Below are 72,089 nucleotides of genomic sequence, written 5' to 3'. Positions count from 1 at the left end.
TAGAGGGATATCATTCAAATTTTTCTAACTTTAATTGCAAGATGGTTTTATTTTCAAAGGAGGTCAATTGTGTATTCCAAATGTTCAATTAGAGGTAATATTATCAAAGTGAAACATTGTGGTAATTTGAGTGGCCAATTTGGGTTAGATAAAACTCTTGAGTTGACAAAGATCTAAACTACTAGTGACCAAAGATGCAAAATGACATTGAGAATTTTGTTCAATCATGTAAATTTTTCAAAGGGAAAATGATGTAGAAACAAAATAAGGTCTTTATCAATCCCTTCTAATCTCTACAAGGTCTTGATAGATCTATACCTTCTTCTACTCAACAGTAGATGTCTCATCCTTTCTAGATAACTTATGACCAGTTACCATAGGTGTACTAATAGGCTCACCACTTTTCAAACCAAATCTCTTCAATAAGTCTTTCAAATACTTAGTTTGTGATTGGAAAATACTATCATTGTTTTACATAATCTATAAACCCAAGAAACACTTCATCTCAAACTCCTTCATTTCAACAAATTTATCACTTTCTTCATCATCACCTCCAAAGATTATATGATCCAAAAAATATATAATAATCAGTAGACCATTCTTAGTTTCTTTCAAATAAACGTTACTATTTATAGCACCTTTAGAAAATCCTAACTTTTCACAATGATTGTCCAACCTCACATACCGCATTCTAGGTGTTTTCTTTAATCTATACAGTGCTTTCTTCAACTTGTATACCATATATCCTTCTTTTGTCAAAGGAAAACCTTCAGAATGCTCAATGTAGACTTCTTCTTTAAGTTCTCTATTCATAAATGTTGATTTCACATCCATCTGATACATTTTGAATCTCTACTTAGCTACATATGCTAGGAACATTTTAACTACTTAAATTCTTGCAACAAGTGCAGATGTTTCCTCATAATAAATATCTTGTTGTTGTAAATAACCTTTACATTCAAGTATTGCTTTATGTATCACAACCTTACCTTGTTCATTCATCTTGTTCATGAAAACCCACATAGTTCCTATAACATTCTTATTGTTAGGTCTAAGAACCAATTCCCATGTGTCATTCTTCTCAATATGGTCTAGTTCTTCTTTCATAACTTGAATCCAATGATCATCCTTGCAAGCTTCATTAATGCTTTTAGGTTCAACTTGAGAAATATAACATAGCTCTTTGTGTACCTTATTTCTTGCCATTGATCCTCTGTCTTTGATTCCAATAATATGTTTAATAGGGTGGTTCTTTATCATATTCTTATTTGGTGTCATTATTTCAACTCTTACTTTAGCTCTGCATTCAAATCTTGATTCATCTCTATATTTCACAACTTGAATCTCATTTTACAATTAAATTTTAGTTTCATAAAATAACTCAAACTTTTTTTATTACTCTTAGGATTAGCTTCTTCATCTAAATCATAATCAAGTATTCTTTCCAGAATTATGGACTTTTCATCTGCTTTAACATTTGCACTTTCAACAATATTCTTAGTCCTCTGATTAAAACATCTATAAGCTTTGTTTTTCAATGAATATCCAAGGAACATACCTTCATCACTTCTTGAATAAAACTTACTAATGGCATCATCTCTCTTAATGTAACACTTGCTTCCAAAAATCTTGAAATACTTTACTGATGGTGAATGGACAAACCATAATTCATAGGGAGTCTTGTTTGTACCTTTTCTAATTTGTTCTCTATTCATTGTATACACTATTGTATTTACTAATTCTCTCTAGAATGTCTTCACTACACCATTCTCAAGAAAGATAGCTCTAGTTGTCTCTGATAATGATTTGTTTCTCCTCTTAGTTATACCATTTTTCTCAAGTGTTCTAGGAGTTGAAACTATCTTTTGCTACCATTTACTTCACAAAAAGTGTTTATCTCATTTGAACTAAACTCTCCACCTCCATCAAATCTTAAACATTTACTCTTTAATCTAGATTCAGTCTCAACTCTATTCTTGAACAACTTGGACTTTTCAAATGCTTCAGACTTTTCTTTAAGAGATGCTACCAACATCATTCTAGTAAAATCATCAACAAATATCATTAAATAATTTTCACCATATAATGCTTTTGTCTTTGTAGGACCACTCAGATCTGTGCAAACAATCTCCAATTTCATTATTGTAATGAACTTCTTGCTAGAAAAATAACTTTTCTTCTAGTTTTTTGTAACACATTCCTTGCATACCATATTATTAGGTTTCTCAATTTTAGGAAAATATCTTACTATAAATGTAGCACTCGCTTTCATAATATTATCAAAGTCTATGTGACAAAACCTTTTATTCCATAACTAATTGTTATCAACTTTAGCAACCAAGCATGAAATCTCAGTGGGATTCGACTGGAAAACATTACATTTAGATCTTGTACCACTAGCAATTATCTTACCATTTATATCCTTGATGATGCATGTCTTTTCTATCAATTGGAACTGACATCGCTTGTCAACTAGTTGTCTAACACTTAAAAGATTATGTTTCAATCCATCCACAAAGTAAACATCATCAATGTTAGTCTTCCCATAAAGAGTAATAGATCCTATTCCTTTTATTGTGATAGGCTACATTGTTTCCAACTCTAACAAATCCTCCATCATAGTTGTTAAACTTAACAAACGTATTCATATCACCAATTATATAATGTGAGCAACCACTATCTATGATCCAATTATATTTCTTCTCAACTTGTGACAATAAGGCTCTTTCTTCTTTAACTTCTTTTTGAAGACTTTCTTCTTTTATAGAAACCAATCTTAACTCATCACTTTCATTATCACTTTCACTCAAGAATCTTTACTTACTATCTTCTAGATCTTCATCATTTGCATAAGGACATTCTCTAGGTCTCCTAGAATTAAAATTCTTCTTATATTTCTTCACTCTTTTAGGATATTTAGAAGTAAAAATGAACATATTCTATACAAGTCCAACATTTAAAGATTTTCTTACCTTCTAGTTCTCTATTTAAAAGCAAGGCTATTCCTTCTTCAATCTTTCTGTCTTCTTCAAATCTTGATCTACTGTTGCTGGCATAATCTCCACTTGTGCTTGTGCTTCTAGATAATGTAGGTCAAAAACTTAGTGTACTAAAAGCGGCCTCAACTTTGGGAAAATATCCATAATATTTGAAACTTGTCTCTATTGCTTCCAATCTTCCAAGAAAAGTCTCTCTAGAAAACTTCTCAATGCAAGGTATTACTTGCTCAATCATCTATGTTATTTACTTGAATGTTGGTGTCAAAATTTTCAATATTTTCCCTATAATCTCATCTTTGTTCTTTTTTCCATTACATGCTTTGATACATACAACAATCTCTGATATTCTACCAATATAACTACATACATATTCATCTTCCATCATTTTAGCTTCTTGAAATAGACATATCCAATTTTGCAATCTAATTATCTTAACACGCTTATCACCTCCAAAAGAATATTCCAAAGATTTCCAAATTTCATGAGATAACCTAAAAGATTTTACCTGATTATACTCATTTTTAGGAAGATGTGACAAAGGTGCTTCTTTAGAAAGTGTATTACACATGAACAAATCTCTGTCAAATTCATTACATTCAATAATCTTAATTTCTTTGACTATAGTCTTCTCATTTGTCGTAATCAACTAATATCTTGAACCAAGCATTATAGATGTGTCTTCATCTTTTATTTCTAGCTGTCATAGTTAAGTCCATAAAACTTAGGATTTTATTTTCTAAAATGACCCTCCATAGATCTCCTAAAATTGTTAATCTTTTCCTTCAAGGACCTAATGCTCTAATACCAATTGGTAGAAAGTAAAGTCCACCAAGATAACTAAGAGGGGGGTTGAATCAACTATCTGATCAAACCAAATTTTATTATCTTTATTAAATCTAAAACATGTCATCAAAATAAATAACAACCATAAGAAGATAACCATACACAATAACACCATATTTTGTTAACTAGGGAAACTCTTGAGCATAGGGAAAACCTTGGTGTGGATGGTACCCACAAAATGATGTACTAATATATAAATTTCTTATAAGAGGATGGACCATCCTAGGATTCAACGAATCACATTCAATACTATTGGTCCATGTTAGGAGACTTTGAATCCCTGTGAGAAGATTACAACCCTATTAGGAGTTATAGAAGGCAAAAGGACACATTGTCCAAACAACTTCAGGGAAAGATCACTGAACTCACTATCCAACTGATCTTCATACTATCCTTTGCAAAATAATATAAAATACAAATAATGTTAGTAACTCTTTCTCCTTCCTCTTACTATGCCTCTATTGCACCAAATAGTTCTTAGATCTCAATATCAAATCCAAAAAATTGCATCACATATCAATCCCTTAGATCACTTACTTGCATCTCTTATTTCACATATTATTTCAAAAAACCAAACTCTCTTACGCATTCCATGCATAATAACCAAGGAAATAATCCTTCTTTTTATACCAATTCCTAGAATATGTTATTGAGTCGCCTTTAAGGTTTTCTCAATTACAAATTACAATATAAGACCTCACTAATACAATACAATACAATATATGTTACATTACAATTCTATAATTACATAAAATTGTCAACTCTGAAGCTTCATAAATCTTCACATGTATGATATCTGACTTTGTTTACTTGGTCAGATCATCTTCATTATGTCTTCTACCTCTATCTATCTGCACTTGTTTAGATTTTGTTCTTGTTAGGAGATATAATCCAATCATCACAAACTACTTCTTAAGAACTCTGTCAGAATGCAGTCTTTAGTAAATCTCTAATAATTGTCACCAGGATTCAACTTTATATATGTTCTCTTAACCACATCATTGTGATAGTTTTTAAAACATGTCCTCAACTCCACATAACCTCATCTACAATACTCTATATGTTCTTCTACGATCTTTGTCTTCTATTTTGTTAATTGTATCGTCTTAAAATGAAAGCACTTCCATGTTAAGAGTGTTTAGCCCTTTGAGTAAGTGGTCTGAGGTCATGTCAAGTCTCTTGAATAGGTCTTTTCATGGATCTGGTTGTTTCCCCCTTGTTCTACTTTTCTCCCCTATTTCCAACCTCTTTTTAACAACTTTGTTTGAGAAACTGAAGATTTTGACTTTCTGGGTCAGTGACGACTTGAAAGGTCAAGGTCAACCTCAATCCTAACCTAGATCATGGATGACCTTGACCCTAACCTAGGGAAGAGTTGACCTTGACCCTAACCTTAGGTCCAAATTTCAAGTTCTAGAGTTCGAGGATATTGGGCTTCAGAAAGTTTCATTTTTTTGCTTTCGGGTCAGTTGTTTCAGGTTTCAGAATGGTACACTCTTAAATTGCATTTAATCTAGGTCCATTTCTAGCGGTTAAGGTTAATTAGGATTTAATTCTCCAATGTCAGCCTCTCTAGAAGTTTGTGCCCTAGATCACTATATAAGGAAGCCTTCTTCTCTCATTTTGACATCCACTTACTATGAAGTTTTGACATCTACTTTTTATGAGGAGACATTATATTGGACAATCTATTATCAAGCATTCAAGCATCCAATTCATTAGGGAGGTCCATTGTTAGCCACTAAAGGATTCAATCTCTATGGAGCCCTCTTGTTGAAGCTTTCTCCATTCACATTCATTCAAGCCTCTTCCTATGCTAAGATCCATTCAAGATTGGTGTTGAAGATCTAATGCCATTGATTTGAGACATCCTACACATAATTCTACTTTCATTTGGAGCATCCATACTTGTGGATTTAAGGATTCAAATCCTCCATAAGGATTTCAACCTAAGCAAGGTGAATAGTTTCATTTACTTTGTTTATTTATATTACAATTTCAATTACATTTCAAAGTTAATTCCAAACTGGGGTTTGACCAATGCAAACCCTCCATCCAAACAAAAAAAAACATTTTTCTTGCAGGTATAGGTACTGGACAATGAATTGAAGTACAATTTGGATACCTTTTCGATGAATTTATGAGATTCACGAACATAAATTCCATCAGAGCAGTGCAAGTCAAGGTCAACTATTTGGGGTAAGATTGTGCTCCACTATCTGGGTCAATGTCGACCTACCCTTGGAAGGAAAATAGTTTTCTAAGTTTTCTCTGTCTCGACATTTCCAATTTAGAGCAAGTTGCAAAATCTCCCGAAATTGTATACAAAAATTAGAAATCATCATTTTCTAGATTTTCTCTACTTTGAGGTTAGTATTTGTCTTCTATTCATTCAAGATTTCAAGTACATGCTTTCTATAATAGATCATAGGATTTCCTCATTTCTTCATATTCTTCGTTGTTTGATTCATTTGTGCATTGATCACTTCTTTGTGATTAATCCATTTGGATCTTTCCTTCCTATTCATTTTGGTACACACCCTCTCCCTTTCTATCTTATTTACAACTATTAACAATATGTTGACATCAATGACAAACACAATCATGAATGCAACATATGACCATTATAATAACTCTCCAATCCTCTAGAAATGCTAGAATACTCCCCCATACAAATATCTTCGGCATTCATGCTAACAGATAATTGGTAAGGTGTACAAGCATGTGTTCTTAGCTAAACTTCACAAGTGTTGATATGTTTTTCAGCTAAAAACATTACAAACTTCACTTTTCTAGCCAAGTATCTTCTTTCTTTCATATTCAATGTAGAGAACCATGTGAATTAATGCAACAAATATGTGTATTTATGAGGGATAAAAATCATGCAAATTGTTGCAATCTATTTCATCTTTAACAACATCATGGATGGAATTTATTATGTTGCAACAATGGAAGTCCAGATTAATCCCAATGCCAAACATCTACATAATTGTAGGTGGTGTCCAGATTAATCCCAATCACTTTATCTCTTCCCATGTTTGAGCCTTTCAAACCGATTCACAATTTAACTACATATGTGTAGTATTCCACCTACAACAAGATAGTAAGCTACTTGTGAGTCATACTTAGGTTAAGACTATAAATTATGGTACTAATGATGGCACATGGTTAGAGGATAGTATGTGGTGCTAGAGTAACTCTAGTCTACTTAAGCTAAACTTTAGGCATATAATAATTATTTCTTTTATTAATTATTATGATGCAACCTAGGTTAGACCTTTTTAGGGTTTCGATCTCCTTTATAAGGACAATCTCTCTTTCTAATAAACCAATTCATTATTGTTAATAGCAATTTCTCTTTTGTAACGCCCCGCTCGAGAACCCAAGAGAAATAAACCTAACATGTTACAATGTTTACTGAACTTTTTTTTTTTTAAAGTTTAAACAACATCAAGATAACATTAATGCAGAAGCAATATGAACATACACATCAAATACACATAATCAATTACAGATAAAGTTTCAATTCCTCAAGGATTCCTTTACGTTGAATCACATTTAATAATTTTAAATTAATTAGTTTAAGTTTCAAGTACAATGTCTCAAGATCATAAAGAAATAACAGATACATAATCACATAAGCAAATACATAAGTATAAACAATACAATGAAAGTACATCCAATTAATAACATACATTGCACATGTCGCAAGGTATGTGAGAATAGATACAATACATCAGAATACATGATAATATATATATATATCATCTGAAAAGAAGTCTCTGAGATAAGAAATAAGAATGATAAAGGTACATATTCTGCAACGAACATCCAACAGCTAGCAATGTGAAGGGGAACCCAAATGGTAAGAAGACACTACCTCCCAACCACGTGGTTACCTAGTCAAGCTTCCACTCCCACTGTGCAAGGAAGATAATGAACGATCCACAAACGGCAAATCAAACATAAAACATTCCTAGGCAAGGAATACCTACTAGCCAAAACTACCTCAAAGGTAACACATGCTACTCAAGAAGATAAAATAATCCAAAAGCAAGAAAACTCAATCCAATACCAAATCCACATAACCAAACATTATACACGAACCAAGTATAAACCAAATACCAAGATCATAAGGTAAAGTCAACGAAAGATAATCACCTCAAGTCAAAACCCACATATCAAGAGTACATCATCCATGAATCACTAATCATCCTCAATGAAAGTAATAACCACAATAAACACATCCAACAATAAGTACACCACCAGAGATACACAAAATCTACAGAGGAGATTCAGGCTACATACTAGGGAGTGTCATCACATGGCTGCTTGAGTTACCCTCGACTGATCTCTTAATATACCCCAGACTCTCAAGCGTTGAGTTACCCTAGACTGGTTACTCTGAACCCCAGACCCTCAACATCACACATATGGAAACTAGAAAGCCCTCTCAAGAAGACGAGGCACTCATCTTATTCCCATCCTTAGTCTATACGAGCACTCAAGGCATGGGTGGATCAAATATCTCTAATCTTTTTAGTATGTTTCCCCCCAAACAATTTTAATTACTAGATTATCACTTATTACATAACTTGCATTAGGTTACCCTGGCACTGACCACTTTGGGTCCCAGACCCCTATGCAAACCACTCCCAAAGTCATGTACCTAGACAACCTCTCCTAAGCACATAAATCCACAGTTGTGTCCCATACCACAGCACTCATAAAGATCAAACTTAGTTCCTTAACAGGCAACCTGATAATAAGATGGTTCTCCCATCCAAGTACATAGAAATGCTCCACAAAGTAAACCTCATAAATATAATTTTCAATCTGAATCACAAAACACATCATGACATCCAGCCATATAAATGGTATAAAAGAAATCTCACAAACCTCTAGTGTACATCCTAGACTGGTCAACATCTAAACAACTCGAGAATCCACAAGCAGAAGCCATACAAGCAAAACAACACAGTTTCATAGTCTGAGTTTTGGTTTGAGAATACACAATTTGATTACAAGTAAAGTTTCACTTTACGTTTTAAGTATAGAAGATTCTCGATTTATTCTACAAGTCAACTCATTAATTAATTTGGATAAACTATAAAATTACCCCCATTTATATAATATCAATTAATTATTAAAATAATAATGATTGTTCTTCCAATAAAATTAATTATTTCAATTTCATTAAAGCCAATATCATTAATATTAAAATAATTCTGAATTCCACTAAGTATTCTCTTATATTAATTAATTTTAATTAAATTTCATTTAATTAAACTAATTAATAATATAAAATTAAAATAATCCTACTCATTTATAAAAATAATAAATGTTAATAAACTCATAATAACATTCATTAGACCAAATTACTAAATAATCATATAATTTACATTATAAAACTTGTTAATAAAATATTATTGTATATTAATAAAAATTAACATTTAATAATTTATAATTTAATATAATATAAATTATTAATATTTTAACAATTTAATATAAATAAAATTTAATAACATTTAAAAACAAAATTATAAAACCATGCACTTTATACAATAAAGTCGCTGGCTTTATTTAGCTGTGCGGTCACCCTTAAAAAGGCTATCGCAGGCTTTTCAAGCCATGCGGCTGTATTAAGTACACTGCCTAATAGTAGGTACTACGAAATCATAGTACGCAGTACAGCGTACAGACCGCCAGGTAAGAGGTAAGTTGGGGTAGGTTTTCTTATTTAATTTAAATTTTATTTTATTTTAAATTTCATTTAAAATTTAATATGAATTTTATTAAAACAAATTTAGAATTATTATATATGAAACATAAGAATTGTTTTTTTAATATTATAGTTTTTATTTTATTAAAATTTATAATACTCATTTCATTCTACAATTTTATATATATATATATATATATATATATATATATATATATATATATATAACATGTACATTATTACTTTGATAAGAAAATTGAATTTAACCATTCAATTTTCTAATGCAAAGTTTTCTTTTTATTTCAAACTTTTTTTCCAAATTAATTTTTGTTCTTAAAATCTATTTAGAGAGGATGTTTATCTTTTAAATCTCAAGCTTGATTTCAATGTCCTATGGATTCTCATATTTAACTAATTTCTTATTCAAATACGATCCTCTAAAATAAACTCAACGAAGTATTCATCTAAGCCATGTACAGATATTTCTCAAACAAGCAGAATATTGTCTACCAGAAAAACAACACATGCAAAAGACACGGAGCAAACATAAACTTGGAGAGTGAAACCCACTATACAATCAAGCCACGAGATCCTACCTGGATCTGATGCTAACCTCTGACAATTAGATGCAATATCCTACCGCAAGCAAAAATCTTTCAAGCCACGTAAAATTCTTTTCTTTCCAAACCCTTCGAGTTGCTCTCTATAAACCTCTGTGTGCAATAATGACCCGAAACCCTCTAATATAGAATCTAATTACCTTTTAGGATTTTTGTCCCCACAACTCTAAAATTATAATTATTTTATTTAATTAATTCATTCATGCACAATTAATTTTTTTTAATTAAAATATTATTTTATTATTCCTTCATGCACTTTAAGTGAATTATTAAATTACTTTATTTAAATTCCACTTGACTTCGCTTTATTTAATTTATTAATTTTTAAATCACATGCGCACTTTATAAAATATCTTTGTTAAGTTCACATAATTTATCTTTTTAAATTAATTTCTATATTTTAAACTCATTCATGCGAACTTAAATCTTTTTCATAATTTAATATCTTTCTCGTTTTAATATATTTTTGAACGTTTAATTTGATAATTATTTATTAACTTAAATAACAATAATATTTTGCATTTATTTAAAAATGAACTCTAAATATATTATTATTAAATTAAATAAATATTATTGCGTTCTAAATTTATACTTAAAACTTTTATCTTCAAATTCAATTCTTTTTATTTAATTAATTTATCAATTAATTAAATATAATTAAATATTCGAAAAGTCATAATAATTTTTCATTAAATTAAATCATTAATTTAATCTTTAAATTAGACTTAATTAATAGAAAATTCATCAAAGACTCACAAAACAACATACGCACAAAATACTCACAGATTTTTAAAAGGGTAGACAGTCTGTTACGAGTCCTCCTTGCAGGACAAGTATTTTAGGCTATGGTTAGGATTGGACCTGATCATTATCTTCCCATTCTCACCATTTGAGTATTTGTAATAGGGCACACTCGTCCTGGCAATTCAGGGAAGTCGATGCCCAATACCTGCATCCTGCATAAAAGACAAACATGTACATGTATATAATATATCTAAACTAAACAGACAATGGCGAGGAGTAGTTCATCGTGTAGATCCTGACTAGCAGGTGACTATGACTCCCTCCCTTAACCACATCAAACACGTTAGACAGAAAGATAAAATAAATAAGCACACCATACACATGCAAGTATGGGGTAAGTATCATAAAAATCACAAGTCTAACATCAAATGTGTACATGTAATAATGCATCTCTATCAATACAAGATAATCATCATTAAAGACATCCTGTTAACATTTTTATGAAAGAAACCACATTTACTAACTAAGAATCATCAAAACATCATTAACGTCATGTGAAATGAAATCAACTAAACAATTATAACCGATATATTTGTAATCCAAGACATGAAATAATATCATAATATTGTAAATCCAATATCTCTAAAACTAATAATGCACAAACTCAACCTAAAGCAATTTGACAATGATAACAAAAATGTGAACTAGGGGCAGGCACTACATCTTTTTGCTCATCAAGAATGTCTCATCTATGGATCTGAGAATTCCATCCTCTATAGCTTTTGCTTCTCTCTTTTTGCGATAGGTGTTTGCATGCAGGTGATTCTTGGGAGCTGTGCGGTTGAGCTTTCATCAACTTCAACATGAAATCAGAGCTCCAGATCTTCATGCCTCTGTTTTGTTCTTAAGAGATTTGGCATCGATTTTCAAATCTGAACTTTCAATAAATTTTTATTGGATCTGGGGGCTCACTGATTTTTAAAGCACTTTGAGAAAAAAAAAACATCATCGTTGAGCTCAAAGCACTCAAAAACCCCCATTTCCATCTAAAATACATCCAGTTTGGATGTTGTTGAAATTTGAAGCAAAAAAATTTATACCCAGATCATTTTGACTTGGGCTTAGAAAACAACACAGTGATTTTTTTTATTTGTTGTTTTTTTTTAAATAATAATAAATTTTTGCATGCTTTTTATTGCAAAAAGCACATGCAAAGAGGAGGCATTCTGTATTGGAGAAGGCACTTTGAATTTATATTTTGGGTGACCTTGAGGTGGTGGGGCCCACCTCTATACCTCTGCCTCAGCTTTGACAACTCCACAACCCGTGCTGGTGCATTCAGTGGCCTTTAATGACCAAGTGTCATCCTACGTGCTCCTTGGTACTCCAGCCCCATCTTGCATCCTTGGTAGTTTTGCTCCCAATAACGGTTTATTGGTGCGCATTGATTGGGCATTTTTACCATGCATATCTTTTTGATTCCCACATTGATCTCTCGACCCAGCTTGAACACCACTACGTTGGCTCCCTCCATGCGAGATTGACTATGCATTTTTGGTGGTTCGATTGACTGCTGGCCCACCATGCTTTGTGCTTGGATTGACTGCTGGCAATGATTCACAATGGAGACAGATTCAACGTGGAGGCAGACTTGCATGTTTATTGGCATTGATTTTGGGTAGCATTCTCAAAGTGAAGTATTTCTTTACAGCATCCTTTCTCTGATGTTGAGTCGTCCTCCCTTCCCGTTCAGTGGTAACTTAGTCACGTGGCCTATTTAACTTCAACAAGCCTATCATGATTCTCAGCACAACAACAAAAAAGTGAGTTGTGGATGGGTCTATTGTTATGCCACTCTTGGCTTCGGGCCCTATTGTGATCATTGTTGCTTCATTTATGAATGTTAGGTACGAGCGGATCCCATTGGAGGATGATGGAGTTTTTTTGGCGATCTTCGTGAATGGTGGTTAAAGTCATCTATTACCAACCATCTTGCAGATCGAATCAAGGGCACGTAATCAGAGGTTCAATGCCATGGATTGTGAATTTTAATTAATTTATGAGGCACTTTTTTGGCATCAATTGCGCATCCCTCAACCCAATTATTGAGGATGCTCGAAAGAAAGGGGATACTATTGTTAGAGAGTTCACTACCAAATTTGATGGTGTTAAATTGGAGAAGATTATGGAATGTATTGCTGACCTACCAGATCTCGAGCTTGTACCTTTGCTTTAGGTTCTCCACCTTGTCACAACATTGCGTCACAATCTTGGACATCTTGGAGGTGTCACAATGGGCATTGACGCAATGCACGATATCCTCCCAATCTTTGATCTTAATGTAGCCCTTTATGTTGCAACACTTATCGCCATAGCTCTTTAGCAGACACATCATTGTTGCAGGATGCTAGCTCAATAGCATATTCTTGGGCTTCTGCGTTGTTTTTTGGTCCATGAACCCCTGTATTTGCTTGTGGATGGTGGTTTCAATTTGGTGGGGAGATCACACCCTTGATTTTTGGTGATTTATGCCAGTCAACAGTGGTTTCTAATTCTTTTATTGGCTCTTTTCTCATCGAATTGGTGGGATCTCTTTCATCAGTACATGATTAGACACTGTCATTGGAGATTTCAATGGTAATTATCTAATTTCCATAACTATGATGAGTGCCTATCCATCTGCACCACCACCTTCAAAGCTACGTGATTATGTTCCCTCTGCTTCAACAATTTTTCCAATAGTTTGTAATTCCACCTCAAGTCGATTTCTTACTATTTGGGAGTGGTGTGATTTATGGTGGTTTTTTATTACCATCTTCTACATGTGGTGTCGTACCAGTTTTTCCACATCAGCGAGCTTGACTTGCATGGGTGTGAAAATCCTTTTGACTCAATGTGTGATTTAATGGCCACCAAAATTCTTTTTCTAGCTCCAGCTAAAAAAGTACATTATTTTCGGGCTCATGCTATCTTTATATTGGCCACCAGATTTTTACTCCAGCACCAGCTCTTTTACTAGCGACACTGGGTTTTTGCAATCTTTGTCTTGTTTCCAACGATCAAATATTCTTTTTCTGATAGGGGTCATTTTATGGCATTTGTTTGCCTCAACGATCGTTTGACTATCAAATTTGAGTTTGTCACTTGTTGACATTAGCGCCATGTCAACACTACATCAACATATCCTATCACCTCTTCAAGCTCTGTTTGGACCTACCTTCACATGTTTGCTCATATCTCGGGCATACGAACTCTATTTTCCAAAAATGAGATATTGTCGAAAAGCTTGTTTTGAGCTCATCACAATGGTATACTTAGTTTCTGGTTGTGTTTTTATGGCTTTGTTTGCTATCAAAGTCACAAGTATAGTTTTTCACTTCTAAAGACATATCTTAAGAATCCGACCTCCAATTTGGGAAATCTTTATATCGTTGGAAAGGTCTTTCTGAGATCTTTCTAGTAATGTTGGTTGTTTTTCTAGATTCTGCCCTAGGCACATTCTATTTAGTCTTTTGCATTTTTACATTCTAGTGGATATCTTGGTAGTTTCAAGTCCGAGGATCAATTTCATTGCTTTAGATGATTCATCACAACTTATACTATCTATTGTACTAGTATTATGTCTCTTATGGTCTATTTAGACATCATTTGTATGCATTCTTACAAACACACTGAGATAAAGTGTCATATTAAATCTGTATTTTCATTTCAATAGTTTTGCCTTATTTTGCCTTCTGATTTGAGCAATTTCATCTTAGGACACTTATGTAGATTATTGTATTGTTGAGATTCATTATATCTTGTGCATTGTACATGCACTACTCATGACTAAAGTGCCATGGGGGGTTGATGTTTTGCCTTTGTTTTCCATCTTCCTTTGTCTAGTGAGTTTCCCTTCTATGACATTAGCCTCATGATGTGTCTGAGATTGATCACTAGTATACATATATGTATACTCTTTTGTGCATCTTGATTGTGGTTCCTTGACATGCAATTCTTTTGGCCCATTTTTCTAGTTGCTTGTCACCTCACTCTTGTCTACATTGGGAGCGGGCGGGTGCGGGAGGAGGTGTTCTTCTGTTGTTTCTCATTCTTCCTTGGTTTGGTTAATTAACTCTTCAGGCTTTGGTGTTTCATGCCATTTGTATCTTTGACTTCAGTTGTTTGCCTTTGTCTACCTCCTGATTCAATGCAAATTACAATCTTCTCTACCTAGTCAGGTTCTATTTTAGTAGAGGTTCTTCATATCAATAGTTACTTTGGACAAAGCTTTGCAGCTTCTAAATGCTTCAGTGGTGTTCTTCATGATCATCTTTTGTTCCTATCTTCTAGGACACTCTTTAGTTTGGAGGCTTCTTCAGTCCTTCACTAGTTTCTTTCAACATGTTTTCCATCTCGTTTTCAAGTAGGGTTTTTCTCATGTGGTTTTCTCTATTTCTCCTCTTTTCAGATATTTGGTTGTGCTTGGGTACCTCATCAGGCTTTGTTGTTAGAACCCATTTCTACTTTTAGTAGTAGTTTCTAAGTTTTTAGCTACTCCCTAAGTTTATCTTTGGGGGGGGGGGGGGGGGGTGTTAGAGTAACTAGATATTTTTTAATTAACTCTAGTCTACTTAAGCTAAACTTTACACATATAATAATAATTTTTTTAAATTAATTATTATGATGCAACCTAGGTTAGACCTTTTTAGGGTTTTGATCTCATTTATAAGGATGATCTCTCTTTGTAATAAACCATGTCATTGTTGATAATAGCAATTTCTATTTTTGCTCATCAAGAATGCCTCATCTATGGATCTGGGAATTCCAACCTCTATAGCTTTTGCTTCTGTCTTTCTATGATAGGTGTTTGCATGCAAGTGATTCTTGGGAGCTATTGGGTTGAGCTTTCATCAACTTCAACATGTAGTAGTTGAGTATGTAATTGCATGCCTGCCAAAATTTTATATGAAAATTTCAAATTACGCTCAATCATTTGTAGTACCTTTCTTGGAAAATATGTTACTTATATATGATATTTGCTAAAAAAAACTCATATATTGACATCCTCACCAACTCGATGAACTACATGTTGATGAAAAGGAGGAAACTTAATTTTGAGGCTCGATGAAAACTACTATATCTCTACAATCTATATGAATATTTTTCAAATGCTTCTAGTTAAAAACTTTGTTAAGTATCCATGGTATGTGCAATAGAGTGAAAGTTTTAATTGGAAAATCTTAATCAACATGTCAATTCTTTAACTTTGAAAAAAAAAGTTGGTCTATATTACATTCATGTTAAAATTGCACATCTTACCTTTTTGTGCATACTTGTTTAATCCTTACAAACTTAATAAATTTTTTTTCATATTTTACTTGTTGGCAACTTGGTGGAGTTCAATATTGCATAATGAATTCCAATTCTACCAAAAAACTAAAATTTATTCTTGTCATTGTATCAAATGCTATGCAATTGGTATTACAAATTTAGAATGATATTCAAAATTCAAAAAGTATATAAACTAATCTTAAGAAATGTACAACACATTTTTCTGAAATAAGACAATAGTCAAACATGAAATTAGATGACATAGAAATAGTCCTTCATGAAATCCATACTGAGCTAAAGGGTGAGATTATTGGAAATGATTTATATTATTCTCAATGAGGAAGAGGGTGAGTGTTATGTCAAACCATGCTCTTTACATTAGTGGAACCTCTACATTTTTCATTTTAGATGTGATGATAAATATTTTCACAACATTTTTAGGTTGCCTTATGCATTATTTAAAAATCTTAGTGAAAATTTGAATAATGACTTGAAATAGGGTCTAATACCATACTCATTTTCTACAATCATAAAAAGTAGGGTACTCTTAGTTGAGAAACATGTTGCTATTGTAGTTCTACAATTGTCACTTGGAATGACAATGCTTAACACTAGTGAGTTGTTTGGTTGTAGTAAGTACTCTGTTGTAAGAGTTGTACAAGCTCATTAATGTCTTTTACAATAAATATTAAAATCATATTCAATGGCCTAGTAACCAAATGTCACATGAGCATGTGAAAGAAGGTTTTTGTCAGAAATAAGGGTTTCCAAATTGTTGTAGAACAATAAATGTAACTCAAATTCAATTTCATCTTACACCAAATGAGTGTTCTTCTTATTGGTTTGATCATGATTATATTTTATATAGCATGTCATTACAAGCAATTGTTGATAGCAATATGTATTTCATGGATATTTTTACAAGATGGTTTGGTTTTATTAATGATTCTAGAGTTCTATGAAACTCGATTTTCTATAGATTGTGTGAAGGAGGATATCCTTTGTTGACATGGTTAATTATACCTTTTAGTGGAGGTCAAACAACTAGTCAAAGGGAATTCAACACAAACTGTGGTAGAATATGCTTTTGGTAGGTTGAAAAAAGTGTGGCAGATTTTGGAATCAAATGTGACATCCAAATTTAGAAGTACTTCCAAAAACCATACATTTTTCTTATATATTGCATAATATGACATTAGATGTGCAAGATGAAGATGATACATGTGATGATGATTTTGTTGAGAGTGAGAGATATGCGAACTAATGAGTCAATTGATCCAGTTGTAACAATATCTAGAGAAGTACTAATGACTTTTGTAAATGGTGATATGAATAATGTAAGCATCTAGAATGTTAAAAAAGAAGGTTAATGGTGATTTGAAAGGATTTTGTAAAACTTTATATTATTTTTTGTTATGATTAAAATATGAATGTTATAGTTTCCATAAATTAGGCAAAATAATTTTTATATAGATTAAAAAAAATTACAAAAATTGATACAAATATCTAGAAACTAAAGTATCATATAATTTTCAAATACTATAATTTTTCTTGAAATTAAATTATTACAATTAAAGACAATTTTTTTAATTCAAGTTATGTGACATATATCATTATATAGATACAAAAATAAAACAATTTAAAAAATAAAAATAAGTGCCACCTAGTGACTAGTATTTGTTTAATAATTAGATATAATTTTCATATTTAATATAATTGAAATAAATAGAAAATAATTCATTATAATATATATAAGAAATAGATTTATAATTTTTATAATAAAATAAAAAGTATAAAATGCTATAACTTTAAAAAATAATTAAATTAAATTAAATTAAAATATTAAATAACACACACACACACACACACATATATGAATGACAAAATAAAAACAAAATTAAACTTAAAACTCAAATACACATTTTAAAAAATGTAGATAACATAATTTTAAAATTTTAAAATAATTAAATAATTTTACCTTTCTTTATGAAATGACAAAGATATATATAAGAAAGTGAAGGTATTAAAGATAGTAATAAATTTTTAAATTTTTTTTAGAAATAATATTGGAGGGAAAGAAAACAAACAAGTGCCACATAGTGGCTTGTATTTGCCTTAAGTTACAATAGTTTAATTAAGTGCATTAGTAAAGATTAAAATTCTATAATTACAAACAAATAAATTAAAGAAATTTTGGTGATGATATTTAATATAATTTAAGTAATACTTGATTAATATTTTAATATTATTAAATGAAACTTTAGTTGAAAATTTGATTTTTCAATTTACAATTATTAAAAAAAATTCATGTACATACATATTTAAATATTTGAAAAATAATATTGTTTTATAGAATAATATTTATAGTTAAAAATAATTTTGAATATATGAGACATTTTCTCTATATATTTCATTAATCAAGTATCTAATTTTGAAAAATTATTATATATTTTTATATATTTCATATTCTTAAGCATGCTAGCCAATAGTGGCATGTTGTGATGGTTAAGTTGTTGTGTTGAAAATAAATATTCTTAAGCATGCTAGCCATTATTTGGCACTTGTTAAATTTATAAATATCTATAATTTGAAAATTACTTATAGTATATGCTTCAATTCAACTATGATTAAATATAGAGGAAAAAGATCGAAACCCATTAAAAAATTAACATGAAGTCTAAAGACGATAGAAATAATCTCATGAGCCCTTACCCTTATAGAAATAAAATAAAAAATAACTAAAGGCTTAAAAGCCTCCTACCAACAACCATCAACGAGAAACCACTAACCAATAAGGCAAGAGGACACGAATTATGTTAACACAACATTTGTTTATTTGACCTTGGTAAATCTTTTCATTTGTGGACTAGAGTATTTCTTTTTATATTTATTCTCATTTATTTTTTGACTTTTTAGTTTTAAAAATGGTCTTTTGTTATCAAAATAATTTAAAAGAAAATATACTACTTCAAAATTAAGTTTAGCATATTATCTCATAACTTGCCCAATCCTTGGTAAATGTGATACAACTCATTTTTTAACATATAATTAAATAATTTTATTATTTAAGATCTAATCTTCAAACTCACATAGCCATCCATCTTCAATTCTCTCTCCAACTATATATACCATTATATCATTTTCATCTCTACAAATAACTTGTCTCTATTTTTCTAATTTTTTTTCTAAATCTCTCTCCTATCCCTTCCATATATATAACTACATACTCTCTCTCTCTCTCTCTCTCTCTCTCTCTCTCTCTCTCTCTATATATATATATATATATATATATATATATATATATATATGGGTCAATATTCTTAAAAGAAAAGTGTGGATATATATGTATACATATATACACATATAACACACACACATATACGCATACACATACATATGCATATGTATATATATGTGTTATATATGTATATGTATATGTGTGTGTGTATGTGTATGTGTGTGTGTGTGTGTGTGTGTATAGATATATACATATATGTGTGTATGTATATACATATATATGTGTATGTATAGACATATGTATACATATATAAACATATACATATACATATATACATATCTATACACACATATACATACATACACACACACCCATATACACACATATACACTTTTCTTTTAGTAACATTGACCCATAAATAAATATGATAATAGTAAATTTATTATTATAATAAGAAATTATTAATACTATTTTTTTTAAATAATAGAAGTCCCATGCTATAACTATTTAGTCACGAAGTGTGTCCAAAATAACATAATTTATTATAAATCATTCACAATATTACGATTATCTAAAATTATTTTTCTCATTTTCTCATAAAGTGTAAAACTAGTACAATGATGATAGTCTAACTTTAATAACAAACCTCAAAATTCTAACTATTTAAATAACACAAAATTAAATGTAGCTAACTTTAATAGATTTTCTTGAAGTAGATAATCCAACATATGGAATAGTGGAAATCTAATTATCTAATAGATAAGTTGGAAATGTATGTTAGGGATTAAATTTGTTCTTAGGTCTATTTTATGATATTCAAATTATTATTATTATTATACAATTTTAATTACAAAAATTTAAATTTCTAAAACAATAGTTAATTTTTTATTACTGTATGAAAAAATAAAACATAAACTAAACATACTATTTTAAAAAATAAACACCATTTTTTAAAACTTGGTGTTTAAATTTTTAGCATTCAGCATTAACCTTCATCATCTACCTAAAATAAATTATATTTATTCAAGGCTCTTAGTTTTATTCAAAAGTGTGAAAATTAAGGAATTTTAAAAATATAATAAGTATTTCATATGATTTTTATAACTATGTATTATATAATTCAATTGTTAATCTAATTAGTGAATTCTATTAAATATTTTAACTTCTTATTCTTGAATAAAGCCCATCCTCAACTATCGGGGTAGTGCTTCCAAGGAATTCGTTCCTATAAGACCCAAAGAATATGAGCCAATCAAGTAAAAGTAAAATAATTTTTATGATTTTAGAAAGTATAAATCTAACACATAAACATTATAAAAATTAAAATCTACAATTAAAAACAAAAATACTAACATCTAATTGGTTGAATGAGAATAGATTAATCACTACTTAAGTACAAGTGATTACAATACTATATTGCCTATGACAAATACAATAAGGCTTTAAAATATGAGAAAGAATAAATTGTTAAAATAGTTAGATGAATGGATTTATTTTTTATAATAAATTAGTAGAAACGATTTGTTAATAACAAGTAAATAAATCAATTATAATGTTTAGATTAAATGAATGTTTAATTAATAAATAATTGAAGCAATAAGAATAATAGCAAATTCTATTAATACAAGAGCCTACAACACAACGGTAAATTGTGAGCCTCCTATGTGAAAGGTCTTGTGTTTGAATCTACTCAAGATTAATACTTAATAGTAATAATTAATCACAACAGTAAATTGTGTTTTTTTAAAATAATTATAATAAAATGATATTAATATTAACATAAGTTTAGAAACTTAAGTTCTTAAATTTTGGAGGTAAACTTTTTAAACTAAAACATATAAATGGGACCTCTTATGTTTAAAGTTCCCAAGTCTCAAGCCCCTCCATGAGACTCCGACCTTATTTTTCCTACACTAAATTAAAATAAGGAAATATTGTAATTATTTATTTATTTAATTAAATATTTGCATCCGAAGAATTTAACCAGGTTGCCTCGTAGAAAATTGGGGTAACAATGAAAACCCCAATGGTCTCAGGAGGGCCTCTCTGGATTGAGCCGCGGGACAATGTGGTGGTGAGAGGAGTGGAAAAGGAAGAGGTAAGAATGATTCAGGAGAAGAAAAGGTCGAGGAGGTGGAGCTTCTTTCGAGGTTGTCGCAGAGAACATGTAATTTGCATGATGAACTCGCAGGGAGTAAGTTTGATGCAGCCCCGCTGTTCGATTCGCACCCTCCTCGTCCTCTAAGAAATCTGAGACATTTGAACTCAGCCATATCCATGGAAGTGATGTGGTGGCAGAGGAACCAACGATTTCTCCTCTTTCTGGGCATTCCCATGAAGAATAAGGCGCCGACAGGAGTTATGCCAAGGGAGTGGATGCTAAGGCCACTGACCTAATTAGCAGCAGTTCAAGTTGCAGCGCCATGAGTCGCTCATGCGTTACAAGGAAACCCTCAACAGAAAGATATAAAAAGCTCTGTTCATTGCTGTGATGTTTTTCTTCACCATCTTTGTATGTATCTTTCGCCAACGTTCTGGGCATCTTTGTTACGAAAACACTGTAATTATCGCCTAATTTTATGAGCGGTTTTTCGGTGGAGTCTCGATGTTATTATGGGGTTTTTCTTGTAAAATACCATGGGTCTTATTATCCAGATATTTGATAATTTGATGGTTTTCCAGTTTTGTTTCGGTAAAAGAAATGCTTAGTTTTGGCCGTTTGTGTTTTATGTAGTTCCATTGCGGTGGGATGGTAGTCAGATGAATGGTAATGGCGTAATAGTAAGAAAGTGGCTGCAAATGCTACTATATAACTTTTATTATAGTTAACGTTATGGTTGTCTGTCTTAACTGTTGTGGAAATCAATGGGTTATTGGTCGCCCTGTAAGTGAACCATCCTGAACTGAACATAATCCTCAACACCTGACATACCACAGGAAAAGAAGCCAAAAATGAGTCCATCTGCAGGCGAATTGTCTTTAGAGGAAACTCCAAGATGTGCAGTAGAAGTAGTTTGTCTAGTATTCATTGTCATTTCCATAATACATGAATAATTCATTCATTATGCTAGGAAAGCGAGGCTTTGTTTCCTACTCTGCAGAACAGGGGATTCTGAACCCAGGCATACTATTTTGGATGTTTTATTCTTGACACATGTTGGAAAAAGTTAACTGTGTGTTCTCTAATAAAATTTGGATTCTATCACAGAACATTCCAATGTGAGAAACTTAGTAAATTGAGATTGTTCTTCTATTTTTATGAATGTTATGTTTGAATTCAATGTCTATTCTATACCTATTACTAACACAACCTCCTTTTGTTGCCGTGTATTTACAGTTTCTTTTGGCGGGAAATGAGAAGCCCTTGTATGCCGCACCTAATGAGATGAAACCAGGCAAGCATTTTATTGGCACTTTGCCTTTGGATTTGATGCAGAAATCTTATACAATTAATTCGTTATGTTTTGTTTGGTTTTGGATTGTTAATTTGGGGTTTTATGTTTTCTCAAAACAAGAAATTTTAGTACGAAAGGGGTGATATCCTACGAAGACGTTCATCCTTATACATGATTGATTTATGATGATATATATTGACACTGCTTGGGTTTTGATGGTGATTGTGCTGGTGTTTATTTTGCCGACGCTTGATAAAGTGTCAAGATATTCATATAGAGACGCTCTTGAGCAAATATCAGAAGACTGTTTTTTAGTTTTTAAGACAATTCCTATATAGAAATTTTCAATAGAACTTCCCATTAATAATAAATGCCGTTGAAAAGGATGGATTTGAAAATAGCCCTTTTTTAGTTGCAGAGGCAGCAGAATTGATGGTTCTGGGGTTCGTCTCCCTTCTATTGGCAATTTGACGGTAGCCTATTTCCAAGATTTGTATATCAAAAAATATATAGCTTACTCTATGTTTTTCTGTTACCAGGAGAAAATCTCAGAGACGAAATATGATACAGGTGATGAAAAGTTGAAAACAGCCGGAAACTTCTATGGACATCCATGTCTTCTGATCAGGAGGTCCCATGAAGGCGTGTTTTGGCTTCAGTTAGTGGTGGTTTGGATCACCGTACAAAAAAGATACACATGAAATCTCAATTCTTATTGCCTTCTGGCTCAGGTTATATGATGCTTTTGCAGAACGTTTGAGTTTTGACACTATTAAAGCCATTTTGAGTTTAGCTCAGACACAATTATCAAATTCATATCTTCGTAAAGCTTTTTTTAATTGGTTATTTCTTTCTTTGTGCAGGACATGTATCCTCTTGTCTCCGAGAGTGGCACGCACTAACTTGACATCTTCATCTTTATTTTGGCAATTTTACATGTCTTCTATAGCGTCCTAACCATGGCCTTAGGAAGAGCAAAAGTAGGTGCAATGAAGAGCACACTTAAATTTTATAATTCACTGCCAATTTCGTTATGTTAATTTCAATAATTTATAGAAAATTGGCCTAATATTCAACTGCATTAGATGTCTGTATGCATTAAGCGCATTTTTAATAAACAGGAAATTTCAATGCTCAGATGAGGCGTTGGAAATCATCGGAGAAGGAAACCTAAACAATGAAATGTCAAGATCTAAATATGACATCTGAAAACTTGTTGGTATTTGCTTTTCACAATTCATGAGATTGTTTTCAGAATCAGTTGCGAATGTTTTTATATTTTAGTGTATCATTTAGATTAGAATCACTATCGTGGTGAATCTAGTTGGATAGAACACTCCTAAATGATTTATGCGGCTTATGTGGTTTATTCTTGATTGTTAATGAGGTTTTTTTTTAAATGATTAAAGATATTTTATGTAATTTTCTTTCCTTTGTATAACACATGCACAGTTCTGTCAACTACTTCAGATCCAAAACCAACACAAGTTCATCATTTTATACATATTTATTATTTATTATTTTACCATCGGTGTGACCATTGCACCCCTCGAAGGTGCAAGTGTTCGCTTTAAATTGATAAAAATATGAGACCCTTGTAAGTTTTAAATTGATAAAAATAATGAGACCCTTCCGAGCCCTGTTTGACATTCCAGGCAATTTTTTTAGGTCACACTTCCAAGTCTGATGCAGGTCATCTGAAACTTATACACACTTATAGATTTGAGTTCTCGAACTACCATTCATTTGTGCGCCATCACTATTATGATTAACTACCAATTTTGTGTGTCCCACACTACCAATCCAATATCATATAGAACATTTTACAAATCTAATCTGTTGGCTTCTGTGCTTGCACAGGTTCAGCTCTGTAGCTATATATATTCGGAGATTTTATTTTATAAACTTCGAAAGATAGATAAACCTGTAGGTTAAAGTTCTTCTCCAATTTCTTTTCCTGATTAAAGACCATTTTATGTAACTACTGTTTTCTGCTAGGTTTTTCTAGAAACACTCTTTCCTTCCATTATTCAATGAGGTTACTGGATTCATGAATTTAGCAACGATTATGCTGGCTGTTTTCTGTACTTACCTTAATATTTCTGCACAATCTATCCAACAAAATTCATTTTTAACATTCCTTTACATGCCTTAACCACTACACACTTCAAAATTCTACTCTCAATTTAAAATGGAAAACTACCAAATACTCTTAAAAAATGATCTCTTTAACAAACCAAAGTTTTCCCTGTTAACTTGTCTTAGTTTCACATTTTTTAGCTAAAGTGAATTAAATTAGTTTCCGCTGAACTAGTGCCTTGAAATTAGCTACCACCATTTAGGCAGGGTCCTATGGGAGGGGCTTGGGCTCTATTTTTGTGGAGTAGGTGGCTCCATGATGGAGCTAAAGGGTTAATTGGAATCTTTTCCTACAAAATAGGAGCTCCGAACTTTTAGCCCTCTCAATGTTAGCGGGCGAAAAAGGGGTGGGGCTGAATTTAGCCTCACCAGCTTAGGGAGGAATTATGCCATTTGTCAACAATCTACACTTCATTTTCCCACCAAACAAATTTATAAATAAATTTAATTTAATTTTTTCAAAAATTTATGAGACAAAAGCTTCCTTAAATCCTATAAATTCACAGGACCGCTTCCCTTTTTAAATATCCCTAAAAAATCTCAACAACACCCACTCTATTTTAAAGGATGCAGGTGTCCATGTGACCCCAGCCTTAGAACCACCAATATCTGTAAAGAAAATGCACGGCGAATCATCAAAATATCAAGTAATGGATAAGTATTCAGATACGTAAAGATAGGCCTAAGTTAACTCTCTACAGTACAAGATAATATTCTGCAGGAATGATTTTAGTAGAATGTTAAGTTTCCAAGTTGGGATGGTCACAAGAGCACATTTGCACGAACAATATCTCTTTCTGTCTAGTCACAGTAGATATTTATAGACTATACATTGTTTTCCTAAAATTGTTAACAGTTTGCCAGAAAAGGAAAAATAACTCTAATTGTGTCCCTAATAGAAAGAGCTAAAGCTCCAACTTGAAATATATGCAATATTTATTTTTGTTTTGTTATAATACAAGCAATCTTTTTCTTTCTTTATTTTTCCTTCTATTTTTCTGTAATATTTATTTTTGTTTTGTTATAATACAAACAATCTTTTTCTTTATTCTTTTTTCCTTCTATTTTTCTAAACAAGAATCAATCAAACAATCTTATATATTAACCCAGGAAATATTGCAGTGAACTACAAAAATAGTTTTCAATCTAACACAATACATTGATTTGTCTGTCTTCCAATTACATACCATTAAAGTACTAAATTACAATCACTTTGCGGGCAACGAGAGATGTCCAGCTATGCAGTAAAATCTAAATCTTTGAAAAGACAAGATGGCGTCCATTGAGACGTCATATTTTTGCAATGCTAACTTTAATTTGCCCCAGTGCTTTAGCCTTGTTCTCTTTTCCTTCTCGCTCCTTTTATCTCTCTGCCTCTGTTGCTTCATGCTCTCATCTTTCAACTCTTTAATTTCCTTCTTCAATTCATCCAATTTTAGAGCCATTTCTTTCCTCAATTCATATAATTCAGTTCTTAATCTTCTCTCTGATGTATTAAGATGTTTATCCACACTAGTGTCTAATTTTTCTAGATCAACCTTTTTGCTTTCCCGATCATCAACATTTCCTCCAATGCTTGTTTCTGTTCTATCTTCCCTCAACATATGGTCTTTATCAATCTCTTCTGGTTTCTTTTGTTCCCGCACACTGCTTTCTGTTTCAATATTTTTATCTGTATCAGCATTATCTTTAACTGTGGTCTCTTTTGTTTCTTCTTCTTAAGGGCTAGTCCCAATAATCTTCAAGTTCTCCTTACTGTCAAATTCCATAAAATGGTCTACAATCATTTGCAATGAAGGTCCATTAGCCGATGAGCTTTTAAGGTTCCCAATTTGGTTCCAATTCTGCAAAAGAAAGGAAAGTTTAATATCTACATAGTCAAATCCTTTTCATATATTAGGTTGAAATTGAGAAAAGGAGAAACTTAATTTTTGACCCCTAAATACCTGGACAATAAAGTTCATATTTTCTCGCCACTCCCAACAAATAAATATCCATGTGATCAATTGTACCTGCCAGCCAGTCAGGTCCTTTGCCTCTCTTGTTAGATAAAATATATACCACACTAGACTATGGTAAGTGAGATGGCGCTTCCACTCTCGAGGAAGTTTTCTACTCCCTGTTGCCAACTTTTGAAAGTAACAAAATGCATCTTGTTCTCCTTTGCTATACCTAACAAAGAGCATTTCCATTATAGGAATCCAAGACAAGTAATTTTTGTTACCTACATAAACATGTGTCAAATGTTAAAATGTATTAGAGCCTTTATTATTGGAAATAAATATTATAAATAATGTAGAACTTGAAATTAAAGGTAAGATGATTAGTCAATCACTAGTTTTATTTGTAGTGTTCTTGGAAATAGGTACTCCTTTTTGAGCTTCTCTTTCTTTCTCAACAAATAGACTGATGCTCCATCACTTGCAATTTTCTCTCTCGTATCTTTCTTTCCTGTTTGAATATATAGTCAAATTGACATCAAGATAATTGAAATAAAAGATTTATTATCAATTTTTTTCTATAATATTGAATAATCTATATTTTTATATTTAAGTTGTTAATATTATTTATTTTAAATATAATTTTTTACATTACTTAAATTCCCCAAATGAAAATCAATCTGCAATCTTAATTATACCTTCTTCTTCATGCATAGTATTCTTGATTATTACTACCATGAGTTTTAAATTTTTCCAAATAAAAAATTGTATGAAATACAGGTACTTGATAATATTATTCGAAGACTCACCACAAAATACATTTTGAAATTGTCGTTTAAAAAATTGGAACCATGTACAATTGTCTCTCCTAGTTGTGTCTGCATGTTGCTTATCTATCTCAACATGTGTCTCCCCAACCTGTGCATCTGAATTGATTTCTGAACTAGTTTCATTTTCAAGCTCATCCCATAATGTTGATCTGGAACTTGTAGCCTCTGTGATTAACGAATGATTGACATCTTATACAATATAATAAGATGCTAAAAGATTACATTTCTTCGTCTTCTTCTCAAAATTTATATAAATAGTGCAATCTAACCTGGTGCAAGTGTTTTCTGTCTAGACATTTTTGCCATGGTTATGTCCATCTTTGATGTTGAATCTATATCCTCACTCTGTTCTTGGAAAACGCCCAGCTGTCCTTCCAAAAACATCCTAGATTGCTCCTCGCTAGGATCGGGGAGATCAAGTGGAAGTTGTATTATTTTTTGTAAATACTTTTCTACTAGTTCCTGGTTATCCTTGAATGACCCCTCAGTTTCCATATCCCCATATTTTCTAATTATAACCCTTTCTATTAGTTCTTTGTCAATTCCTAGTACCACATTTATTTCACACACTGCTAATACAAGATTGATGGCTGATAAAACCTGCACAAAATATATGGACATATAAGAAACTTTGACTGAGACAATATTGTTTTAGCTAGTCTATAGCTTAGAGAGAAAAAGCTTACTAGAAATTTTAAAAAATTAATCATTCTGGAGATACCTGCAAAATCACAGATTCATGACAACGATCAAGATCATCAATAAAAACAATTATCCGTAGGTTTTTCCCAGATGCAGCAGTTATATTTGGAAGGGACATGTTCTTTCCAAAGATTCTATGATGGAAAAGTAACGGTGTGATCCACCACTCAAACAGTAGGAGCCACAATGTAGAAATCATAGTAAATGCCCAAGAATAGGCTTTAAAAACCATGCAAGGCTTTTTGCCAATTTCATCTTTCAGAAAAGTGATATCTGATATCACCCTTTCTTGATATCCCAATTTATCTGTATGATCTGGAAATGATATATAACTCATTAATTGAGTACTAACGGGTTTTAAAATGCCCAGTATTGACTTTGTGACAATCCATCCTATACAGACTATACCGGTTGGTAAACATGCATATTTTGGAATAGTCCAATTCTTGAACTTTTATGATCTATCTAGAATCACCCACAGAATCCAAGTAATTGTACTTGCCAAAACCACTGCAAGAAGACATGGATAAATGATTTCAATCCATATATTATATTTTTTCTTCTTCCACGTGTTTCTCGAACACGTACTTAGCCACTGAGCTTCAGTCATAATTCCCTCCAATTCTCTGGTGATTTCAACGGCCAAACCTGCCAATGCTTCTGTTTCATTCATATATTTCCATGCATTATACTGAACAGTCAAAAGCGCTGGGACACTTTCCTCTAGCTGAGAATCTGCTCTTGATTGTTGGGGATTCGACTTTGATCGTTGATGATTCGTTTTAAACTGCAGTGGAAGTGAATTCTTAATATAACTGCTTCATCAAATACTTGTAATTTAGGTTAAGATCTTTACCATGTCCATTACCATTTTCCACATGGATTTTGAATGTGTATTTTGAGATTCTTGATCTTCTCCAGTTTTTGTTGTGAACTGAAAAGAGGAATTAATATTTGCGATTAAGAACTTAGTTTCAACACTAGAGAATTCATTAGAATGCTAAATATCAGTAAAACACTTATACGGTTATCTAGCACTCTTACCATGTTGTTGTTGTCCATTGCGGCAAGTGATTTAAATATCTCACGATATTTAGATTCATAATTATTTAAGATTCCACGAGAGAATCTTGCTCAATATATCCATCCTAGCAAACAAACTTGTCATAAAGACATTGTTCAATTTTATTTTTATTCATTGTGAAGGAGCAATAAAAATTATGTTGGACGTTGAAGAATTTACCTCTACTCGAGACCTTTTTATGTTGTTTTTCTTCACCCAGCTCTCAAATTTATCCATTATGGTTGAAAACAAAGGTCTTTGTTCAAAGTCCACATATCTTTTGATTTCTCCATATTTCCTTTTACCTAATTTGGATAATTCCGAGCTTGTGATCTCAGGCAATTCTGAAGTCGAACTTGATAATTTTGAGTATGGTAATAATGCCATTTGAGCTGCTGTTTTAAGCAGAATGCTTTCTGTCTGAATTATTTAAAATCCCACTAGGACGAGGTTAGATCAAGTAATTTACCATGATTATTATTCTTTGCAATATGTGAAAAATTGAATTACGTGATACCTGTACCATTAAGCTGGATTTACCCGTTCCCCAACTTCCAGAAATTCCAACAACAATTGGAGGTTTTATATAAGGATTCAGAAGAAATGCTGCAAGCCCTTTCGCATAGTCGATTCTGCCTGATCAATTGATTAAATTGAACATTAAAAATGAAAAAACCTAAAATAGAATAAAATTTTATGACCAACATATCTCAGATTGAATGAAGAGTTGATTTTTATTTACCGAGATTGTCCAAAACAGTTGGTTGGTCGTTCACTTGTTCAGCTATCCGCTCAAGTTGCTTTGAAACTGCAAACAAAACTTCCAGATCCTAAATCCGAAGGCACCTGACATGTAAATTCTAAACAATGCAGTTTCGGATGGATTTTACAGATACCTTTCTTCACATTTGCTTTGCTTTCTGATCCTAATTTTCTTCTCCATTCTTGGTCGCGTATATCCTCTATTTGATAACCTCTGGCAATCAGTTCTTTGGTCATTTCAGTATTTCCCACAGAAGTAGCTATTTTCAACAAATTCCCAGTCGATAATTCTTTTCTAATTTCTTTTCTTTTTTCTACAAGAAATCTATGAAGTGGGTCATCGTTACTAAGAATCTTGTCAGCTGCGCCTAATCCTGCTGCAGATGCCCATAACAAGAGCCATTTCTCTTAATAAGTTTTGCATTTTTGTAATAGCAAATCAACCAATTGTTTTTTATCTCCTTCAGTTTTGGCTTTCACTGCGTAATGAAGTGCAGTCCGACCATCACAATCACGCTCTTCAAGCGGATGGGCACCTTCATTCAACAGAATTTCCACTGTACCATAGTCTCCATGTTTGGCAGCCTTATGAAGAGCTGTTTGACCAAGGAAATCACTTTTTCTCACATATTCTATGCTTTCCTTTGCAAGATCTCTTCTATTGGAATATGTCCGACGACTTTTTGTAGTGGCAAGCAGAAATTTGACCACGTCTTTTTGGCCGACTGAAGCAGCAACATGTAAAGGTGTCAAGCCGTTTCGGTCTATCAAAGCATTCAGAAAAATGTCCTTTTTGGAATATACCTCAACTAACATCTGTATAACATCTACCGTATTCTCTTTCGATTCAGCTGCATCATATATCGGGTTTCGGCCGTCCTTGTCTTTCAAATCTATTATTCTTGGATTTATCATCAGAAGATATTCACAGAGAATTTTATTTCCATTCAAAGCGGCCTCCTGGAGAGCTGTTCTCCCTCTTCTATCGCACTTAATTACCAAGTTCTCCTCTCCTTCAGAATTTTCAAATACCAAATCGACCATTTTCATTGCTTTCCCGTCATTTTTACACATAGCAGCCAAATGCAAAGTTGTTTTTCCTTCCTCATCACAGTCATCAGCTGACAGTTTTATTCCCTTCTTGAACAAAACTTCAACAATATGGTCACACCCTTCTAACAAAGAGTAACGTAGAAGCTGTTTGAGATCCACTTGATTATAATAAGCTTCAGGGTGTGCCGACTTTGTTACAAGCTTTGCCAGTAGCTTCATATCATTCTTTCTAACAGCTCTATCTAAAGGGCTCTCTCCCCCTTTGTCTTTTAAATCAACTACATCAATAATTTGTTGATTTTCTATAAATACATTTACAACTGCATCTTCTGCAATGTGAAGAGGTGTCCGGCCATTAGCGTCTTGAACATTTAGCTGAGCCCCGTACTGTAAAAGCAAATGGCAAGTGTTCGCGTAACCATTCTCAGAAGCAGTATGAAGAGGAGTCGCCCCAGATTCATATTTGTTTGGAGTATTTACCAACTGTTCTTGTTCTTCTTCATCACACTTGTTGAGCAAAAATTTTGCAACCTCATTTACAATATCATCATCTCGAATACACCTTATAGCATGCTCTAGTGATGTTAATGCGTGTTTAAGTAAATAAGTTGATCCAATCTGAGCTCCACAATCTACTAAACGATTTACGACCAAGAAAACAGTATCTGCCTTTCTTTCCAGCCGAAAAGAAGCATGTCCGCCGGCTATGGCGATTACGAGCTTGTTTAGAAGATCGTAATTTCCATTCTGGTTGTTGCATCTCCACATGGCGTTGTTTTGCAGTGTCTGACTTATACGTTGAAGATTATCTCTACTACAGGTTGACGCTACGTGCTCCATTATCTTTGCAATGCAAAAGTCCTCGCAAACGTGTGCGAGGGGCGAGTGTATTATGTCTTGTCGATAACTGCAGAGGTTTAAGAGAATGGAAGAGGCAAACATGAAATTCTTTTTTTTTGAGGTTACTGTCTTCACATCATCCTCATCATTTTGCTTACATATATGTCCAAGAATGACAGTTGAAAACAATTGTACCATAACCTCTACAAAACTTTCAGACAAAAAGTTCCAGATCGCATCCGCGATGATATTCCAGTCTATGCCTCCCTCATGAGCGAGATCTTCAAGCCATTGAGGCTCCAATGACTCTGGAAACAAAGACAGGACATTGTCGACGATGTCATCTAGGTCAAAATAACCAGCCAAAGAGTATTGCTCTAGGTGCTCCTTTTTAACAATTTCGATCACGTCGGATAGCATGTCTATTGCTGAATCACTATCCAAATATTGGGTTTTGTTGGCTTTTACACTGACGGGTCCCTTATTTCCGAGCTTCCTGGCTAGAGAACAAACCTTGCTGTTCAGCTTTTTGAATTTGACGGGATAACTGAATGGGATTGCCCCATCAATCACATCTTGCAGGTCCATACCATCTGTTTTTGCCCAGGAATTAAACAACCAGTAAACAACTTCATAATTCCAATCATCACCGCACAGTAATAATGCCACTTCCTTCTTCGTCTAGCTTATTTCAACATTGGCGTATGCATAGCCTGTAAGTACTTTTCATTGTAAATATTACTAGCACTTGAAAGATGCAATGTTACGGAGATAGTAATATATTAGTGATATAAATTAGAGTGCTAATTTATGTTCTCTCAATGGATAGGCCGGTTGATGTTCTCGTAATTTGGTTTGATTTGAATAAGAGATTTCATTCATGTGATTTGATTCAACTTGCAACAATAGGGAAGTGTAGAATACATGACACCATTGAAAATGAGGAGATGCATTGTTTGATATTTATCTTGAGGGTGGACAAGACATTGCAAGGGAGAACTTCCTTTTTACAAGTATATGAGCTTGTGGTATTAATCGACTTAGAAGTGAAGTTTCTTGAGTTCAAAGAGGATATCATTAAGAAACTAAAGATTGAATATATAGGAAATACTTGGTGTAGTGTAGATAGCCTTTCACATTCAGATTCTACTTGCCCATCATGTCCTTAAGAAGGTTGATTAATTTCCAAAGGTATTTTGAGATAATAATGTTACTACAAGTGACATGGTTCACAATTAGCTTTAATCTCAAGAAGCTTTAATAGTTAGGATCAATTTTGTTGAACTCGTAATGATGTTTGGTGATGGTTCTCCTTCCAATCTCAAGGACTCCAAGTTTGATGAGATTCCACATGAAGAATTGCAAGAATTTATTAAAGAAAATTATACATGCAACACCATGGGAAAAGATGATAAAGAACAACTTGGGATGATTTCAGAATTGGATATTGCATTTGGTCAACTTGGAGAGATATTTGAAGGAAAGATTATCAAGGAATCCTTTATTTTGGAGGATGCATTTATTGATGTTCAAAAGGATTAATGGTTAATTGTATGCAAGGACATGACACCTAAAAAAATATTTCATAGGCTTGACTTTACAATTGATCCTGCTCCCCATGAGTTCAATGTCGATGCTAGAGGGAGAATCCACCATAAATTGCAACCTCCTGAAATTGTATATGGCCAACAAGACTACGAAAATGACTTTCAATTTGAATTATGCTAGGTTGTCTCTTTCCTCACTTCTAATACTGAAAATCTTAACAATTCTTATTTTGATTACGGTGGTTTGGGAAATAAAACTTGCATTTGGATTGGCCATGGACCAAATGAATTGCCCCAAATGTTTAATGAATTTGAATGTGAGGTGGTAAAATTTATTTTGGAGTACATAAATGAATTTGCAAAATCGAGAATCATTACCCAAGCCTTGCTTCTCTTGAAATTTTTGAGAAATTATGTTAGATCAAATGTATTTATTAGTCTAGTTTGTGCCACCCCGTTGAGAATTCTTCTACATAGTTAGGGTAGGTTTGTCATGAGCCACTTGGTTAAAGGGGGTTAGAGTAGGTTTCCTCTTTTTGGGTCGGTTTAGTTGTCTTGGGAGCCAAGAAATTTATTTTTTCTTGATTCATTGACTTGAGACTTGTTTGAGTGGCTCAGTCACTCATGTCTAGCTAGTTTTGTAGGTTCACCTTGATTCATTTTACCGAAGTTCAGCAATTATTTCCTTTAGTTGTTTAGTCCCCTTTAGTCCACTTGTTTTAGTTTAGTTAGAGGGATATTAAATTGTGAGAAAGGTGCAGTGTTAGACAACAAACTTTGGTACTCTCCAAGTGGATTTGTTTGGCTCATTTCCTAGATATCTCTTTGTGAGGTTTTTTAAATTAGAGATTGGATGCCTAAAACATTATCATTCACAAAGGGGTAAGTGCAACAAGTTGTGGTGCCAAAAGTGGGATATAAGTGGACAATTTTTTTTTCCTGAAATCAGTGATTTTTGAACTTCAACAAGAGTTTGAAGATAGTTATGCTCAAAATTTTAAGATATGGCAAAAACAAAAGTGGTAGTCCTTTGAATCTAGTTTCTAAACTATTAATTTTTGTAAAAAAATGGTTTAGTTTTAGGCCCTCAAAAAAGGAGGCCACAGAAAGAGGTATTGTTTTTTCAGAAAACAAAACATAACATAGTGCAAAGTGTGCACCCCCAAAAATTTTTACTTTTATTTTGAAATTCTTTAATCGCTCTGGTCAAAAGTTACCTAACACCATTTTTGGGTAATGGATAGGATAGGAAAGAGAGGGGGTGAGATTGATAGGGAGTAGAGGATGGGGGTTCAAAGAGTACATGGAATAGGATGCATAGAAAGAGAGAGGGACACAGAGTAGAGAGAGAGAGAGAGAGAGAGAGAGAGAGAGAGAGAGAGAGAGAGAGAGGGAGTAAAGGATGGAGGATCAAACGGTACATGGGATAGAGAGATAGAGGTGAGAGTGTGTGTGTGTGTGTGTGTGTGTGTGTGTGTGTGAGAGAGAGAGAGAGAGAGAGAGAGAGGATGGGATAGGGAGAGAGGGAGGGAGAAATGGAGAGAGAGAGAGAGAGAGAGAGAGAGAGAGAGAGAGAGTAGGGCATGGGAGTTCAAAATGTATGTGAGATAGGATACATAGAGAGAGAGAGAGTAGTGGATAAGAAAGAGAAAGAGAGAGGGTGAGATTGATAGGGAGTAGAGGATGGGGGTTTAAAGAGTACATGGAATAAGATGCATAGAAAGAGAGAGAGGGACACGAAGTAGGGGATGAGAATGGGATAAGGATAGGGAGGGAGAGACAGAGAGAGAGAGAGACTAGAGGATGGGGGATCAAAGGGTACATGGGATATGATGCATAGAAAGAGAGGGAGGGACACATAATAGGAGATGTGAGAGGGTGGGATTGGGATATATATATATATATATATATATATATATATATATATATATATAGAGAGAGAGAGAGAGAGAGAGAGAGAGAGAGAGAGAGAGAGATGATGGTTCAAAGTGTACATGGAATTTTATATATATATAGAGAGAGAGAGGGGGGGGGAGGGAGAGAGTGAGAGAGAGAGATTGATAGGGAGTAGAGAATGGGGTTCAAAGAGTGCATGGGATAGGATTCATAGAAAGAGAGAAAGGGACACAAATTAGGAGGTGAGAGAGAGAGAGAGAGTGGGGGGGGGGGGGTGAGGGAAAGAGTACAAGATAAGATGCAAAGAAAGAGAGAGAAGATGGCGTAGGGAGAGAGGGGGGGAGAGGGAGAGGGAGAGAGGGAGAGAGAGAGAGAGAGGATGGAGTAGGGAGAGGAGGAGGGAGAAGTGGAGAGAGAGAGAGAGAGAGAGAGAGAGAGAGAGAGAGAGAGAGAGAGAGATTAGTAGATGTGTGTGTGTGTGTGTGTGTGTGAGAGAGAGAGAGAGAGAGAGAGGGGAGGGGAGAGGGAGGAGGGAAAGTGCACGGGATAGGATGCACAGAGAGAGGATGGGGTAGGGAGAGAGGGAGGGAGAAATGGAGAGAGATGGAGGGAGAGAGAGTAGGGGTTTCTATTGTTATATGTGATTTCCAATAGTGTGTACGCACTATAGCATGCACACGCTATTGAGAATTCCTTTTCTCCATAGTGCGTATGCGCTTTATTGTGCATGCACTATTGAGAATTCCATAGTGTGTGCGTGCTATTGGAGATTTTGAAGAAAAAAAAAGTGTCATCTTTTTGGCACCACAACTTGGTGCATCCGCCCAAAGTGTTTGTCCTAAATTTGGAATGGAGTCATAGTTGTGTTTTGAGTATCTAAGCTTTTTTATTGATAATATTTTTTCTCTATAAACAAAGGTTAGTGATGTGAATTTATTCAAACAAGAAGTACAGAGGGCTATTGACCGTCTGCAAGGAGATCTATAGTCCACAGATACAACATTAAAAACTTTCTCCTGGTCAAAGCCAAACTCATTTTCAGAGGTTACTATCTACTCAAGGTCGGCTAGCAGCATTACCTTCACAAGATGCAAACATCAGGGCTACCTTGATTAGTATCTAGTCCATGTTGACCCCGCACATGGAAGTATTGCATAACGAACTAGCCTTCATTGAAACATTGTAGAAGAAAGATAATCAATTCTCTACACATGATGACTTAGGTGACCTTTCTCTTTGAGAGTGTCGAGGTAAAGTTTGGATGAGTGAAAATCATACGCCTACTTGAGAATTGCTATGATTTCCCAAACCTTTTACAACCTTCAATACTTGTAGTCCAAACAAAAGATTGAAAGAAAATAAAAGGCAATATAGAAAGAAAAGAAAAGAAAAGAAAGAAAAATGCAAAAAAACAAGAATGAAAGAACGAGAAAAATGAGTTTGGCTCTAGGTGTGCGGACATCTATAATAGTGCTATAAAAATATTCACTAAAGGTAGATCAATGTATGTGGTTGACCACACTGATAACCTCATCAGAACTATGGACACTTGATTGACAATGTGACTTTATCTAAGGTGCTTTTGGAGTAAGTGTATCTAAATAGCTAAGTTGAGTGGTTCTAAGATACTTTATAGATCCTTGTAAGAGGGAAATAAATCACTTGCACACGTGTGATTGAGGATGAGGGCTCTTAGCTCAAATATCCAATTTGCGAGCATTTCCTAGTTGTTTGATAGGTAAAAATAAAGATGATTGAAATGTTTAGGAAAATTTCTTTGGTGGGTGCTACATGTGTAGTTTTACACCATTGCCCCCTTCAAAATGGGGATCCCTGCCATTTATCATTTTTGCATAGTCGACTACATGTGAGGAGGTGACTGAAATCCTCCTAGTGCATTGAATTCCAATCAGGTAGAGGATTTTATTCTCTCATGTGTCAAATTTTGTTGTGGGTAGAGGATTTTATCCTCTCATGTGTTGGATGTTGCTTTGGATTGGAGATTATATCCTCTAGGTAGTATGTTCTTTCACACTTCCACAATAACTTTATCCTTTGAGCAACATATTTTCTGCCTAGAATGTCATGATGTCTTTATAATAAAAAGTCCCCTTTAGGAAATAATGAGTCTAGGTGGGCCATGGGTGAAGTGTGAGAGATTGTTTCTTTATAAAGTCAAGAGAAAATTTCCTCTGAATGTAGATTTTGCTCTCCATTGAGGATTATATCCTCTCAACTATTTAATCCCACTCCCTTTGGTATAAATTTAAATTCTTTAAGGAAAAGTTAATCTTTTTGGAATTAAAATAATCTCTTAGCCCTATCGGCTTATAGAGGCTCAAGTGAATTTGAAATCATATTTTCATTGGTTGGTCAACTAAATGCCAAGACAACCCCCTGCTGAGTATTTTTTTTAAAAAATCCCACCTATCTAAGTAGTATGGAAAGGTTTATTTTAACTCAGACAACAAAAAACATTACCTCTACTTGCTAATATTTAAGCAAGTGAACTTTATTATTTTCTAAAGGATTGGAAGCAAGGATTTAAGGGTGTGTTTATTCCAAGGATAGTCAAGAGAAGAAAAAAAAATTTCATTTGGGTGAGATATTTTTCTATTTGAATGAGAAAAAATTCTTTGGAGTTGGAATAATTTTGTTTTAGAGGGGGGAATTTTTTTTTTTTTTTTTTTTGTGGAGGGTCATTTAAATTTAGCAAAGGGGATCTATAAGGTTTTGTGATTTGATTTAATTATTCCCTCTAATCTTAATTTCCCATTTTACTATTTTATATTATCAAAGGAGATTAAAGTTGAATTTGCAATGGTTTTAGTTAGGATTTAAGGTGGTTAAAATTTTATTGGAACTTTTGAGAAGCTAGTGAATTTTTACTTAAAAGGGGGATTTTACATATTTCAAAATAAAAATAAATTCTTAGATCTTTAAAAAAAAAATTAACTAGAGAAAATTTATTGAGTTCTTTTCAAAACTAAAGAAGTAAAATTCACTAAAAACATAAAGAAGGAACAATTCAAGCTTTTCAATTCAACTTTTAATAAATATTTCTCATAGAATGGGAAAGAGTGTGTCACACATGTAGAACATATGTTGGACTTATGTTTTTGATTATGTGAAAGTAGGTTTGGAAGGGCCCCTAAAACCTTGTTACAAAAGAGATCTAAAGATAGGCATAATTAAAGAGAAGACATACATCCAATGACCAAAAAAAAAAATACAACCTAATAAAATGACAACCACCAAAAGGGCCATACCCCCCACAACAAAAACAAAATCCTCAAGACATCGAAACACATAAAGAGCTACAAAGACAGAGCTACCGAAGGCTTTTGAGTAACTTAGTAGTCTCCTTCTCCATCTTGTTCATATTTTTGCCGCGATCTTCATCTCTTTGACCTTAAAAAAGGTCTCTTTCTTATTATAGTTGGTTCTAGTCCTCCTCGGGCCAACATGATTCTCTGTAGGAGGAGTATTATCATCAGAAAGATGGTTAATAACTCTATCCTCAATCTAATTCTCCAATTTTCCATGAATGATCTTGACATTCTCATCAAAAGCCTTCAAGGATATTGTAACTTTGGTTAGCAATGTCCATCAGGGTGGAGTCTAGACTAGAAAGCTTATTCTCAAGCATCTTGACATTGTCCTCAATATTAATTAAATCTGCCCTATCCTTAGCCTCAACTAGTGTCCTGATTTCTCCACCACTAGTATTATCTTTAACAGTCCCCTGATCCCTAGCCTCAACATTCACCTCATGAACATCAACCCTACTTTCAAGATCCTTGGCCTTCAAATTCACCTCTTTAAGTTTTTTGAAGCAACCTTTGATTGCCTTGTAGAAGTCTAATATGTCATTTCTCATAGCAAGAAGAATGTTTATGTTGGTCTATATGTTGGATTCACTTAGGATAAGCATAGAGGGGTCAATCAATTGAATCAAATTACTATGTGCTTTTTCTTGGCTCTAATTTCCATGTTCATCTTAGGTCTAGGCACACCAAGCTTAATCTCGTCCAAATTAACTTTCTACCATCCAACATTATCCACACAAAGAGAGGATTGCGCCACAAGAGAAACCTGAGTTTGAATAGGAATATCAAGAGTAACGCTAGAAATAGGAGATCCCAGTTTAGTCATCACATCAGGGTCCTTAACATCCTTGCAAGTAGAGGGTTGTGTTTTTACTTTTCATTCCACCCAAAGGAGTAGCTTGTTCTTCTTCTTGCCCTAAAAGTTTATATCCCCTTTATCCATATCAATGTCATCCTCATTCACTTTGTTTTCTTCATTAAAAGAGACAACACCCTTAGTATTTTTACGTTTTTTGTTCCTAACCTTATTGGTCTTGGAAGCCTTCACAGAAGAGGGGGCTTTGCCTTTATCCTTAGGTTTTTTCAAAAGAACTTCCTCAGACCCACTATTGATCAAAAAGGTTATCCTCATTATAGGATTTAGATACTTTCATGTCCTCCTCTGAATCAACCTTTTTAGCAATGGTTTTCTCCACATAATTTGATTGAATATATTTATAAATAAGAACCATAAGCCCATTGTGAAGGGGAAGATTAATGACTTTAGGAGAAATTAATAATATTTTTAGAGTCACCCTCCAACCAAAGATTAGTAGCCCCCATCTCCTTAGCTGTCTTGGCTGATTGAAGAGCCACCATAGCCTCTACAAAGTGATTGATCTATTTTCCCAAGGGGAGCACCATTGTAGCTAGTCAATTGCCAAAATGATTTCTTAACACTCCCCCACACCTAGCTAGTTTAGGATTTATCTTGGGTGTCCCATCAAAGTTGGCTTTAACCCAATCAACTGGAGGAAAAAGCCATTTGCAATCCCTTCTACAAATAGATTTGGGGTTAATATCAAGAGATGTCTTGTTTAAAGCCAACATAGGAGAATCACAAGGCTTTGTCATCATTAAAGTCATTACCCTTCTAGATTTCTCCCCCCTCAAGGGTTTTACTCTAGGTGTATGGGACAACTGATAGATCAATCAAATATGACACTATGGGTTCCTTATCTTTTGGTTGAGAACAACACTCCAAGGGAACCCCATACTTATCAATATCTTGCCCACTTTTAATCCCTTGTGGGCCTTCTTACAGATCCATGATATTTTTTGTACTATCCTCAATTTTCTCTTGTTGGTTCCCTTGATTCCCCTCCAAGACACCAAATTTGATAGTCTCCTCTAAGATCACTTCTCTAGTAGGGTGAACACTATCTTTGTGTTGAGCCTTATTCTACTCAGACACCACATTAACATCCCTTTTCTTTATCTCATTTCCCTTCTTCTTGCAATTCTTTTGAATCTTTTATAATGTATCTTGATCTTTAAAGGTAAGAGAAAAGTTCTTCATGTTCCCAAGTTTCTTGCACTGGAAGCAAGCAAGGGGAATACTTTTGTATTCTAGATCTTCTACAACCATTTTCCTAACTTAGAGTGAATCTCAATTATTTTAAGCACATCCTTATCTTGTTCCTTTCAAGTGAATATCCTAGCATATGGAGTCTCTTTCTTGAAGTGGTGATAGGTTCTATAGATAAGAGTTCCCCAAAGGAACTAGGGATGCCATTAAAGATATCTTCATACCAAAATTCCAAAGGAAGGATTGGCAATCTAACCCAAACAGAAGCCTAAACAAAGAAAGGATCATTCAAATCCAACTTAGGAGATCACTTTTGAAGAGCTAGAGTGGACTTACCCATCATCACAAAAGATTGTAGTGAAATCCTCCTAGCAAGACAAGGAGAAAGATAGAAAGCCCTTGGTTGACGTTTATCTCCACTTTACCTTTGAGATCCCACTTCATTTTGGAAAAGCTCTTAACAATATCAATGTTAGGTATCATACCAATCAACTTTGTCAACAAATTTAAATCCATAAGCTCAATATTGGGGTCAATAAGTGGATTTGGCACCTCTACTGTGAACATGCCACTTTCCTTTACATAAATATCTTTAATAGAAGGAAATCGAGACTTCCTTGGTGGTTTGACCCCAAAGAGAGAAGTCCATGGTCTTGTCAAAACTTTCACCTCATGCCATTGAAGAGGATCCTAAGAGGGTCCCCTTGGCAAAAACACCCCACCCGAGGAAATCGAGACAATTTCTCATAGGAAATTGCCTTGTCTAGGGTCTTTTTGGAAAGACGATGTGTCCCCATCCTTTTGGCTTTCTCCCTCTTGCTCTAAATCACTAGAATCATGGGACATAGAGTCAACAGAGTCCCCCAAATCTATCTCAAGAGAATTTCTACCCCCTCGCAATTCAAAATTGCATCTCCCACATTGCGCCTCATCGCCATATCAAAACCTTTATGTTATCTATGTTGACCTAATGGAATTCAACCATTATGTTGGACCTATGTTAAAGATTATTTGAACACTTATTATGTTGTGCAATAAGCTTTTTCTCGTGAATATATATTTATATTACATGTGTAATGTAAATAAAATTAAATAAGTTGTTAGTATGAAATTTAATAACTATATTAGGTATATAATGGAGATTTAGATTATTTAAGCACTTATTATAAAAATCTTTGTCATGTACCTAATACAATTATTAAATTTCATACTACCAACTTATATAATTTTATTTACATTATACATGTTAAATATAAATATATTCATAGAAAAGAGCCTATAAGATAAGATAAGATAAGATAAGATAAGATAATATTATTAATGTTCAACAAAAGACCACAACAAGGGTCTATGGGATTGGAAGCTTACATCAAGAAAATAGCAAACAAATGGAGCACCAAACAGTGACCACAAAAGAACAAGAAGAATAAATGAAGAAGAAGAAGAAAGCATGACACATCATAGGAAAGATTAGGTATTTGTCCTTGCAGAGAAAAAGCCCAACAACTTCTTATCAATGTGGCTACCAGAGGCCCTGTGATGAAGTTGAGTGCTATGAGAGGAGTGTCGCTAGCGAAGAGGTTCCCTACAGGGTCTCACAGATTTGGAATGGCCTGTATAAGTTGTGTCTAGGCCTGACTCCTGGGAAATGAAAGCTACAAAGTATGATCACAAAGTTACAAGGACTCACGAAGATAGAGCACAATGCAACGTTGTTCGGTGTACCTGAAAAAAATCTGAGAGGGATCTACAATCCCTAAACAGATAGTAAAATCTCCCTCTAATCTTGTAGTATATGGGGCATCTAAAAAGAAAATGAGTCTCAGATTCTGCCTCATCTAAGGTACAAAGTGTGCACACCCGATCTTCTCTAGCAATATGGTGTTCAACTTGGATTCAAAATCTGTGCAAGCCTGCCTTGAAGGAGCCAAGGGAGATATGCAGGGCGTGTGTCCAGTATCTATGTAAGTACTCAGGGCAAACAATAATCCCATCCTGAATATCTAAGAAGTGCTTAGCATAGAAAGCCATCCTCGGACGTAGTCCCCTGGAGGATCCACCCAGGTTCGTATGATATACTGCCTATAGATGTCAAGTCTAACATGCCTATTCAACTCCTGCCGAGAGGGGAGTAGATGAGTAGGAGCATCTAAGGAGAACTGGTATGGAGGGAGACGATCGATGTCAATCCCAACTGAACTCAGTAGGATAGTAGCCTGAGCATACCAACGAGCTCTAGTAGCTAGATCGAAGTCTGCAATAGAAACTAAGGAGCAGTAGGCTAAGTAAGGGTATCTGTGTTGGCCTTCAACCGAGTCTACGAAACCACAAAGACGGTGGAGAAACCAGATCAAGTCAAAAATGGATGCAAGCCTGAATGGGTGAGCTCCAAACTCAGCCAAAATAATATTGTGGGAGGTAGATATGTCACATTTGATAATCTGACAGAGGAGCAGAGTCTAGGTACGCTCAATCATGGCCCAATCGAAGTCTAAAAGGGAAGGACCCCAAACCACCACACCATAGAGCATTGTGGGTCTTACTAAGGAATCTAGGAGGGATAGCTTAGATGATGTGTTTTGAAAGTGGTGTCTGAAGCACTATCCCTCGAGCATGGAACCCAACCCTTTACTTATCCGAGGCTAAATGGCTGGTCTCAAGCTAAAACAAGATCCAGAAAACTTAACCCCAAAGTATGTGTAAGATGATGTAATCTAAACTTCCGGACCTTGGAAGTGAAAATGGAGATGTGAGGTCTTCAAACTGTTGAAGACCATAACACGAGTCTTCTCAAGGTTCATGATCAGCTGTCTTATATCACAAAAAGATGCAAATCTATCCAAAATCCTCTGAAGCCCTTTAGGAGAAGAGGCAAGAAGAACCACATCATCAGCAAAGAGAAGAATAGAGATCAATACTTGGTGTAGATGACAACCATCACCTAGAAGCGAGGAGTCACTGAGAAAAGCCTTGAGCTCATCAATGTAGATCCCGATCAAGGTGGGCAAGAGAGGGCAACCCTACTTCACCCCAATGGTGCTCTGGATAGGGTTGGAGAAGCCCTCTGTGGTCTTGAGTCTACCAATCACTGTCTCATATAACCTCATGATAGCCATAAGTAAGATCTCAGAGATACCAATATCTCTCAGTCTCTGAAAAAGGGCTACTCTGGGGATGGAATCAAAAGCCTTACAAAAATCCACAAACAGTAGTAGACTTTCTTTGAGTGGTGCCGAGCCTCCTCAATAATAGCCTATAGTGTAAAGATATGATCCATGGTTTGGTAGTCTACCCTGAATCCTGCTTGACCCTTAGCCCTGCAATTCCTCCTGTCGAGCTCACTAGATAAAATAATATTCAATGTTGTAGGATAAAGTTTGGCAAATGTATGCCTGATCATGATGGTCCTATAGTTTCCGGTATCAAAGATCAGCCCACACTTATGGATCGAGTGAATAACGTGTCTCAACCAAGATTCCAAAAAACCAAAACAAACCACTCTATTAAAGAGTGTAGAGAGATAATGGCCCAAGATCATGGTGCTGAGCTTAGCTTGAAAACCCTCCTCATCAGCCGTATTGTTACATCTCATAAGTCCAATGGCGTCGTAAATGTTGGAGGTGGGGAATAAGTGATAATGGGGGAGTGAGTTGGGAAGAGGAGCAAGCTGACCCGTGATATCATACAACGTGGAGACATGAGAGGCAAGGAGGTGAAAGTCGGGGGTGAAAGTGGGGGAATGAGTATCAAAAGCCAAGTGTAAAGAACGATGGAAGGTTTTACATGCCTCATCAAACTACTGGTTCATGGGACAAGTATTTCATCAAACGGATCTGGGAGTACTTGGAATGGAGTGGTGAGGGATAGAGAGGAGAGTCGACTCCCAAATTGCGGTAGCTAGTGAGTGAAACATGGTAGACACCTAACTATGATCCGTGAAGCTAGCAGGGCAGACGAATCTTCTCAAATGAAAAATGAAGAGGTCTTGATCACTATCCTCAAAACAAAAACAAGTAAGGGAGTGGTGGTTCTGGGCAGGATGACTAGAGATGGGTGGTAGAGGGTGGGAAGAAACTTGAAATGAAAGGCTAAGGAGGGCATGATCCATTAGGGGAAGATGAGAGATACTAAAGTTTTGGATGGAGGGGAGGAAAGAAGCAATAGTGAGGATATAATCAACCACACTCGCACCCCCACTATGAGGCCAACACGTAAAATGCTCAAAACCTGGGAAGCAAGAGAGGCCATTCAAAATCACCAAATCAAAGGACTCATAGAGTTGGAGAAGGTGGCGACCATAGCAATTAGAGGTCTATTGTGATCCTTGGACAAACGTTGAAGCCCCATACTAGTAGGATCCCTCTCAGTAGTACAAATCAAGTCGGACCCACGGTCATACTAGGGGGTTTGGATATCTTCAGTCTATGCATTAAAGTCTCCTAAGATGACGATGTCACCCATAACACCAAACTTGGAGATAGCACAATGGTAACTTGTGAGCCTTTCATCTGGGAGGTTCGAATCTACTCAAACTTAACACATAATAATAATTAAGCTCAAATAATAATAATAATTAACGTAGGCTTTAGTCCATTAACTAACAAAAAAAATAAAAAAATGTATTCACCTTTTTTTTATTGGTAATAGATGTTATTTTATTAATATGTCGAGAATGCACTTGGCTCGAACCAAGAGTGAATACATCAAGGGAATCCACCTTCCCTGACAAAAGCATCATAACATGGTCTATGTCAAACCAAATTCAAATTTTACACTCTTTGCCTCCCTTTAAGTGAGGTCTAAGAGTCATTTCAAAGGTTCCCTTGTTCATATTTCTTTTTTTCTTGCCCCTAACTATATGGCAACCCTCTTCCAAATGAGTAACCCTATTTTACCAATCTACTGAAAAGACCATTGAATCTTGATCTTAATGATTTTTGCACCCCATTTCTTGTTGAGATTGGCCCTCAAATTCTTGTTGATCTTCCTCCATTTCCCTCTTTTCCACTTGGTTATTTTCCCCATTCCTACTAGAGTAGCTACCCCATTGTTTTGTAGAACCACCCTATCATAATAAACAATCTTCATGCTAAAATAATTCTTTAATGATTGTTCTACCCCTTCCTTCGGGTACTCTTGCCTCTGATCCCCCGATACATCTTGAGCAAAACTCTTTTGTTCCTCCACCTTTTTCTCTAATGTATAATGGTGAGTCAAAGAATCTTTCCACGATGAGGATGATCTATGTATTTTGTCTTTTTGAAATTTAGCAACCCTATATCTAGTCTAAAAACAATCCTACATCTAAAGGGTAACCCTTCATAATTCAAAGTTTGAACCCAACTCCCCTTTGAAGTTTTAATCATAATTATTGTAGGTAGCCCTTTAATAATGTGCATTTCCATCAAGAACTAAGAAAAGGTGGAGTGAAGAAGATTTGAAGATCCTTCATGCACCATTAGAAAATTTCTTAAAGCATCTCTAATAGCTTCAAAACAAGAATCAAAGAAAAGATACAAATGAAGGTTATTAAGTCTTTACCCATCTAGAGTTTTATAAAACGCTTCCCTAGTTAGACTTAAAGTCTAAATGCCAAGGATTTAACATTAGAGCAAATATATTTTCCTTGCACCATTAATTATCACACAAAATCTTATTTCTACCATGTATGTTGTCAAAGACAATAATGAAGAAACCCTTCGTAACTGGATAAATCTAAACACAACCCTCCCAACTTGGTTCTCAATATCCTGAAATCCACTTACGAAGCTCAACAGGTTGGGCCAAAACCCCCTAAACCAACCAATTAAACTAAGTTCTAAGAAGACAACTATGTTATGATTGGCCTCCTCCTCCAATTCAATCACTAAGGTTACTAAGAAAGAATTAGTCAAGGTTAAACTTGGCTTGAGTAAATCTTGCCCTATTTGGCCATCCTAGATTTTCTAAGAAAAAGGTTCCCCTCAATCCACCCCTAAAGATAAAAACTGGCTAAACCTTGTAAGCCATCTACTCCTTGGGTTTTCACCATTCCTTACCTTTTCATTCCTTGCATCATAACCATAAATAGTGGTTATATGCTGGGGATTTTCCTTTTTGTTGTCCAAGGTCATAGGTGCCTCATCATGCCTAGGGAAAAGATATTTACAATCTCCCTAGTAATCATTTTCACCCTTGCCTCTAATTAATTATCCCATAAACAAGTCTTGGAGATACCATTTGGATTTCCACTAGTTTTGTAGTAGGCTTCACCTCCTAGAAACCCTTAGAAGTCATTGCACCACATCCAAGCCTCCAAAAAGTCAAATTCACCATTATTGGTAGCCATCAAAAAATTGTGACTTTCTTCCTTCTTGTGGATAGTCACTCTTGAGCATCCATGGTCATGGTTGAGGCCTGTCATTTGCAGAATGGTCCAAAACCCTAGTTCTAGAGCCATGCAAAATTAAAAACTTTGGGAGAGCCATCTCATCTAAGTCCAATGCATTCACCTTTCAATTTGAAATAGTAATAATTTAAATCTTTGCCTATAATTTGTTAGATTTATTCTATCTTATCCCCTAATTTGTAGGTTTTCAAATGAATTAATGCTAATTATAATCACAAACCTTGACTAATGTATTAAGGTACATAAGGACTCTATAGTAAGTAATATTAATTTTTTTGCTTGAACCCTAGTTTGGTGTTACCTTAGTATGATTATACGAATAAAGGATACATGATAGTTATATAACTCTATTAAGTTTATCAAGAACATAATAAACAATTTAGGAAAAGTGAACATGATACTTAACTAACTAATTCTCTCTCTCTCTCTCACGCATGCACGCACGCACGCACACACACACACACACACAAAATAAAAATAAAAATAAACCTTAAGATCTCTCTCTTACTAACTCTTAAAACCTCTCTCTTCCATACACCCACATACTCATTAAATTCCAATATTTATCTCTCACTATCTCTTATTAATTCTTAACCTCTCTAATGATCTTACTAACTCCTAATCCTCTCTCTGTATCTCTCTTATTTATAGAGATAGAGAAGTTAAGTGTTACAAGTTAGAGAGAGAGAGAGAGAGAGAGGTTATTTGTTCATGATAGAATGTGAGATATTAGGTTTTAGTAAGAGATAAATGTTAGTTTGTGGTGACTAATTGGGGAAGTATTGTACATACTTCATTATTCTTTGGGGTAAAAAAAATTAGGACCTATTTTATCGAGAATTTTTGGCCTACATGTTGTAATTAATTATAACCCTAAAGCAAAAAGAATACTTGTATAAAAGGATTTAGGGTTAGGTATCTTTCATAATGTGTGATGTGAAATTGCTTCTTGCGGCGGTATTGAACTATAAGGGATTACAGATTGTAATTAGGTTGTAATCACTGGATTGTAATAATATTGGACTTCTTGTTTGATGGACGTAGCCCAGGGATTGGGTGAACCACGTTAAATCTTTGTGTCTTGTGTTCTTTTCTATGCGATTTATTATTTCTTGATATTGTTTATATTTGCATGTAACTCTTAGTTATGTTTGTGGTTTAATCCTAGCAAGTGGTATCAGAGCGAGGTTGTTGCTTTTTTAGTTATCCTCTGCAGGAAAGTCCCACGATTGAGTGGGAGTGATGGTAGATGAGGGTAAGCTAAAGGTTGACAAGTTTAATGGGCAGAACTTCCAATTATGTAAAATGCAAATGGAGGACTATCTTTATTAGAAGGATTGATTGAAGCCATTGGAAAGAAAAACAGAAAAATAGAAAAACATGGAACTATGACCAATGAGGACTGAGAGATTTGAGAGAGAAAGGCACTTGGAAGTATTTGGTTATGCATGGCACCATCAGTGACATTTAACATTACAAAAGCGAAGATGACGAAAGAGTTGATGGAAACCCTAGTGAAATTGTATTAATAGCCCTCCGCTTCTTGAATAAGGTATTTCTCATGAAACATTTATTTAATATGAAGATAGAAAAAGGTGGATCTATTGTGAATCATTTAAATAAGTTTAATACTATTATTAGTTAGTTATCTTCTATGGGTATTAATTTTGATGAAGAAATTAGGACTCACTTGATTTAGTGTTCTTTGCCTGAAAGTTAGAATGGCTTGGTAATGTTTGAGAGTAATTATGTTTCTAGATCTAATACCCTAAAATATGATGATGTGATTGGTGTTATTTTGAATGAGGAAACTCATAGGAAAACCTTAGGTGGATCTATATCAAGAAGTGCTTTAAACACACAAAGCAAAGGTAGAATGACTGAGAGAGGAAACAATTCTAAAGATCATGGGAAATCAAGAGGAAAGTCAAAGGGAAAGAGGTCTTAATCCAGAGCACCAAGAGATTGTTGGTACTATGGTAGGCTAGGGTATAAGAAGAAAGATTGTTGGACTCGAAAGAACAATGAAGAAGATAAACCAGAGGGGAACAAGAGGCAAATATGGTAAGTAACAAATTCGAAGAGGATGCTTTGCTTTTTTCTTTAGAAAGTGTTGATGATTCATGGGTTTTAGATTCTAGGGCTTCATTTCATGTTTTATTGATTATGTCAAATGGGATTTTGAGCTTGTTTATTTGGGGGATAATGAACCTTATCAGATTTTTGGAAAAGAAAAGTTAAGGTTAAGTTGTAGAATGAGAATCATTGGCTACTACATGAGGTAAGATATGTCCCAAGGCTGAGTAGGAATTTAATTTCACAAGGGCAACTTGGTGATGATGGTTGTGTAGTTACTTGTAATGATAAAAATTGGAAGGTTTCAAAAATTTCCCTTGTAGTAGCAAAAGGTGTGAAAGTAGGCACCTTATATCTTTGTGCAAGTCATATTATTCCTTCTACTTCGATAGTTTCATAGAAAAATGAATGTTTAGGAACAATTGTTGTAGTTGAGCAAGGAGAACAAATAGTTGTTGTAGACTCTAATACAACGCTCTAGCACAACAGACTTAGGCACATGAGTGAGAAATGTATGAAATTACTTTATTCAAAGAATATTTTACCAGGTCCAAAATGTGTTAATATGGATTTCTGTGAAAGTTGTGTATGGAAAAGTTTTTTAAAAAAAGAGTTTTGTGAAGAGTGGGAAGAAGAAAAGTGAGAGATTAGAGCTTGTGCATACATATGTATGGGAACCAGCTCAGGTATCTTCCCTTGGTGGCTCTCATTATTATGTTACATTTATTGATTATGCAACTAGAAAAGTATGGGTTATTTCCTTAGACAATAATATGATGTATTTCAAACTTTTAAGAAATGGGAATACTTGGTTGAGAATGAGACTAGTAAAAAGCTAAAATGTCTCAGATCTGATAATGTTGGTGAGTATTGCAGTCATAAATTTGAACATTATTACTTCACTAATGGTATTCGTAGACAGAAAACTGTTCCAAGGACTCCAGAGGAAAATGGAGTGGCTGAACACATGAACAAGACTATAATGGAGCGTGCAAGGAACATGAGGTTGCATGCAGGGTTTCCCTTAAACATGTGTGTGGAGACTGTCAATACTATTGTATATTTGAGTAATAGAGGTCCCTCTACTCATTTGAGTTGTGGTATTCTAGAGGAAGCATGGACTAGTAAAAAGGTGAGTTATTATTTTGTTAAAACCTTTAATTGTGAAGCATTTGCTCATAGAGATTTTGAAAATAAAACTAAACTAGAAGCTAAGTCAAAGAAATGTGTATTTGTTGGATATGGCATTGATGAATTTGGTTATAGGCTTTGGGATTTTTCAAATTGTAAGAAGCAATGATGTCATATTCAATGTGAAAGTGTTGTACAAAGATCCGTTGCAGCAACATGAGAAGAAAGAAGATGATTATGTAGTATTGGATGATACTCCAAAAGATGATATTCTAGTAATTCCTCATGATCTACAACAACCGCAACAACAAATACCACACACCCCAATGAATGTTAAACGGTCAGAAAGGATAAGTAAACCTCCAGAAAGATTTTCTCCTTCTTTGTACTCTATTTTACTAATAGATGCTGGCGAAGATGAATGTTATGATAAAGTTGTGCAGATGGATGCTAAGATTCAGTGAGAGACTACAATGGTAGATGAAATGACCTCATTGTTGGAAAATAAGACTTGGGATTTATGCAAGTTGCTTGCAGATAAACGAGCTTTACAGAATAAATGGATTTATAGGTTGAAAGAAGATGATGAAGGTAAAAAAATATTTAAAGCCAAGTTAGTTGTAAAAGGATTTGCACAGAAAAAGGTCATTGATTTTGATGAGATATTCTCTCCTATTGTTAAAATGACTTCTATTCGTACTGTTTTAAGTATTGTGGCTACTGAAAATTTTGTTTGATGTTAAAACAATTTTCCTTCATGTTGATTTGGATGAAGAGATATATATGGCACAACTATAGGGATTTGAAGTCAAAGGTAAGGAGAACTTAGTCTGCAGATTGAAGAAAAGTTTATATGACTTGAAGCAAATACCTCAACAATGGTATCTGAAATTTGACAGTTTTATGCGTGAGCATGGATATAGTAAACGCCATTCAGATCATTGTGTTTATTTTAAGAGGTTGGATGATGCCAACTACATTATTTTATGTTTATATGTTGATGATATGCTTGTAGTTGGGTCTAACATGGATCACATTAAGGGGTTGAAACACCAGTTAACACATTCATTTGCTATGAAGGATTTGGGGGTAGCAAAACAAATCCTTGGCATGAAGATTTGCAGAGATAGGAAAACTAAAACATTGACATTATCTCAAGCTAATTATATTGTGAACTTGTTGCAATGTTTCTTTATGGAGAATGCTAAAGTTTTTAGCACACCTTTACTTGGTCATTTGAAGTTAACTAAGGAGAAGTGTCCAAAAACACAAGAAGAGGAGGATAAGATGTCCAAGTTACTTGATGCTTCAACTGTAGGAGGCTTGACGTATGCTATGGTATGTACAAGGCCAAATATTGCACATGCAGTAGGAGTCCTTAGCAGGTATATAAGTCATCCAAGGCTTGAGCATTGAAATGTTGTTAAATGGATTCTTAGACATTTGAGAGGTACATCCAATAAGTGTCTACATTTTGGAGGCTCTACTATTGATTTATAGGGATATGTTGACTCAGATTTGGCAGGGGATATTGATACCAGGAAGAATAGTACAGGTTATGTATTTACTGTTCGTGGGGCAATAGTGAGATGGGTTTCTTGATTGTAGAAGGTTAATGTTTTATCCACTATAGAGGCCGAGTATGTTGCTACTATAGAGGCAGCCAAGGAGATGATATGGCTTTAGTTCTTCCTGAAAGAATTGGGACACCCTTAAAAGGATAATTATTTGTTTACAAATAGTTAGATTGTCATTCATCTTGTGAAGAATTCTACTCTACATTCAAAGACAAAACTATAATGTCCCCTTTCTAGCATTCGTAGCATGATATTGTCGTTAGCCTATTTCCCCACAGTCCCGTAGGCTAACTAGGACATTAAAGGGGCTTAGAGGCCATTTGGCCTAGACAGTTTCAGTTGTAGGTCTTTCTGAGGGGTTCTGAGGCAACTTTGGGCATACTTACTATTTATAGTAAGTCATCTTGGACATGGCCGGACATTCAGTCACAGTGGTATGTCGATGGTAATTGTTTAAAATCGACAGGAAGACTTATTTATCATTGATAAGATTTTTTATGCATTGATAAAGCCATTTTATAAAGTTAAATTTAAATATTTAACTTTATTAATGCATAGACTATAGTTTGTGGGAAATATTTAAATTAAAAGAGTTCCCTTAATTTTTATAACACATTGGAGACATAAGGTACATGAAGGGAGTTATGTTTTATCCCACATTGAGAAAACGAAGGATTAAGCTCTTGTGAGAACGCTATAAAAGAAATGGAAGAGTTTTTTTTTTGTATGCTTGGATGAAGATTAATGTTATGTTGCTGGATATCTGATTATCGAGCTTGGAGGATGGAATCCCTCTTTGCTAGCATTCTCTTCGCTGTTGGAAGACACAGTCAGGAGGATCAAGGGTGTTTTCACTTCAGAAAACACACTGGGTTTCATTTGGGGCGTTTGCATAAAGAAATTTACAAGGGTTTGAGGTGCAGATCTGAAGTTAGTTATTGCTATAGTGCTGCATGAACAGTATTTTGCTACAGTCGGCATGAACAGTATTTTGCTACAGTACGGCGTGAACAGTGTTGGTATCAAGTTTACTTGTTTTTCTGGCTGATTAGAAGTTTGGAGGGCTAGCCGACTACATCTGCAAAATACTACGGCAACTAATTCCAGGTTTCTTCTGTCAAATTTTGATATTTTGCATAATAATTGTTGAATACAAGTCTGAATAGTTGTTGCAGCCTTTAAGGCAACTGTAAGTGCACATCTACATTTAAAAATCACCCTTTATTAGCAGATTGAAAAGAGTTTCCAGATTTTTCATATACTATTGAATGTGTGCCAAGTGTTTGTGAAAATGTTATGATGTGTATTATGCATTTTAATGTCACTTCATAGTTGTTCGTAAATCTACTCATTGGAAAGCAATTTATTGAGGAAATCAGCTTTATGAGTTTGCATACAAAGTGTTTGACAATATTCCTTAAGTTAAATTTTTGCAAGTCAAAGTTCAAATCAGGGGAGGATATTACAGTGGTATCAGAGCTATAAGTTCTTCCATCCTGTGGAGGTCTTATAGGAAATTTGGAACTGGCGGATAGAGGGGAAAGTGTTTGATGAAATGTCAAAACACTAAAATCAGAGCATTTATGTTTGAGCATGCGACAAGGGCCTTATAATTTCCGCAATACCAGAGCAAGACAAAGTAGGAGTTCAGACCTACAAAACAAACAGTCTAGTTCATTCGTACAGGGGGGTATAGAATCCAGTCATACAGACACAGCGGAGGTATTATTTGATCAAGACAGCAATATGGGTGACCGAGATGACAGGAATACAAGATTAGGTGGAGGCGGGAATGCGGGTCCAGAGCCTGGAGAGGAAAGATTCTTACAGTTATTAGAGACCTTGGTACAGGGTCAGCGAGTAGCAGAACAAAGGGCACGGGAACAGAATCAGAGATTGGATCTTATGATGCAGATGATGGCTCGTCAAATGGGGTTGAATGCTAACATGGGTGGAGGAAATAATTAGAACGGTAACAATCAGAATGGAAATGATCAGGATGGGACACATAATGGAGATGAACAAGTTGGGAACAATTTCGGTCATGCACCCCAACGAGCTAGGACAGTGAGTTCAAGGCCCATGATTCCTACATTTCCTCCTAGAGCTCCAGAGCAGTTCGTACCAGAGCCCCAAATTACTGATATACAGGACCAGTTGAGGAGAGATTGGGAAGCCGGAAGGCCAGATTTTACTGTTGCAATTACCTTTAGGGAGTATATGGATGTGCGGATGAAACATATGCCACGTAGACATGACAGGAACCAGAGCAATGAGCTACGAAAGAAAGTAGGGAGACTTGAGTTACCATATTATGATGGCTCAGGAAAGTCTACAGCAAGAGCTTGGGTTCAAAAGCTTGACACATACTTTCAATTGAACCCTATGCCCGAGGAAGAAGCTATTAAGTATGCAGCAATTCATCTGGATGGGTTAGCACACGAGTGGTGGCATCATGGTATGGTCACTATGGGACATGCACACATTACCTCATATGTGGAGTTTACAGAGAGGCTGATTGAACGTTTTGATAGGAAGGATCCAGAACTCCATTTCAAGGAGTTAGCTCAGCTTAAACAGTGGGGATCATTGGAAACATACATTTCAGAGTTTCAGAAACTTGTAGTGTTAGTAACAGATGTATCTGAACGGAGGATACTAGTTCTATTTATGGATGGGTTAGCTGATTTGTTGAGAGGGTGGATTAAAGCTCTCAACCCTCCCACTTTGCAGGAAGCCATTAAGAAAGCTCGTGACATGGATTCCTCTTCATCTTCAAAAAATAAATTCCAAGCAAAGAGTTTCCCTTCAAGGAAAGATAAGGACAGGAAACCTTTTCATAAAGAGGTTCAGCCAACTAAGGAGGAAAGTAAGAGGTTGGACAATGAGACACTCAATGATCTCAGGAAGAAGAAGCTTTGTTTTCATTGCAGGGAGCCTTGGGATTTGTCACATAAGTGTCCATTGAAAGCAAATGGAGTACTTTTCAGCCAAAGAGTCAGTAGATGGAGATTCAGAGCAGTCATCCGAATCAGATGGAGATGTTGATAGTTCTTCACAGGAGGAAGCACGCGGTGATAGCACGATAGCTCAGTTGTCAACTATACAGGAGGCCGTCACTTTCAGAGTTAGGGGAACCTTGGATGGACAGAGAGTTGTGGCACTCATTGATACAGGGGCGACACATAACTTCATTGATGAGAAGTTTGTGACACGCAGAGGGCTACATACATAGGAGCATAGGGGATTTAAGGTGATGGTTGCTGATGGCTTCAAAATTGAATGTACCAAGAAAATCTCCAACTTGCAGCTTCGTTTGGGAGATTATAACATGACAGGAGATTTCTTTGTGGTCAACATTGGTGATCAGGATATGGTGCTTGGGATGAACTGGATGAAGTCTCTGGTAGAGTTTACATTTAACCTTGAGAAAATGGAAATGAGGTTTGAGGCAAATGGTAAGAAGATAGTGCTCAGAGGTTTGTCAGATGGGAGACTTCGAGTGGTGTCACTCAATCGGATGCAGAGTTTCTTTAGACATGATTAGGTGCAGTGGGCAGCAGAGTTTAGAGTAATGCCTGAGATGACAGAGCAGCATAAACTAGAGTATCCACTTGATGTACAAAAAATAATAACCAAACATACTAAGGTGTTTGGTGAGATACCTCCAGGGAGACCCCCGGATAGGGGAATCGAGCATGTTATTGAATTAGAGGAAGGGACTAAGCCAGTTATCATCACACCTTACCGCCATCCGAAGAGATATAAGGATGAAATAGAAAAGGCAATTAAGGAGTTGATTGACATGGGGCACATACGGCCAAGCAAAAGTCCTTTCGCTTCTTCAGTAGTATTGGTGAAGAAGAAGGATGGTACAATGAGGATGTGCATTGATTATAGGGAGCTAAACAAGAAGACAATCAAGAACCGATACCCTATCCCGCGCATCGATGAGCTTATTGATGAATTGCATGGTGCATGCTACTTCTCCAAGATTGATTTGAGATTCGGCTACCATTAGATACGGGTTAGAGAGGTGGATGTGGAGAAGACAGCTTTTAGATGCCACTATGGACATTTTGAGTTCTTAGTCATGCTCTTTGGGTTGACAAATGCCCCTGCCACTTTCCAATCCTGTATGAATAGAGTGTTCAGAGATCAGTTGAGGAAGTTTGTGTTGATATTTTTTGATGATATACTGATATACAGCCGTACTTGGGAGGAACATTTGAAGCATATTGATACAGTGCTCAGTATTCTAGAGAGGGAGTCATTATATGCCAAGATGAGTAAATGTGAGTTTGGGATGACAGAGTTGCTCTATCTAGGGCATATTATTAGTGCAGGAAGTGTTCGGGTTGACCTAGACAAGATCAGGTCCATTCTGGATTGGCCACCACCGAGGAACACTTCACAACTCAAGGGATTTCTCGGGCTTTGTGGGTTCTACCGCAGATTTGTGAAGTGATTTTCACAGATAGCAGCACCACTTACAGATTTGACACGAAAAGATAGTTTCAAGTGGTCAGAGAGGGCTTAGGATTGTTTTGACAGGTTTAAGGAGCTGATGAGTACATGTCCTGTTTTAGCCATTCCAGATTTCACCAGGCCTTTTGAGCTGCAGTGTGATGCCTCGGGAGAGGGCATAGGAGCTGTTCTCATGCAAGACAAACATTCCATCGCATATGAGAGTAGAAAATTATGAGGTGTGGAGAGAACCTACAGCATCTACGACAAAGAGATGCTAGCAATCATGCACGCGCTAGCTAAGTTCAGGCAGTACTTAGTGGGAAGCCGATTTACAGTAAAAACAGATCATAATAGCTTGAAACATTTCCTTGGACAGAAGGACCTTAATGATAGGCAACAGAAATGGGTGAGTAAATTACAGGTCTATGATTTTGACATAGCCTATGTCAAAGGGAAGAAAAATATTGTTGCAGATGCTTTATCTAGAAGGCCTCATTTGCTTGCTATTGGGATAGTCATGGATGATTGGAGAGAGATGATCTTGGCAGAATATGCTAAGGATAGTTGGGCATCTAGCATTATTGAGGGAGCTATTCAAGATAGTCGATACACTATCGTAAATGATCTAATCATCTACAAGGAAAGGATTTATTTAGTACCCGGGTCTACTATGAAGCAGAAGATTTTGAGGGCATTTCATGATTCACCAATGGCAGGACATCCCGGATTCTTTAAGACATATCGGCAGGTGAGAGAGCACTTCACTTGGAAAGGACTCAAATCAGAGGTGCTTCAGTTTGTTAGGGAATGCCCTGTGTGTCAGCAGAACAAACAGGAACATTCTTTTTCGGGTGGTTTACTATAGCCCCTACCCATACCAGAGAAGAAGTGGGATAGCATTTCCATGGATTTTATCACAGGCCTCCCCAAGACACAGGGTCGGGATTGTATCTTTGTTTTGATAGACAGATTGACGAAATTTGCACATTTCTTTGCAATTTCGTCTACATATTCAGCAGCACAAACAGCAGAACTATTTTTTCGAGAGGTATTCAGACTACATGGGATACCACGGAGCATAGTCAGTGACAGAGACAGCAGATTTATGAGCCACTTTTGGCAGGAGTTGTTCAGGTTATGTGGAACAGAGCTCACTCCGAGTACCAGCTACCACCCCCAAACTGATGGGTAGACAGAGATAGTGAAAAAATGGGTTGAGGGGTACCTTCGAAACTACATTGCAGGAGAGCAGAAGGCTTGGGTGAAGTGGCTACATCTAGGGGAGTACTGCTATAATACCTCTTTCCATATGTCTATTCAAATGTCCCCTTTTATGGCACTGTACGGGTATGATGCTCCTAATTTTTTGGATTTGTTATTTGGGGACAGCAGGGTGCCTAAGGCCAAGGATACTTTGCAGGAGTGTCAGGACATTATGCGATCCTTGAAGGAAAATTTGCAAAAGGCACAAAATTAGCAGAAGCAATATGTTGATCAGCACAAGGTTGAGAGGTGTTTTGAGGTGGGAGATATGGTGTACCTCATGTTACAGCCGTATAGACAGTCCTCTCTCAAGAAGAGTGGAGCAGAGAAATTGAAACCACGCTACTATGGACCGTTCAAAGTAATCAGGAGAGTGGGCGAAGTAGCTTATGAGTTGGAGTTGCCTGCAGACAGTAAAGTGCATAATGTGTTCCATGTGTCACGCCTTAAGAAGGCATTGGGTCACAATGTGGTGCCTTCAGTAGTATTGCCACCTCCTAATGATGAGGGAAAGCTTATCTTGGTTCCCGAGGCCATACTTGACTCCAGGGAGAGGGTGCTTCGCAGGAGGACTATCAGGGAGTATCTAGTGAAGTGGAGGAACCTACCTGTCGAGGATGCTACTTGGGAAAATGAGCAGATATTGCAGCATCTAGAGCTGAAATTGCTTGAGGACAAGCAATTTTGGGAAGGGCGGACTGTAATGTCCCCTTTCTAGCATTCATAGCATGATATTGTCGTTAGCCTATTTCCCCACAGTCCCGTAGGCTAACTAGGACATTAAAGGGGCTTAGAGGCCATTTGGCCTAGACAGTTTCAGTTGCAGGTCTTTCTGAGGGGTTCTGAGGCAACTTTGGGCATACTTACTATTTATAGTAAGTCATCTTGGACATGGCCGGACATTCAGTCACAGTGGTATGTCGATGGTAATTGTTTAAAATTGACAGGAAGACTTATTTATCATTGATAAGATTTGTTATGCATTGATAAAGCCATTTTATAAAGTTAAATTTAAATATTTAACTTTATTAATGCATAGACTATAGTTTGTGGGAAATATTTAAATTAAAAGAGTTCCCTTAATTTTTATAACACATTGGAGACATAAGGTACATGAAGGGAGTTATGTTTTATCCCACATTAAGAAAACGAAGGATTAAGCTCTTGTGAGAACACTATAAAAGAAATGGAAGAGCTTTTTTTTTTGTATGCTTGGATGAAAATTAATGTTATGTTGTTGGATATCTGATTATCGGGCTTGGAGGACGGAATTCCTCTTTGCTAGCATTCTCTTCGCTGTTGGAAGACACAGTCAGAAGGATCAAGGGTGTTTTCACTTCAGGAAACACACTAGGTTTCATTTGGGGCGTTTGCATAAAGAAATTTACAAGGGTTTGAGGTGCAAATCTGAAGTTAGTTATTGCTATAGTGCCGCATGAACAGTATTTTGCTACAGTCGGCATGAACAGTATTTTGCTACAGTACGACGTGAACAGTGTTGGTATCAAGTTTACTTGTTTTTTCGGCTGATTAGAAGTTTGGAGGGCTGGCCGACTACATCTGCAAAATACTACGGCAACTAATTCCAGGTTTCTTCTGTCAAATTTTGATATTTTGCATAATAATTGTTGAATACAAGTCTGAATAGTTGTTGCAGCCTTTAAGGCAGCTGTAAGTGCACATCTACATTTAAAAATCACCCTTTATTAGCAAATTGAAAAGAGTTTCCAGATTTTTCATATACTATTGAATGTGTGCCAAGTGTTTGTGAAAATGTTATGATGTGTATTATTCATTTTAATGTCACTTCATAGTTGTTCGTAAATCTACTCATTGGAAAGCAATTTATTGAGGAAATCAGCTTTATGAGTTTGCATACAAAGTGTTTGACAATATTCCTTAAGTTAAATTTCTGCAAGTCAAAGTTCAAATCAAGGGAGGATATTACAAAAACACATAAAGTTGTGGCACCATTTCATTTAGTCAATTTTGGATGATGGACAGTTAAAGCTGGACAAGACACATATCTATGACAATCGAGTAGATATTTTTACAAAGATAGTGACAAGGGAGAAGTTGAACTCCTCTTCAACTTTGGTTGGTCTTCTAGATTGAACATAATAGGGTAAAAGTACAAAGTTGTGTCACCGTTTAGGCTGACTTATCCGAACGACTAAATTTAAGTATTTCTATGTAAAAACCAGTTTTGTTCAAACATATGATCTAAATAAATTCATTCTATGTAAGTTATATATGCTCTCACACTTTTCCAATTGGAAATGTCTATTAACTGCATATTTTATACTAATTTGTATCTAATTACCAAAGAAATAAAATTATTTTAGAAAACTCATGTTTCAATATTATTTTAGTAACATATAACCACCATTTTATAGAGCTCAAAGTCAAGAATATTCTCATATAGATTTTATAGTATTTTAATTACATAAAGTATATTGTAATTAAAAAAATCTAAAAGCACGTATTTTAATACTAAAAAAGATGTCAATTTTGAGAAAGAAAAAATATATTAAATCATATCAAAAAAATTTATAAATTATATGAGGTTCTAGAGGAGAGAGTCCTCTTTCAGGATATATAATTTTTCTTCTAGTTAGAACAGATTTATTTTGAAAAATGTGGTGGGAGATGAAAACTATTGATTTTAGGTGAGTTCAAATTTAAATCACCATAAAAGAGAAAATATGTCTAAAGTCAATTTTTATTGTTAATTGTTCTAGCTATATATGTCATCTATAATATAGTCTGATTTCAAATAGAAATAAGTTTATTTCCATATAGTTTTGTGGTGGGAACTAAACCCCTAATTTTCAGCATTTTTTAGCAACTAAAAAGTTATCTATAAAAATTAGGAAAATATATCAATTCTTATTCCAAATTATTATTAAAAATTATAATCTTAAACTTCATCCATTTCTACACATTTCATTAGTTTACTTCATTTTCAAATTCTAAATAATAATACTAGTTTTATGTCATTGAATGTGAATAGTTATACTTTTGTTAGTCTTTTCTTTTACAAAAGGGTGACACAGGTTTGTGCTTTTACCCAATAAAAGAACAACAAAGTCTAGGGTGGTTTGATCCAGTGGGAGCCCTGTGTGGTAGCAATATTGCCACAAAATCAGTCTCCAAGTGGGAGATTGTTGTTTAGTGTGGAGCCTGATCAGTCCCCAAGTGGGAGATTGTTAGTTTGTGGTGACTGATCAGGGAAGTATTGTACATACTTCATTATTCTTTGGGGTAAAAAATATTTGGGCCCTATTTTATCAGGAATTTCAAGTCGACATGTTGCAATTAATTATAACTATAAAGTGACAAAAATACTTGTATAAAAGGGCTTAGGGTTAGGTATCTTTCATAATGTGTGATGTGAAATTGTTTCTTGCGGTAATATTGAGCTATAAGGGATTACAGATTGTAATTAGGTTGTAATCACTGGATCATAATAATATTGGACTTATTATTTGGTGGACGTAGCCCAAGGATTGGGTGAACTATATTAAATCTTGGTGTCTTGTGTTCTTTTTTGTGTGATTTATTATTTCCTAATATTGTTTATATTTGCATGTAATTGTTATTTCTATCTATGGTCATATCCTAACAATAGAGCCTAGGAGAGAGAGAGAGAGAGAGAGAGAGAGAGAGAGAGAGGGGGGGGGGGGGGGGGTTTGGGGGGTAGGGGGTAGGGGTTAGTGTGAGAGAGGGGGAGTTAGGAGCTAGTAAAAAAGAAAGGTTATGATTTAGTGATAGAATGAGAAGGTTAGGTGTGGGGAGAGAGAGAGAGAGAGAGAGAGAGAGAGAGAGAGAGAGTTAGTTTATGGTTTAGTGAGAGAGAGGGTAGTAGGGGTTACTCAGAGAGAGACATCCCTTGAGGGTAACAAGTGAGAGAGAGGGAGAGAGAGAGAGAGAGGGTAGTAGGGGTTACTCAGAGAGAGACATCCCTTAAGGGTAACAAGTGAGAGAGAGGGAGAGGTTAGGAGTTAGTGAGAGAATGCTAGAGGTAAGGAATTTGTATGAGAGATATCTTATGATTTGTTTAGTGAGTTAGTGAGTGAGTGTGTGTGTGTGTGTGTGTGTGTGTGTGTGTGTGTGTGTGTGTGTGTGTGTGTGTGTTTGAGAGAGAGAATTAAAAATATGTTACCATTCGTATTTACCTATTGGTTGCATATTTGGAAAAAAATGACTACTTATTTTATACCATACTTAATTCAAATTGATGGAAAATACAATTTTGATGTCATATGATTTTTTTATCTGTAGCATTTTTGTAGATCTCTTCAATATCTTTCCAACGCATTTTGAACGGAGTCGATCAGACTCTGTATGCGAAAGTTATGGGCTCTAGAGTAGAGCCCCTTTTTACTTCTTCAAAACCATATTAGGTTTTGAAGACATAATTTTTTTCTTTTTCAAAACTCAATCAAGTTTCGAATGTACTTTTTGATTTGGATAACCCAATTGGTTTATTTGAATCCTAGAAACTCGGTTGGGTTATGGCTTGGTAAAAGCCTAGCGAAATGACCCAAAGGCTTGGGAGACTATTTTCCCTCCATTTTTTTTTCCTTTAAATGTTTTTTCATCTTCCCAAATGTATTCCCGTATTTCCCTTCATCAGGCTTACTAATGGTAAAGTGAGTATTTCTAAAATCACCACCATAATCTTACACGTCCTCTTAGCTTTCTAACTACATAATTTTTTCTATTTTTGGACAATATTATCATTGTAAACTTTAATTATTTTTAACAAATGCTTTAATAGCCCTCACAAACATATGCCTACCTTTTTTAATAACTATTGATATAATTAACCAAATTCAAAATAAATTACATATTATTGTTCTACACTTGATTTTTAAAAAAATTGTTTTTGATTATTTGGATGCAAGTTATGCTCAGTACAGGAACAGGTACCGAAATTTCAAGATGTAGTCATTTCAATAATTCATTAAAAAAACATACTCATCAAAAAATTACAAAAAAAATACAACTTCTAGATATCACTCTTAACTATCATCCTAACAAAGGGATTTGCGAAATATTGAATATAACTATGTCTTTTGTGCTGCACACAAAAAATAACTATATTGTGTTTTCTAAAAAAACTAGGAACTATTTTTTTTGTGCGCAGGGTTTGACCCACCTAATCTTATCCATTTTGCAAAAACTCTTGTAGTTTAGAAAGTAGATTCATAGTACTACAATTTATATGTTTTACACATTTTGTTATTGTGAGGTGATGACCCTCAAAAGTCTAGTCCAAGTTCAAGTTTACTTGATTTTGGGAAAAATGTGTCCAATTATACCCCTTTTTGTAAACCATCTTGGTGCACTTACCCATATTATAAGTGCATTTGAGGGAATGCCAGTCCTTACAAATGCCTTACACCTTCTATAACCTCTTCAAGGAGATCCTCAACGATTGGCTTTTGTGATGAAGGAAACACAAGATAATCTATTAGCCTAGATTACTATTCCTTTGCCCCATGCTAACCTCTAAAGCATAGACCCACAAGACTACCAAATGTAGGAGATTGTACTAGTCAAGCTCACAAAGGACACTGACAAGATCATGACATACTATGGGCTTAAGACATGCATTCCATCAATTAGATAAGGACAAGGATGAACTCTTGGTTTTGAGAAATCAAAATAAAGTTTTGCAGTAATATGTTAAAGAGGTAGTGTGTCCATGGACCCAGTTAACCCAGAGGCTACATTAAAGGCTTCCCTTAACAAACGAGCTTCGGTTGAACCACCTAGAGATTCATTTTTGGATGCCTAATATAGGTGGTGACATAGTTTTGAGGAAAATGATATAGAGTATATAGAAGTAAATATGCAGCTATTACATGGTATATATGAGAGCATGTGAAAGTTGGGAGGCATAGTTAATCATGAGTTTGATATGATCGATGAGATTGAAATGTGGTCAAAGGATCTAGAGAAAGTAAGAGCGATCAAAGGGAAAATGTATAAGATGTTGTTAGCCATTTTCACTCCAGAAAAGCTAGATAAGTTTGAAGATTGGATAGAGAATATTGAAGCTAGTAACCAATTTATGCTTCTAATGTTCAAAATGACATCAAGAATATGTGGGATAAGGCACAAGCCAAGATCTTGGAAGCAGATAAGTTATATACCAGAGCTAGCTTGAAATTTTTTTAGGATGACTCTAGGAAGACCTTATGTTCTTTAGGGGCTGTCACACAACAATTCTGAGCCACCTTCAAAGTAGTTTCTTCTGATGATGACCTGAGAAGAAATTTCAAAGCTAAGAAGGCACTTAGGAAATTAGACAAAAGGGGGCCCAATTTTGATGAAATACATCATGAAGTCCACACTTATTATGGAAAGGTAAAGGAAAAATATGAGGCCCTATATCTACTATATCCTTTAGAAATCATGACTTCTATAGAGAAATTCAAGGCACCATATCCATGCATCGTTTTGGACAAAGGGGAAGAAAACCCAAATGCTAAAAATTAAGTTTTGTTTACTTAGAAGAAATTTTCCAATTTTGGGCACATGGAGGTTTGCAACTCCATAGGTTCACAACTCTACAATTTTTGAGTTTTGAAAGAAGGAACAATTTTCATCTCCTCATGTGCACAACTCTGCAACTTCACATGTGTGGCAATTTTTTATGACTTGTAGTTGTATCGCTAGTTAATTGCCAATTTCTAAATTTGGCATTTTCATGCACCAAAACTGCATTTTTTGGCTTGGTAGTGGTTGTCTGGTAGATATGCATGGAAGAGGTCGAGTTGTTATCTTTGGAAGGCTCCTAAGCTCTATCTTATACTCAAAGATATCTCCCTTCTCATCTTCTTCTTCTTTGTATAGTTTAGAGGCATGTAAAGGCCCATGCACCATTTAATAAATAAAAATAAGAGTGCATGCATGCTTAGAACCATATTAGGAGTTAGTTTGTACATAGTTTTCATAAAATTAATATTTGTAGCTTTCCTTTTACAAGGAAAAATCCCTAGCTCCAAATATTGCATAATGGAGATGGTTTCCTATAAATTCAAGAATGTAACATGTATTCAAGGTTGATATTTTATGCAATAAATCATGCTACCAGTGCTTTCCTTCTGTGTGTAGTGATTCTTGTTTGAATGTGTGTTCTCTTTATGAATTAATAGTTCATGAATAATGAAGGAGCTAATAGTCTTAATATTTTAGAATTCTTATGTGATCTTAGTTTTTTGGAGTTTTTCATGATTAGTCACATGATACATCTACAGTGATGAAACAGAAAAGGAGATTTCTACACATACATTCATAGCAATTTGTCTCATGTGTGTACACTTTTGTGGCTACATGATTCAATGAGTAGTGAAAAACTATACTATCTTACAAAGTTCTATTGACAATTATATTAGGAAGATTATGGTTGCATTGCTCCATTTTTTGTTGGTTTCCTACTCTCCGGGCCTTCAAATATTTAATTTGCATACATGTTTCCCACATGGCTTATGTTCATTTAGATTTCATTTTCAACAATTTGTTTACATCTCTCATTACCTTATCTTTTCCAATTTCTTTTCATAAAAATTTGGTTAAGTTAGAAATTCATATTAGTTTAGACTTGCATGTATCAAAAAAATAGAAAATACAAAAAAAACATTTTCTACTATATATTTTCTAAGTGTCACAAATTTATAGATTAGACTTCACCAAACCAACCAAAGCCTCCTCATTAAATAGAAACATTTATCTTCAATTGAGCTACCTAGTCTGTTGAGAATTTTTCTCCTAGAATCTTGGAGTTGATATTTCATTGAATTTTCAAGAGAGATTCTCACGAATTTTTGTCATTGTCATCATGCAATTATGATGCTCAACAGGTACCTTACTTTTCAATTTATTCATCTGTGCATACATATGGTTAAATGTTGAAATATATAGTTGTGCTAATTTAAGTGTTAGAATATTGATTGACCCCACCCCCTCAGTATTCTCTATTTCTAAAAATTGAAAACTTGTCTCTCAAATAAACTTGCTAAAGAGCAGGGAAGAAAGGCTATAAATAATATGGCAGAAAGAGTAGAGACCTTGACTGCGTTTGGCAACAAAAAATGGCTTTGAGGGTCATTTTTAAGGAGACTCTTTACATAAAACCCCACTAACTATTTTGACTTTTTTATGCTATAGCCTTAGGAATAAGGCTGTTAAATTTAATCACAACCCTATATGGTATGTTATTTTTGTTAGATTTCATATTTTTGCTAAGTACTCTATTTTGGACTATGGTAATCTGGACTTTAGTTTTGATGATAAGTGGTGGCACAATGCTCTACTTTTCTTAAAATGATTTTTAATAGAGGTAGACTTTTTGTTCTGGTCCTCTATGTGCTCTAGATGTTATTAATTATATGGTGTTAATGTATATCTAATATGTTGTGATTTTACCATGATGCACACCCTCTTCATACTGCTTTTTATCAAAAACTTTACAAGCTGAGGATATTTTTAAATAACTTTGCAAGGTTGCATTTTATAGGGCTCCCCCTAAACATCACATATTAAGGAAGATATTAATCTTGAACAAATAAGTCAACTTTGACTATTTAACACTTTTATCATAGAAATCAAGCCTTAGTGTGTAATGTTTGAGCCGTTTGGTTTTATAGTTATAAGAAGTGAGAACCTAGGCCATACCCTTAAGATTTTTCAAAGATTCTAAACAACAATCAAACACTTGAGATGCACAGTTTTTGTCTTTTTAGTTCACTATATTCAAATATGTCATTACCAATTACCCTATCAATGCTTTAAGATGTCAATAGAATATTCTTGATTGGGAGATAATAAAATGCATTCTATAAAATTGTTTGCATATTACCATGTGCAACACCAAATCATAAAATCATGTGCTTAACTGGCCTTGGAAAAAAGAGACAAAGACAATTGGTTCACTAAATTTTAAAATATAAATTTAATCTTACAATATGGAAGATCTTGTACACTTAAGGAAGTTCTCACATGGATTGATCTTAGTGTATATAAAATAAGCATAAGAATTTAAGTGTGATAAGAAAATTGATTGGATGAGTGTATAAAGATGTGCGACCATATGGATTAAGTAGGTCTTCAATATATAAGAATGTATAACCTTGCATATATTGAAAGAGGTAGACCTATATGCCTAAGCTTGATATGCGGATATATAAGAATAACAATAAGTACACATATAAGTAGATTAAGGACTATGTAAATTAACCTAACTTTTATACAAGACTATTATTTATCATCATATCATATAATTAATATAATTAGTTAGTAATTTCCATATATATATCTTAAAAAAATTTAAACTATACAATTATATATAATATGATACAATCTTAAAATATTAGTTTAAATATTTCTAATTTATTTGACTAAAATGATACTTTAGTTTCACTTTATCATGCTTCTCATATTATTTACCTTTAGGAATCTTTTTATCCTTTTAGATTCAAAATTATTAATAATGAATTTATCTCATAGGTCCCTCGTTTTAGGTTGTGACTTGACACTTAAAGGCCATGGTCACATAGTTTGAGAATTAAAAATTGTAAAATTTTGTCTAGTGCACCCAAAATCATTCAAGCTAGAACTTTGAAATCTAGTAGTGTATTCACCATGTTGATATTAATCCACTTTAACTTACTTATCAACTATGTCAATTAGAAATATTGTAAAATACCTTTGCTAGGTCGAATTTTATAGTAATAATAAGTGAACACATATATCATGTATCTTTAAGATTGTTCAAAGATTGTAAAAGTGTTTACATATTACCACATGCAACCCAAATCATAAAAGAATGTGCTTAATTGGGAAAAAGAGACAAAAACAACTAGTTCACTAAATTTTAAAAAATAAATTTAGCCTTAAGATACAGAAGATCTTGTAATCTTAAAGGAAGTTCTCACAACCCTGGACCATCTCACTATATATAATATATGCATAAAAATTTAGGTGTGATAAGAAAATGGATTGCATGAGTGTACAAAGACGTGTGGCCATATAGATAAAGTAGGTGTTCAACATATAAGAATGTATAGATAGGTATGTGGCTAAGTGTGTGAATATGCCCATATAAGTAAATAAAAGACTAACAAATTCACCTTACACAAGACTACTATTTATTACTATTTATCATCATATCATATAATTAATTAATTAGTATTTTCCATCTTGCACTTTCTATATATATTACATTCTTTAAAAGTATTTTAAATAGTTAAAAACTAAATTGATCTTTTTAATTATTACTTTTTAACAATTGAACTATAATTATGAAAAGCTTTTTCAAAGAAAATTCATCTTAACAAAGGAAAGGAGAGCAGAGCATACCAGATGGTGGAATTTGAATGAGTAGCATGCAGCCGAGACACCCTTTGAAATCATTTCCCATTTGGAAATCATAGCCTGGACCGAGTATCCAACCGTCCAGCAGACGCACTCTGTCCCATCGCTCTAAAATGTTATGCTCCTTAATCATTTCCAGCCCATCTCTTGCTTCCTCAAAAGTAGCCAGACGCCAGCCAAGTGGAGTACTGAAATAACTCCTTTCAGCCCTCCGGAAAGGCATGCTTACAATCTCCGTAGCCATGGCACTTCTTAGATATAAACTTGTTGGGGGTAGATTACAAAACCTCTAAGATCGTACCTTGAAACTGTACGAGGAAAAAACATATATCAGAAATAACAGAAGAAAGGAGAAAGAAACACAAATTCCATATGCTTGAGAAACAACAACCGCTTAGTTTTAGATGATATTGTATGTAAGAAATAAATGAACAGAGGTTAACAAACATGTGCATACGCTACCTGGAGGATTACTGCAGTGCAAATCTATGTGACAACGGGTCCAATATCTTATATGAACAGCCCTTAGTTTAACTCTAGCCAAAAATTGCTTTACTTCCATGGCTGCAGTTCCCCTATTTATATAGTTTCAGCCTTATGTTTACTTAATTTAGTCTCCTTTTTACTCTATTTTATTTAGATAACCTTGCTACCTGTTATTTTGTTTTAAAAAGCAGAAGCCCACATGAAGAATATCTCCGACAAAAACATCAAAAAGAAAAAGTGTGAATTCCATTTGCTGCCAAGAGTACAGCGTAAAATGCTTCCTGACAGAAAATACATGGTTGAGAAATACATGGGAGAATAAATAAGCAGAGTTTCAAATTGTGGCATTCAAACGAGGGACGTGCTTAGTGACCCGAGGTACTGATTATAATGAAGTATAACAAATTTCTCCGGATCACTCTTTTTCATTATTGTACTGAGGAAATAGTAATATTACATTCACTTTTAGGAAATTCAATTAGTTTCCATCAATAATACAATTTTATTATTTTTATTTTAGAATAGTCTTAGTTTTTGTAAAGTTTTAATTTATAATTTTAAAAAAATTCAATAAATATACTATTTATTTCAAATGTCATTGGTTAAAATGATTTTGTGTTATAGAACTATTTTTTGAAGGCTTTCTATTTCACTTCCTTCGGCATTTTTTGAAAGAACATTTGTTAAATGTAATTTAGTATTAATAATAATATCTTTTAATTAACAAATTACGTATACTTATATCATTGCTACTATTAAATGAATTACTATTTTATTAATTGTAACTATTATTTCATTCAAAAATCAAATCAAATAAAAATAATCAATTAATTCTACATTATTATTATTTTATATTAAATTTTCAATTATGTAAATTATTAAAATTAATTTATGATTTATTTTAGAATTAAAATTATTTTATAATTAATTTCTAAATTATTACGACAATGCCACTACGTGGCACTTGTTAATTATTGATATTATTTGATTATTGTTGCATATCAAGTGTAACTATATAATGATATTATTATATAATATATAAGATTTTTTTTTTTAATAATAGTACTCAGAGGGTATTGGCTTGTGTTCCAATAGTAGTATATTTGAAATTTAGAGTACACAAAATATTGAACTGCAGAATGACAAACCAACTTAAACAAAAAAATATCATCAAAACAAAAATCCATATAAATAAGAATTAAAGTACAGCCTCCAAGTTGTTTTCTTTCCTTCTTACAATTTTTTCCTTTTATTATAGACTATAATATTTTAATATTTTCTATTTTAGTAAATATTAAATAAATTTTATTTATAAAATATAAATATAATAATTTTTATGTTTTTAAGAATTTAATACTTAACTATTATTTTCATATTGTTAAATTAAACAACTCTTTGATGAAATTGTCATTCATGCCTATCTTTAACTATGATTGTAGATGTGGAAGATCAATAAAGTCTTGAGTATGAATTTTCTATTTTAAGATATCTCTCTCTCTTCCTCATTCAATTAGCATTTTTCGCACTTGTGTAATGATTTTTTTAAAAAAATGTATACACATAATATAATATTATCATGCACTAGTAATCCGTAGAAACTTTTAAAATGAAGTTATCTATTTGAGCAAAAAAAACGATTGTCAAAAAAATAGTAGAATGATAAACATACTTGTTTGTCATCTCTCCTTTTTCATTTATTTCCTTCCACTTGTACATAAAGTTCAGTGCTTTGCCCCTCTTAAATGAAAGTACTCAATAACACTCATATTTACATTTACATTTATTTCAAAAATACGATAGGTAAAAAAATTATTTATTTTAAGTAAAAGGAGAGATAAGTGAGAAGATTTTAAAACAAAAGCATCGCCATCAGAATTAAAGTATTATTTTTATATTGATGCGGGACAATGATGTCTAGTTGAAGAAATTATTGTGGAAGACTTTCTTTTCGGAGAATAATTTGGATCAGTAATTGATAAGGGACCACAAAAAAGGCATCTAGCATTATGGCAAATAAAGCGGTTCCCATTCAAACTTCAAACTAACAAAATATGCGTGCTAGTTAGATTTCCCAGGAAGAAAAGAATAATGTACTACGAGAAAGGCATGCAATTACGTTCTTCCACACTTGAAAAATGTCACATAGGTAATATATAAATTAAGATAATTTAATTAAATAGAAAAAAAAGGTAATCTATTTTATTGCTTTCTCTTTCTTTATGTCATTCACTTTTTTCCTTTTTATGCTTTAGAATCTTAACTTCAATATAATATTATTGCATATAATATTATTGCATTCATACATATTGATTATTAATATAAAAATTTAATTTAATAATTTAAAAAATTATTTTTTAATGAGTGATTTGTTGTCATCACGTAGACTCATGATCAAATGTGAGTGTGAATGTCTTGAATTCTAAAAGTTTGGAGTCCCACTAAAAATGACAATTCTGAAAAAATGTTCTTGCGAGAGTTTTAAATCTGACTAGGAAATGCATATGCATACAACCATCGTGGCACAATTTTCCTCTATCAAAACCAACTCAATGGGTAGGCAAATATAATGTAGCTAAACTCACTTTCTTTGCATTACTTGCTAAGATAAATCTATAATTATTTTCAAGATGTCTACACATGCAAAATACATGAATGAAGAAAAGGCATGCTGACAGGTTCACAAAAGCTTGTAATAAAAAGCAGTCTAGAAGGAAACCTTCCACAAGACACAAAGTTGTTTGACAGGATATGAGAAAAACCTCGAAGCAAAGTTCAAGCAGATAAAGTATTCAAATAGTTTCATATAGTATCTCACTATTGTAACACCCTGTGATTATCCTTGTTGCAACAAATCCCTAAAACCAGTATTGGGCAAAGTAACTTTAGAAGTTAGAAAGAAAACCCCATTTGCCTGTACCGTCAAAACTTTATGAGCCAAATTTGAGGAATGTTGAAATTTGAATAATATCAAGTTCTCGATTAATACCCTTCATGTTTGAAGACAAGATCCATTGATCAGAAGAAGGAATTGATTATCAAACAGTGCAGTGACCCTAATATGAGCACCAATCATTGTACTTGTCTAATCTACATCATGTGTTCAATTTAAAATCTACTTATTTTTCCAAAGAAGGATAGTTGAAAGTTAAAAGTAATGAAGTACAATTTCTAAGGCCTAGAACTGTTGCAATATCAAAAACTATGCTTCTCGAGGTATCAGACACAAAAATGGGACACATTGATATTGCATATTTATGGTAAGCAATGAG

The 72,089-nt window shown here is 34.2% G+C and overlaps 3 protein-coding genes and 1 long non-coding RNA gene across 5 annotated transcripts; 1 reads left to right on the top strand and 3 right to left on the bottom strand.

Annotated features, from left to right (window-relative positions):
- The first annotated feature begins 21,448 nt into the window (after nucleotides 1-21,448).
- On the top strand, nucleotides 21,449-24,096 carry LOC149546612 (uncharacterized). The gene is made up of 4 exons (XR_016353755.1): nucleotides 21,449-21,991; nucleotides 22,817-22,874; nucleotides 23,414-23,605; nucleotides 23,738-24,096. It is a non-coding gene; the product is annotated as an uncharacterized LOC149546612 (long non-coding RNA).
- A 1,999-nt stretch (nucleotides 24,097-26,095) lies between these two features.
- Nucleotides 26,096-28,191, bottom strand: LOC149546611 (uncharacterized). Of its 2 annotated transcripts, XM_089791301.1 has the most exons (4): nucleotides 27,763-28,191; nucleotides 27,349-27,464; nucleotides 26,960-27,237; nucleotides 26,096-26,857 (listed from the first exon to the last, which is right to left on the bottom strand). In XM_089791301.1, the coding sequence occupies exons 3-4, from the start codon at nucleotides 27,203-27,205 to the stop codon at nucleotides 26,732-26,734; spliced, it is 372 nt and encodes a 123-aa protein (XP_089647427.1). In that variant the 5' UTR covers nucleotides 27,206-27,237; nucleotides 27,349-27,464; nucleotides 27,763-28,191; the 3' UTR covers nucleotides 26,096-26,731. The 2 variants fall into 2 exon arrangements, with proteins under 2 accessions (XP_089647427.1, XP_089647428.1); XM_089791302.1 differs by lacking the exons at nucleotides 27,349-27,464; nucleotides 27,763-28,191 and having other exon boundaries at nucleotides 27,026-27,207.
- Nucleotides 28,192-28,817: 626 nt separating this feature from the next.
- On the bottom strand, nucleotides 28,818-30,712 carry LOC149546610 (uncharacterized). The gene is made up of 7 exons (XM_089791299.1): nucleotides 30,445-30,712; nucleotides 30,291-30,356; nucleotides 30,066-30,184; nucleotides 29,729-29,968; nucleotides 29,530-29,633; nucleotides 29,342-29,419; nucleotides 28,818-29,272 (listed from the first exon to the last, which is right to left on the bottom strand). Exons 1-5 carry the CDS (start codon nucleotides 30,545-30,547, stop codon nucleotides 29,595-29,597), a joined length of 567 nt encoding a protein of 188 aa, XP_089647425.1. The 5' UTR covers nucleotides 30,548-30,712; the 3' UTR covers nucleotides 28,818-29,272; nucleotides 29,342-29,419; nucleotides 29,530-29,594.
- LOC149546609 (uncharacterized) lies at nucleotides 30,479-69,172 on the bottom strand. The gene is made up of 3 exons (XM_089791298.1): nucleotides 68,797-69,172; nucleotides 68,320-68,642; nucleotides 30,479-32,916 (listed from the first exon to the last, which is right to left on the bottom strand). Exon 3 carries the CDS (start codon nucleotides 32,789-32,791, stop codon nucleotides 30,719-30,721), a length of 2,073 nt encoding a protein of 690 aa, XP_089647424.1. The 5' UTR covers nucleotides 32,792-32,916; nucleotides 68,320-68,642; nucleotides 68,797-69,172; the 3' UTR covers nucleotides 30,479-30,718.
- Nucleotides 69,173-72,089: the final 2,917 nt, after the last annotated feature.

Source organism: Cupressus sempervirens, chromosome 7, assembly GCF_028749045.1.
Source record: "Cupressus sempervirens isolate cs-2001-9-10 chromosome 7, ASM2874904v1, whole genome shotgun sequence".
In the NCBI taxonomy this organism is placed as follows: Eukaryota; Viridiplantae; Streptophyta; class Pinopsida; order Cupressales; family Cupressaceae; genus Cupressus; species Cupressus sempervirens.
This window is presented reverse-complemented; position numbering and strand designations above follow the sequence as displayed.

Bases quoted from the DNA above. Each gene is read 5' to 3' on its own strand.
- LOC149546610 (XM_089791299.1), bottom strand. From the start codon at position 30,547: ATGACCAAAGAACTGATTGCCAGAGGTTATCAAATAGAGGATATACGC. The intron at 30,357-30,444 runs GTATCTGTAAAA...TTTTGTTTGCAG, and splicing joins CAAAGCAAATGTGAAGAAAG to TTTCAAAGCAACTTGAGCGG. The intron at 30,185-30,290 runs GTAAATAAAAAT...TCAATTGATCAG, and splicing joins AACTGTTTTGGACAATCTCG to GCAGAATCGACTATGCGAAA.
- LOC149546611 (XM_089791301.1), bottom strand. From the start codon at position 27,205: ATGGAAATGCTCTTTGTTAGGTATAGCAAAGGAGAACAAGATGCATTT. The intron at 26,858-26,959 runs GTATTTAGGGGT...TTTCTTTTGCAG, and splicing joins ATATGAACTTTATTGTCCAG to AATTGGAACCAAATTGGGAA.
- LOC149546609 (XM_089791298.1), bottom strand. From the start codon at position 32,791: ATGGACCTGCAAGATGTGATTGATGGGGCAATCCCATTCAGTTATCCC.